The 67,876-nt window shown below is 41.0% G+C and overlaps 1 protein-coding gene and 1 pseudogene across 1 annotated transcript; both read right to left on the bottom strand.

Moving 5' to 3' along the window:
* Nucleotides 1–22,334: 22,334 nt before the first annotated feature.
* LOC110339214 lies at nt 22,335–35,531 on the bottom strand (annotated as a pseudogene).
* Nucleotides 35,532–40,929: 5,398 nt separating this feature from the next.
* Cpa3 (carboxypeptidase A3) lies at nt 40,930–65,851 on the bottom strand. The gene is made up of 11 exons (XM_040754632.1): nt 65,737–65,851; nt 65,536–65,611; nt 62,639–62,763; nt 53,778–53,880; nt 53,574–53,675; nt 52,058–52,159; nt 49,601–49,711; nt 49,136–49,226; nt 47,982–48,184; nt 46,204–46,288; nt 40,930–41,459 (listed from the first exon to the last, which is right to left on the bottom strand). The coding sequence occupies exons 1-11, from the start codon at nt 65,802–65,804 to the stop codon at nt 41,272–41,274; spliced, it is 1,254 nt and encodes a 417-aa protein (XP_040610566.1). The 5' UTR covers nt 65,805–65,851; the 3' UTR covers nt 40,930–41,271.
* Between the last annotated feature and the right edge of the window lie 2,025 nt (nt 65,852–67,876).

The raw sequence follows: 67,876 nt of genomic DNA, 5'->3' as shown, positions 1-67,876 counted from the left end.
TTCCTATGTTAGTGTACTCCCTTAGTATTTAATTTTAAGGATGTAAATGTTTTATATTTCAGATTCCATTTGTCCATCACTGTTGTATAAGAAAGTATCTATGGTTTCTAATCTATAACCTTGTCATAACTGCTTATTAGTCCAGGAATCAGGCCACTTATTTCATATTTTATACAGATGACTGTTCTAGTTTTTATTATCAACTTGACACAGCAGAAAGTGACTTGGGTATAGAGAGCCTTAACTGAAGAATTGCTTTCTGTGGCCACATCTATGAAAGTTTGTCTTGACTGATGATACTCATGAGAGATTCCTGCCCACTGTGGCTGACACTGTCCCTAGGAAGGTGGGTCTGTGCTGTTTAAGAAATTTAGCTGGGTATGAGCCAGGAAGCAAGCCAAGGAGACAGCGAATAAACGGTGCTCTTTCATGGGTCTTGCTCATATCTTCCTGCCTTGAGTTCTTGCCCTGATTTTCCTCAATGATGGACCCTGTAAGATGAAATAAAAGTTTTCCTCTCCTAAGTTGATCTAGATCTGAGTGCTTTCATCACAGCAAAAGAATGAAACTGGAGCAATGTCACATCTTTGTACCCAGACAGTTTTGTGTCTTCTTTCTTATCCCTTTCCTGTTTTATGTATTAACTTGGACTTTGAAGTACAGTATTGAAAAGCAGAGGTGGAAAGGGACATTTTCCTTCATTCTTGATTTCAGCGGAAAGCTTGTATTTTCTTTCTATTGGTGTTAGCTATAATTTTATTGGTCAATACTCTTTATCAAGTCAAAAAAGTTACCTGCTGTTCCCACTTTGCTAAGGACACTTTCCCTCATGCACAAAATAGTTGGGAGAATTTCAATTGCAGTCCTAAGTGCAAACTTTTTTTTCTTGTTTGGTTTTCTTCCTTCTCTTACTCCTTTTTCTGATTCTTCTTCATGACTTCATAGTATTCTATTCCAAGGATATACCATCATTTTTTAAGATGATACCTGTTGATGAATATTTAGATTATTTGAGTATCTTTTGTTAATACAAATGATTCTAAAATGAATAAATATACACTATACATAGATCATTTTCTATATATGCAAATTTCAATATATGCGAATCTATAGATCAAATTCTATTAATGCAAATCATATATGGAAATTCCTAAAAGTCAAAATGGAAAAATGTATAATTACACATATAATGTATAAAAATTTGTCACCTTGATTGTTAAACTGTGCCAAATAAATCTTATATTAATAACATATGAGGCATATTGGGAATGTTGTATTTCAGTGTATACTTTCCTTTTTATTTATTTCTATTTATTTTTGAAGCAATATATCATGCTATAGATAACATTAGCCTCAGCTCACAGGACTCCTGTCTCTGTTCCTTCAGTGAGATTGTAGGCATCCATTACTACTCTCTGTAAGCATAAAATTTTTGTTTGCTTCTCTCTTATTGAGTGACCTTGAGTATGTCTTCTAAATCTATGTTTGAGTCATTAAGCTCGTTTTCCCCCTTTATCCCTTTCTAGTTTCCCTGATGGACTACTGGCCTTCTTGTTTGTGAGATGTAGTGGCTCTTTATCTATTATGGAGATTTTTAATGAGATTAAAATTTATTCTGGAAGTGTTCAAAATATTTGTTTACTCTGTAGGGTCATATAATGGTTAACTAGACTTTCAACTTGATTGGATTGTCAAATGGCTCGGGATTAGTGAAGCACACTTCTGAATGTGTCTGTGAGGGCATTTCCTGAGCTGTTTGGCAAATTGGGAACAAACTGAGGGACTTATCTCTGAGCTGCTTATGGGCAGCACGATCCAGCTAGGCAGGATGAAGCAAAAATGGGAAGTAGAGGCTCACCAGTTGAGGGTTGCTTGCTATTTCTTTCTGCTCTCTGGCTTCCATGAAATGAGCATTTCCATTTCACCACGACCTTCAACTCTATTTGCCTCACTGCTAGATCAGGCCCAATGGAGCAAATTGTCCAGGGAATTCAATCTTATTCCTCCCTCTAGGTTTTTTTTATGTCATACCTTTTGTGATAGTGACAAAATCCAACACAGGGCTTAATGAGAGAGGCTAAGGTCAGATCTCTGGACTGTATGATTTTTAAAGTAACTTCCTGTATTGGATTTTACAGCACATTATTCTGAATAATGCTTTATTTAGAACAAAAAACCTAGGTTTAGCCAACTATGCAACTTTACTACAGTCTGTTCAACATCTTTATGGAAGGCAGAGTTAAGCACTTTGTAGTCAAACATCTGGTGACTATCCAGTGTCTCACATCTTTTCCCTAGAAAGGAAGTTGCTAGACCCTATCACGTTTGAGTATTTTTGTCAATGGCTTGGCATCTTGAGAATTTATCCAGCATGCCTTTCATAGGTATTCAAAGCCATCTAGGAGAAGTCAAGGTCATGAAACTGAGCCAAGAATATTAAATATTTATGCCTCATGTATAATTTGGCTACAAGAAACAAAACCAATTTCTGGCCAGCACTTAGCAAGATGAACTGACAAATGCAAAGATGCACATTTAAAGACAATTGCCAAGTCTGACATTTTGGTCAAATCATTTGCACCACATTCACAGAGGCAGCTTGCAAACATTCTGCATGCCAGAAAGATGAAAGCATTTGATAATTGTTTTTTTTGAAAAACAAAGACCCAGGAGCATTCTGGATTCTTTAAGTGCCAGAAGAGAGTTATATGTATAGTGCAAGTCACTCTGAGCTTCTGGAATCAGCAAGACCTCATTTGGGGCCTAGATACACTGAGAGAAGTGTTAGAAACACAGGGCACTGAGAGGCTGGGAACTCTAAGGACTTCTGTTCATGTATTTTGTTTTTGAAGGGACACTAGCCCACTCGAGCACGGCTCTGACAGGACTTGCTCCCTCCATTCTCTCTACCTTGCTAAAAACCATTAGATTGCATTCCTAAAGCTAGCCACCAAGGACTATTCCCTTATTTGGCCGCTTCATCTTCTTGAGGCTGACTATCATAGTCCCAGTTATCAAAAGCCCCCTCTGGTTCACCTAACATGCTCAATTAAAATTAAACACCTTATCCTAATACAGGATTTCTCATTTTACTTTTATAACTCTCCATTTTCCTACATGCCACATCTGTCTTCCCTCTATCCAGAGACAGTTCTGTGCTCCTCTGGAAGAAATGCTCCTTTCCTTTGTCCCCCTCTCCTTCCCCTTCTCCCTTGTCCCCTGTCTTCTTTCCAACCACACCCTAGCCCATTCTAACACAGACCTCCCCTTCTTCTCCTCTTAAAAATGACACCTGCAAGGTCATTTCCTGCTGTTTTTCTGCCTGAGTCAGAAAGCAGCTACTTTAACTTTTCTCCCCTGCTAAATAAAAGATCTCTGTGGTTTGTACTTAATCCCAGGTCTGGAATGAAGGGGGTGGGGGGTGTCCCTGTGTGCAGGAGTCCACTTCAGTTTTAACTTTTAAAGGGTGATCTTCAGCAATATTTAAAAGCTGGTACTTTCGTACTTTCTTAAGGAAAAATGCTTTTTCAAACTGATATTGTTTTTGTTAATTTTCTTTCTCTGGATATTTTCCTATATAGCTTTCTGCCTTGTTTTACCCTCTCATTTCTTTGTCTTCAAGAGGCACAACCAGAGGAATATTGGCTATCTCTTAGTTCATCTTTTTTTTTAAAATTACATTTGTTTGTGTGGCGTGTGTGTGTGTGTGTGTGTGTGTTTGTGTGTGAAAGAGAGAGAGAAAGAAAGAGAGAGAGAGAGAGAGAGAGAGAGAGAGAGAGAGAGAGAGAGAGAGAGAGAGAGAGAGAGAGAGAGAGTGAGAGAGAGAGAGTGCCATGGTACACTATTGGTCAGAGGACGCATGCAGTAATGATTTCTCTCCTTCTAGCCTGGGATTTGAACTCCAACTCTTGTCTCCTTTTCTTTAGGGAACACACTTTATATGTATGGACCACCAATGTGACCCAGGAAACGAGTTCTGGATCTAAAACTGTTCCCAATGCAGCAAGTCACTCATTTTGGTGACAGCTCTCAATTAGACCTGGAGTGTGTTGTTATTTTGCTTAAGATTATTAGAAATTAGAAGGGGGGGAATGTGAAACACGAGCGTGAGCACACCAGCGCGATAGACAGAACACAAGCCATGGAAAGCACGAACCATAGAGAGCACATTAATCACAGTTTATTATAGCAGTGGGAGAGCGAGAGGGGGAGAAGAGAGAGAGATAAGGGTAGAGAGCAAGAGAGAGAGGTAAGAAGAGTGAGATAAGAGAAAGATAAGAATAAAAGAGGCAGGAGAGCAGTGAGAGATAAGAGCATAAGTGGGCAGGGGTCTGTCCTTTAAAGGGGTCCTTTGCACCTGCATGCTGATTGGTACTCAAGGAACTCTGGGCAGCCCAGAGAACTGCCTGAGTGCATTCTGCCAGGTAACAGGGCAGGCCAGCTTAATACCTGAACCTTTCAGAGTGAGGAAGTCAGGAGCAAACCAAGTTGCTCTATAGATTTTCATGTAGGGGATATGGAGACTATTGAGGTGCTGAGTAGAAACTGGTAATCTGAGATACTGTGAACAAGCCTGGCCAGCCCTGGACACATGTACGTAAGTCAAATTGTTGTTGGGTTCACCATATTTTGTCAACTGTGGAGAATACCCTTAGCCATGCCACCTGTTCCAGCAAGGCAGATGCCTGTTAATATTCTTTGTCAGGTGAAGAACTAACTGGGGAAGATAGCGCTCTGGTGAAAGCTCTACTCCAGCCTCTGGCATCCATATCCCAAAGAGTCTAGAGTGTTCTGGTGGAAGCTCTACCTCAAACCCCCTCCCCCATCTCTCTCCCCGAATCTTGTCCCATTCCAGAAAGCCTGCCATGGGCAGATCCCTTCCCTCCCCCCACAGATCCCCAGGACACTATTTAAGACCAGGCCCATAGAATCTGCCATGTGTGCCCTGTGTTCTGTTCCCTGCCTTCCCGAGGGATGCCAGGGAGTGCTCTGCTTTACAGTGCCCTGTTTATTAAATGTGGATTTATTAATTCAGTCTGAATTGGCTTATTGCATCGGTGGTAGAGGAATCCAGCAACCAGGGATCCAATACTTAACAGACTGAGATAAGAGGGAGAGATGGAGGGAATAAGAGTTAAATTTTTTTCTTAGACACATTTTTTATAAGGTAAAAGAAAGATTACTTTTCTTACTGAAGTCATTTTGGATCCAGTAAGGTCAAGGTAGACAGGGAGGGAAAGGGGGGTGAGAGGTAACCAACCCATGCAGAACAGAGAGAGAGATAAGATATGAGAGAGAGACAGAGAGAGAGAGAGAGAGAGAGAGAGAGAGAGAGAGAGAGAGAGAGGAGAGAGAGAGAGAGAGAGATGAGAGTAAGAGAGTAAGAGAGTAAGAGAACATAAGCGGGCAGGGGTCAGTCCTTTAAAGGGTTCTTTTGCACCTGTGTGGTTCTCACAGAACTCTGGGCTGGCCAGAGTGTTGCCTGAGTGCATCTTGCCAGGTAACAGGGCAGGCCAGCGTAATGCCTGAACCTTTCATTTACAAAATAAAATAAAATAAATTAGACATAATTCATGCATTTCGATAGCTTTGTTTTAGAACTGAGGGAGGTAATTTTCAAAGTGTGGTCACCACACTAAGAAACATGAACAAGAATGTGGTATCTTAAATTAACAAAGAAAGTTTAATAGAGAGCCACATTTAGCTCTTTTTGCTGAAAAACTCAAAATAGGCTTTGAAAAATATACTAATAAGATGTCTCAGACTTTGTGTTTCTGTCAAGGTGGCAGAACAAAGCACAGTGGAATGAAGAATTAACATGGTGTTTTTTAAAATACTTTTTCACAGCATAATTTTGAAACTGATTACTAAAGTTTTGTGAAAATATATTAGCTAATTCTGTATCTTAACATTTTAGAAAGAGTGGCAGTGTTTTCCTGTTAGAAGGATTTGGAAAGGCTAGAAGAGGGTAGTTTGCCAGTTTGGTTACCTTTCTAGAAATAACCACATGAGGACTACATTATAACAGGGATTGTGGGTTTGCTCTGTGCGCTAGAATGGGTTTGTACTCAGCAGACCTCTATAGTTACTTTCCCTTTCAATTTATGTTGTTTTCCTTTTAGGTAATTGAGGAAGAGACACTGTATTTTTATGGCTGAAGTTAAAAAAAGATGTTTCATTAAATGTTCATATATTTAACAATCCAGTTAAAAAGAACCAACATTTGTATTGAGCACTCAATGTTGGACATGACTCATGTTCCAGAACTGCATCTGGGACCATAGGGCTGAAGTCTTCTGTGGACATAGGGGTAAGAATGAGTTGTAGCCAGCAGTGGTAGTACATGTCTTTAATCCCAGCACTCAGGAGGTAGAGGTGACAAATCTCTCTGAGTTTGAGACCAACCTGGTCTACAAAGCAAGTTCCAGGACAGCCAGGACTACACAGAAAAACCCTGTCTCAAAAAAACAAAAACAAAGGATGATTTTTATCCTTTTGCTCTAAGAACTAAAATCAGTCTTTTGAAAATTACTCAGCTTTTAAAATAAAATAGCTACTTTAGATATATGCAATTATCTTATTTTGGCTCAAAGTCGAAAGATTCAGACATCTGAATATTAGGAGTATAACTTGCTTTTCAGAGCTCAACAATGGAACACAAGAGTTGTATAAAGTTCCTGGATATGCCTCTTTCTCTTTCACCTTGTATACATGGTTTAAAAATGTGATTAGAGAGAATTAGTGATTTCATAATATTTCTCAGAACCAGTTTTTTCTTTTTTAAGATAGGCCTTAGTAAACATGTGTCTTGAAAAAATACACTTGTGAGAGATTTAAATTTGTGCTGTTTCCTGATTAGCTGAGAATAGTTTTTTTTTCTGCTTTTGCATAGACACAAGGATTATAAATAGGTTCATCTTAGCCAGCAGTTTTAATGGCCTCCCTCATCTCTGTCTTCAGAAATCGTTAAATCATGTAGTTTGGGGTACTTCTTTATCAGGCCTTTTGAAAGTAAACAACACTCCTTCTTTGAAATTTTGGAATCAAATGTTTCATGCCATGTGTACTGTCAAGCAATAGGACTGTGTATAATCTGAGCGTGTAATTTATGGAAATTTGTCCTTCTTCCAATTTATACAATGATGAGGAATGAAATGAACTCATATTATGAATGTATACTTCATTTGTTTAATCAAGGAACTTTCATTAATTTAATCAATATCACTGAGTTCCAATTATTTTCTTTGCTCACTAGTTGTTTTTGGCATCAGAATCTGCACAGAGCTGGAGAGTAGCACCATCAGTAAAGTACCCGCCTGAATTCTTCAAGGACTTACATAAGAATATCAGTAAAGTATCTGCCTGACTTCTCCAAGGCCATTCCGGTGCTGGGAAGGTGGGGACAGGCTGATCCCTAGGGCTTACTGGCTACCAAACTTAGCCTACACGGCGAGCTTCAGGACAGTGACAGATGAGAATCTGTCTTTAGAAATATGTGGCCAAAACATGCACGTGTTCCTACATACTATGCACACACACCTATGTACTATGCACACATGTGTACCTATATACAATAAACCTTCACATATACACACAATTTACACAAAAATCTATTTGTAACAATTCTTGCATAATAGATGTTGTGAATTTTATAAAACAGGTCAGTAGAAACAATATAAACAAAATAATGGTAGGTGACCAGAGAGGTCAGACAACAGCATGAGACTGGTCCTTGTAATCCTAGAAAAGCACTGAGTTCTCCTAACATGGTCTAACCATCCAATAAGAGTGTCCTAGGAAACTCCTCTTTCCACACTTTAGTGGATCATAACTAAGATCATTGCTGATCCTTATTTTGGTACAACAGGCCAGTGAAGAATGACACTCTTTGCCCTGGCTAGCAGGGCACAACGGGGGTTGAGCCCACGGGAACCTGGAATGAACTAGAGAAGAGATACGAGAGAGACAGACAGCAAGACTACATGGCTGATCATGCTGCATTTAATGAGAGTTTTGTGCAGGGTTAAATAGGGGAAATGAGGTAGGGGGTATGCAGGACAATAAGGGAGGGGTCGTTGCCTAGTAATCGGGCCGAGGAGTGTTCTTGGTCATGTACCCAGGGGTGTGTTTTTGGTCACGTACTGAGGGGTGTTGGCAGACCACCACTGAGGCTGAGCAGCAGGAATGAAGATAAGAGGCTTTAGTGCTAAGTAACCTAATTGTAAGAAGGAGGGTAGAGTAACCTAACTGTAGATTGCTATCAGCTATTCCTCTGAGACCAGGTTTTTATTCATAGGGACTGGGGAGGGGACAGACTATTCTTTAAAAAGGCTGGCAATATTTATAAGAGGTTCCAAATAACAAAGATGGCTCCCAACAACTCTTAGTCTCCCAGTGCTACGAACTTTTCTAAAATTGTTATTTTCAGGTGTTTTGAAGGCATGTTATCTGGTTGAACAATGTTAGAGTTCGATAAAATCATGTAAGCATTTTTTTTTTTTTTTTGGTTTTACGAGACAGGGTTTCTCTGTATTGTTTTGGAGGCTGTCGGTCCAGCCCAGCCTCCAACTCACAGCGATCCGGCTGGCTCTGCCTCCCGAGTGCTGGGATTAAAGGCGTGCACCACCACAGCCCGGCTGCATCTTGTGAATGAACCCAAGGCATGCTGATTGAAGGATCACATCTTGCTAGAACCAGAGTTAGCTTACAAGCTCAATTTAAATTTAACTCTCTTTTCGAGTTTCCTTTATAGACGGTCGAGGAGTTTATAGAAAGAGTGTGAGATAATTGAAATCCAGCCAAGGCAAACAATCCAGCATTGGTGTTAATCTATCTTTTGTATTTTGAGTGGTTGAGTTGAAACATTTGACTTTCCAGGAGTACTTGCATGTTGACTTAGTTTATCAATATACGGGACAATAAAATCAAAGTTGTGGGCACACTAAAGGACAAAGTGATGGTAATAGATAATATTTATTTCTACTATTTCTGGGTAGTGTTATAATTCTCACAGTTCTTACTGGCTTCTCCTTGAATTCCTACTGTTTAGACTGCAGGATGTGCCATTGTGTCTGACTCTAGAATATGCTCAGATATTCTATGGTCTACCGAATAATTGCTAGATGGGACAAAAGGTAATGGTAGTTAAAAATGAAACAGAGCAAGAGACATCTTTTGTCAGCGTCAGCATATATCCTGAGATCACAGTTCCTAGGAGTATCTTGAGTCCTCAGGTCAGAGGTAACAGCACCCAGATCTCATACATCCCAGGAAAAGCATAAGAACTCAGTCCTAGAGACCTTCTGATGAGAAGGAGGAGGCCAGCTGGGCATGCACATTCACAATTTCCTTTTGAGCCAACCTGAAGTCTGCCTTGAGGCCTGGAGGCTGACAACATCGTGATGACTTGGGCCAGTGAGAGAGACCCAGTGAGACAGCATTCCAGCTTGGCATCACCCCTGAGTCCCGGGAGGGGGTATAAAAGGCCTGCCCATACCCTCAATAAACGAGTCTGCATTTTGCTTTTCATCTGGCTCCTGGAGTCTATGCCATTGATTCCATGCTTTCTCGCTCCCTCCCCTAAAAGGCTACCCACTTGACTCCTCCCCTGCAACTTCTGGTGCCCAACATGGTGCTCCCATGCTGGCATGGTTATGACCCTGCTTGGATCAGAGCATATTTTTTAAAAAAATTCCTTTATTTCACCCTAATAATCGGCTCATCTCCTTCGTGGTGCAGTCCCGCACCACCCTTGGGGCCTGGGAGGGGGTATAAAAGGCCTGTTCATATCCTCAGTAAACAAATCTGGTTTTTGCTTTTCACCTTGCTCCCGGAGTCTATGCTATTGATTCCATTGATTCTGTGCATTCTCGGCCCCTCCCCCAAGAGGCTGCCTACTCAGACTTGTCCCCTGCAACACTGAGAGATCAGCATACATTAGGGATTGTCATTTACACTTGGAACTAATGATTATCACAGTCCAGAAGGAAAAAGGAGATAGGTCTCCTTAATCTTTGACTTAAATTTGATAAGAGGATGAGAGGAGGGGTAATCAGCACACTCAGAAGATGCTAACACGTTTGGACTTGATGGAAGGAGGGCTTGATCTTAAGGGACCAGGCCATGGAAGGACAATACAAAGAGGAGATTGCTCAGCCTATCATGAACTCATTTTCAAAACACAATAATACAGTACTAGGCTGCGTTCGCTACAGTAATCCAACTTGTTAATGTCTCCCTCCAAAATAAATCTGATGAGCCTTGAGGACTGTGTTTCAGAAAGTTATTATTCTTTTAATATAATAATGCTTCTCATTGCCAAAAACTCAGCCTGTGTTTAAAAGCTGTTGTGTATGGCGTACATTGAATGCATTAATTCCTTGTACAGTGTTAAGAGAAGCTTTTTCTTTGAGAGAAGCTTTTCCGCCAGCCTGGTTCTTGATCCGCATCAGTCCCAAATAAACACACAGGACGCTGTATTAATTATGAAGCTGTTGGCCTTGCTTGTTTCTTACTGGCTAGCTCTGACGTAAGTAATTACCCCATAATTGTTAATCTAAGTATGTCTCTTACTGGAGAATAGTTCCGGGCTCCTACCCCATGGCGTTACATGTTGACTCTGTGTTTCTCCTTCCCAGAGTCCTTCTGAACTCCTAGTCCCTCCCATCTAGATTCCCTATTGGCCAGACAGTGCTTTATTGACAAATGCACAGGCAAATAACAGGACTTCCCCAACATCTCCTCTTTTCTGTTTAAACAAAAGAAAGGTCTTAACTTTAACATAGTCAAATTATATACAACAGCTATCATGCAAGAACACAGTTACAACATTTTGTCTATCAACATTTAACAAGATTTAAAGAAAATATCATCTATCTCATTCTTGTGAGTCCAAAGTCCTATATGTAGTTTATCTCTTATCATAACTAAGGAAAACTATAATTATAACTATCTGTCTTCAACTCCATCAAAGACCACAGAAGGATAATATATAAACACTAGGATTGACAGAGATATCTCACTGCCTGGACAGTCACCCGACGTTCCTCTGTAACGTTGGGGCATCCATCTTCAGCCCATAGGCCACAATGTGTCTGGAACACTTCTCAGCAAAGCAGGAAATTTCAAACTGTCCATCTGCGCTGGCAGTCTGTCAGTCATTTTTCTTTGTCCTGTAGAAAGTCTCTTAGACTCTTTCATGAAGCAGGAACCCTGTAAGACTGATTTCAGCAGTCACTTTCCTGTGGGTCCTGCATGTCCAGTTTATACAGCAACAGTCAAGCAGTACAGGCAAGAGCAGTTTCTTGCCCAAATGGCTAATCTTGCCATGTTGAAAGCAAACTCCATAACAAGTTTCTTCAATGCCCATCTTCCTCTCATACGTAATTGGTGCTGCCAGGAGCAGACATTTCTCATTGTCAAGAAAAACCCTAAACCATTTTAAATGCCATGTTCTGAAGGTCTTTGAGAGGTTTGAAGACTGTCTATCTCAAATATATTTCTGTATATCTAGAAAACCTAACTTACCTAACTATAAATTCTATTATAAGTAACTATCTATAGTCTGTAATCAGTTATGCATTATGTTTTAAAAGATCAGTATAAGCACAATACTTAATCAAGAGGAGAAATATACACATCACAAAATTGACCTTGAATTTGTATCAATAAATGAAAAACAATACCCATACCATATTTCCCCTTTTTACCATTAAAAAGAGATTGGTTGTGATCATTAACCAATTATAAACAATCCCATTTAAATGAAAACAAAGATTTATAAACAAGATGGGAATTGGGACGTCGCTCATTCCAAACTGCTTCGTGCTGGAAGGGGGCGCTGTTCATACCATGGGGATCATGACAAAACTCAGAAACCTGTGTAAGTCCATATTTTCGGGGTCTGTAAAGCTGTATCATCTTAGCTGTCTCAGTCGTTGGAACACCTGGTCCACTGCTTCCGGGGGGTCTTGGTTCGTCAAACCACAGAAGCCTGGAAGGAATCCTCAGCTTTTCATTTTCTGTAGAAACATAAGCAAAATGTCCTTTTCCAAGTAACACATCCTTATACTTAAATTTTGAAGTCAAGACATTTTTAAAACATATAAGTTGAATTAATTCAGCAGCATTTATAATCAAGTGTACTTTAGTTGTTCCTTCCTTAGCAATCAAAAAACTGAAAAACATAATAGCATACAGTATCCAGACTCTCTGTGTATTTTCCATCTTTACGTGGCTTATTTATTTATCTATTATTATTATTACTCTATTTCTTTTACTTTTATTTATTTTTCTCTGAGACAGGGTTTCTCTTTGGAAATCTGCCTGCCTCTGCCTCTGGAGTAAATCTTACCGGGGTGTGCCACAACGCCGGCTTTTTTATTTATTTACCACTTTGCCATTTCATTTTCTCTCTCAATCTCACGTATATTTTTAAACACACTGTAAACCTTTAGAGGCTTTGCTCATCCAAGTCTGACTTTACTGTAAATCTTTTTGTTTTTCTGGCCACGTGTCTTATCTGTAAAACTGCGACCATTTTAAACTGCCGGTTTTTTTTTTCAAGATGGCGGGCATAAGCGTGATTCCAGCTTACCGCCTCAGTCCATGCTGACATCCAGCAAAAGCTGCCACTTCCAGCTGTACATACACTAGCAGAGTCTCTTAAAACAACCTTGTTGTTTTTTTTTCTTTTTATGCCGAGTCAGGAAGACTCCCGTAAGCGAGCCACGTGAATCTCAGCAAAGCAGAGCCCACCTGAGAAAATGCTGCTACCAAAAATCTGTGCTTCTCTCCGTTCTTCTGTTTCTAAAATTCCTTTAAAGCTTTTGTCATTCTACGTGGAAATTCAATCCCACTCAGCCTGTGTTTAAAAGCTGTTGTGTATGGCGTACATTGAATGCATTAATTCCTTGTACAGTTTGTGCAAGTTGGCATATCTAGAATGTGAATCTAACGTTATCTGATTCAATGGTAAGATTAAGTTCATCTTAAAGAAGAAAAAAAGTAACTTAGAAATATTAGGCAAGGCAATAAATTGTGAGACAGGGGAGAGCTGGTCAGAATCAAGCAAATGCCATCATCCAGTTGGAGTCCATTTTAACTGAATGGAGAGAAGTGCTAATGCTTGTATTTATCTAAAATTCACCGGCTCAGTGGAAATCCTCCAAATTCATTCCCATGAGTTATATGATAATGGGAATTGTGAGGTGGCGCAGGGTAGGTCAACCACCTTTCCTTGGAAATCCTAGACAAGGTGTGAAGCTGCGTGAAAACAGTGTATGAGAATGACTGCAGCCTTCAACTGTTGGGGGAGAAAGAACTGGGAGGCAGCGTAGGAGGGAAGGCGATTGATGATGTCTGAACATAACATAAACGAAGGATAACTTATGTGGTTTCTGGGTCCCATTATCTTCCCCAGTAGGCATTCCTGACAATAAATGTTTCATGCTTGTAGGGGTGTCCAAGCCCAGGGAGGCTGCAGCTGAGGGAGGAAGGGTCCAACACTGTACTCTTCGGGCTTCCTTGTAGACCACTGAATTTGAGATCCAGGCTGGTTAGAGCTCACCCTTGCTTTCCTTTAACCTAGAACATTAAGCAAATGCGTGTCACTTTGGAGGCCAGCTGTGTGGAGAAGTCAGCTCACTAGTGCCCTGGAGGGTTGTGACTACACTGTGTACGTGACAGGTTTGTTTATACATGTAAATGTGCTCTATCTTCCTCGTCCAGTTACACTGGAGAAAACTCAGCATTCATGTTACATAACTGGAAACTGTGGCTGATACCAGCTCTCCAGCCTTGAGCTTATTATCGAGGTAATTTTGAGGTTTCAGGTGCCTCCTGTCTGAAGTGGATGTCATAAATACAGAGAGCATTGCATTTTCTTTGTGTAAGATCACACCTCTGTCTTACAGAGATGAAAATCTTTGTTGAACCACGTGGCTCACGTCTCCATTTTTACCAATCTTTTGTGTTGGGAGAGACCCTATGACACAAGAAAATCATCCATCAGCTTCTCTCAAGTTCCGAAGGTTTGAATGCAAGCAGGCCTGATAACGGTCAGGAAATGAGTAGCAGCTCCACCTTGTGGATGGAAACCGCCATTGTTAGAAGCTATTCACAACCAGGAGTGACTTGAGTGAATTGCTGAGTTTGGGGATAAAGTGTCTAAAGACATAATCAAAGCCGTGGGAGTGGGACCCTAATCTGATAGAACTAGTATCCTTTAAGGCAGTCCCCTCCCCCTCCTCTTCTTTTTCCTTTCTGCCCTTTTCCTACTTTCTTCCCTTTTCCACTGCTCTTCGATTATCATCCCCACCCCCAACTACATAATTCCTCACAGAGCCAAGGTCGGGCAGCAGCAGCTGGTTATGAGCCAAGAGGAGTGGCCTTACCAGATACTGACTGGATCTGTGAGAAAATGTGTTTTTGTTGTCTATAGCATTTTGTTATTTCAGGCCAACCATAAGATACTCTGGCTCACTTTGTATGCGCAACTGCTATGGAGTCTGTTCCGTGAACTTAGAAGCTAACAGCAGTGAAGATCCTGTTAGTCCACTTTGTCTACTGACAGTGACAGAGTTTTTAAATAAAGGACGTGGCATGAGAGATGCATAGTCTGATGTCGAAGGACAGAGCTGATGATAGGTAGGATATGAGGGAGGTTACGGCAGTCTTGTTTGTGGGGTGAGAACTGTCTTTACTTAATGTTTTTGTTTTATGTATGCAGGTAGGAGTGCTTTACCTGTAGACACACGCACCATGTTTGTGCAGTGCCACAGAGGCCAGAAGAGGGTGTCAGGTCCTCTGGAACTGTGGTTACAGACAGCTGTAAGCTGCACGTGGTGCTGAGAACTGAACCAGGGTCCTCTGGAAGAACAGCCAGTGTTTTTAGCCACTGAGTCAGCTCTCCAGCCCAGAGATAATGGGACTTAAAATCTCCCCCCTCTGGCTCTCTAGAAGGCTTGTCACAGTGACTGGTGGCTGTATCATAATCCCCAGCCCCCCACTTCCAGCACAAGACTCCAGTCCCAAGACAATGGCACAATAGGTCAGGGGTAGCTCCCAGAGCTGCATTTACCATGGAAAACAATGAAAACCGCCCTGCCCCAGCCCTCACACTCCCACTTCAGCCGTCAGGTCACCTCTGGTATTTTGTGGTGAGGACTAAAAGGTGAGTCCGACTTTCTGATTGATGCTTCTCTTTAGGGGTTAGTTCCTGGTCCCCTTTCCTCTCCACTGCAGGAGCTGCATAGGGCTCTGGGTGGCCCATACTGCACCTACAGCACAGCTCCCAGTCAATGGAATGGAATCTTCCCCACAAAGTGTAAAACTGCAAACAGGCCTCCGGCCATACATCATCTCTACAATGGAACTCCTTCCCACTGTTTGCCCAAGTACAAGCCTTCACTCTGACTGTATGTTTTCTGACTGTATGTTCTCTTCTGCTGGATAACCACTGCCCATTCTGCAGTTAGTGACTCATATATACTGACAGCATAAAGTGGACGCATTGGGTTTTAAAATAACACATGAACTTGGGAAGGAAGAGAAGCAGTGGAGTTATGGGGGAGTGTCTTAGTTAGGGTTTTTACTGCTATGAGACAAGATGACCATGGTAACTCTACTAAGGAAAGCATTTAACTGAAGAGCCTTTCTTAGGGGTTCAGAGGTTCAGTTCATTATCACCATGGTGGGGAGCATTGTAGTATGAGGGCAGACATGTTGCTGGAGAAATAGCTGAGAGTCCCATATCTTGCAGGTAATGGGAGATTGACTGAGACAATGGGTGATACCCGGAGAATAGGAAACCTCAAAGCCCACCCCCACAGTGACAGACTTCCCCCAACGAGGTCAAACCCACTCCAACAAAGCCACATTTACCAATAGCGCCACTCCCTGTGAGATTGCGGGGGACAGTTACATTCAAACTACCACAGAGGGAGTTGGAAGGGAGGGATTTGGGTTGGACTTCATCAAACACACATTCGCATGTGTGAAATCCTCAAACAATAAAAAATAATTTGTCTCTTTGCACTGTGATACCTTCCTCAAAACCTCCCCATGCCTGTCTTAGATATCAAGAACACATCCTTCAGAATATCTGTTCTGTCATTAACTCTTTATCCTTGATTTCTTTTTCTCAACAAATTCAATTCAGAATTGATTTCAAAATCCTTTTTTTCTTTTTTCTTTTTAAATTTAAATTTAAGTTAGAAACAAGTTTGCTTCACATGTTAATTCCAGGTCCCTCTCCTTTTCCCTCCCCATCTCCCACGCCCTCCCACCAACCCCTCAAAATTCTTCATGTGGTTATTCATTAAATAACTGCTTTGATTCTTGTGCCCATAGGCCCCTGTCTAGTCTACCTGTTGAGACAGTTTATTCAGACTTCTGTTCTAGATGGTACGCATGTTCCATACTCATGTAGACAATATCCTACTAATACATAAATCCGGAGGCTCTCTCCCAGAGTTAAGAAGTCCTTCTTTGTTGTGACCTTGCAGCCCCATGGCTCCCACTGTACCATACAGCAACGGCAGGAAAAATTTATGGCCTTATATACTGCCAGAAGTCATATACACTAAGTCATGTGGTGTGACACTTCCCATCAGCCCCTAAAAACTTATAAGTCAGAAATCCCCTCCACTCCTGAGATTTTTCTAAACACTCTTTTCTCCTTCAGGTCCCCCACCATATGGACCATTGTGACTATTTCTCTTACTTTCCATCTTCAGACTACCTCCCCTAGTGAAGATCCTTCCATTGTCCCTTCTAATACCCTCCCACATCAAGGCCTGATCATGGTTCCCATGGTTGTTAGGCTCTCTGTCTTATAAAGATCATTTTCAAGGGTAATTTTGTAGCAGTTACTTTCTGGAACCTGTTACTACTTATCTCTTTGTTATAAATGAATGGGAATACCTGATAGGAGAACTTTTATGATTCTGGGGTTTTAGAAGCATCATTGTGAGGCAACTGGAATGAGAGCCTCAGGTGGGAACATTTTGATATAGAAACCTGAGGAAGTGATTGAGAATTCAGAGATGGGTTTGTTACCGTTTTCTAAAGAACAGAACCAGAACAATGAACACACACACACACACACACACACACACACACACACACACACACACACACTTTATTATAATGGCTTACAGGCTGTGATCTGGTAGTTCAATAGTGACTGTTTCCTGACAGAATGCATAAGGATCTGGTAGTTATTCAGTAAAAAGGACTGGATGTCTCAGTAGTCCCAGATTGGCAGTGGAGTCCCAGGGAGGGTCTAGACAGCTGTCAGTTTTCAATCCATGTTGGAATGCAGAAGAACCAGTTCTAACACCAGCAAAGAGATACTTCAAAAACAGAATAGACTAACTTGCCAGAAAGACAGAGGGGGAAATGGGCAGAAAGTAAAAGCTTTATTCTTCCATGTCCTTTTATATGGGCTTCCACCAGAAGGTAGACAAGATTCAGGGTAGGACTTCTGATCCAACCAAGAAAAGTCTTTTCAAGGTGTGCCCAGCTGCTTAGGTTTTACTTAATTCCAGATGCAATCAAGTTGACAACCAAGGTTAACTATTGCAATAAGAATATATATATTCACACACCAGGTAGGGGCAATGATTACTAGCCCCGAACAGTCTCAGTGGTGTCACTGATCACATTCTGTTCTGACCTTCAGCAAATGATTGTTCTTAGGGAAAAAGAACAAGCCAGAGCCTAACAATATTCTTCCCCAATATCATCCAATCCAACGTTCAGGAAGAAAGATGAGTTCATCACAAAATTTAAACGGGGCATATACACTTCCATGCCAACCAAACAAGTGAAATTTTTAATTTTGGTGGCAGTCTAATGGCTCAATATATGATCTCATTAGGTGTAAAGTTACACACCTCAATTCTTGCATCAGAAATAGTGTGCTAGGATATAAGATAAGAAGTCCAGAGTGGCATCAAGATGGGTCTGTTGGAGATAAAGTGAGATTTCTAAGTTGTGGTATTTAAGCGTATTTCTACACTCTACTAGGCAATAGGTCAATTTGCTGCAGGGATAGTGACTCAAGAAGTCCATGGTTTTTGGTGCTGTACTAGTTAGTTTTGTCCACTTGACACAAATTTGAATCACCTTGGAAAAGAGTCTTAGCTGATGAATTGCCTCCATCAGGTTGGTCTCTTGAGCATTTTCTTAATTAATTATTGATATGAGTTGTATCATCCCTGGACAGGTAGTTATGGGTTTGTATAAAAAAGAAAATGAGCAAACAAGTAAACAACATTTCTCCATGATATTTGCTTCAGTTCCTGCTTGATTTCCTGCATTAATGTCTCTCAATAGTGGACTGAGACATGGCAGTGTAAGCCAAATAAACCCTTTCCTCTCCAAGTTTGTTTTGGTCAGAGTTTTATCAAAGCAATGAAAACAAACCAAGACAGATATCTTGATGCAATAAGGAATGATTCTGTAGATTAAGGAGATTCCAGGATTTTCCTTATTTTTTATAGTTGTCATATTGCTGTAAAGAGACATCATGACCAAGGCAACTGATATAGAAAGGAAGCATTTAATTGGGGACTTCCTTAAGTTTCATATGCTCAGTCCATTATCATCATGGTCAGAAGCATGATGCTGGAGCTGGAGCTGAGATCTACTTCCTGATATGCAGGCAGAGAGAGATGCTGGGTTTGGTGTGGGCTTCTGAAACCTCAAATCCTACGCCCGCCAGTGATAAGCCTCCTCCAACAAGACCATGCCTCCTGTTCCTTCTGATCCTTCCAAAGAGTTGCACTCCCTGTCAAATATATGACCCATGCAGGCTGGCTTTGTGCATGCTGCTTCAGTCTCTGTGAGTTCAGTGAGCTATGCTTATGTTGATTTAGAAGACCTTATTTTCTTGGTATCTTGTATTCCTTCTGGCTCCTACATTTTATCTGCCTTATCTTTTCACAGGGTTCCCTGATCTCTGGGAGGAGAGAGTTCATGGAGACATTCCATTTAGGACTGAGTGTTCCAAGGCCTCTCATACTTTACATAATGTCTGGCTGTGGGTCTTTACATTTGTTGTCATCTAATGCATGAGGGAACTTCTCTGATAATAGCTAAGCAGGCATTGGCATGAGTATTGCAGGATATTATTAGGAGTTATTCTATCATTAACCCTCCCCCTTGTTTTAGATCAGCATTACTTGACACTGCCCTAGATACCTGGCTATCTAGTCTCAGAATATTGGTCACCCACACACTGTAGGAAATGTGTGTCATCTCATGGAGTGGGCCCTAAATCAGATCAATTATTGGTTGGTTACTCTCACAAGCTTTGTGCAACCATTGTTAGTATAGAATTGCAGACAAAGAATTTGAGGCTGATTAGTGTTTATAGTTCTCTTTTGATAGCATGTAGAGTACCCTCCTGTACTAAAGACACTAGAACATAGGGTGAAAGCTCTATGTAGGCACCAGATCAACATCTCCTTCTTCAATAAGTTGTGTAGGTGCTGCCTTCAGTATTGGAGCCTTTCTGTCAGTTTGTGACAAGTAAGCTATAGTCTTAGCAATAGTCTGGGTGGTTTGGGGATTCCCATGGTGCCCCTTTGGTCAACAACTCAATAAGGTGTAACCCAATCTTAGTACTGGAAGTTTGGTGACAAGAGATGGCCAGTGCAGAATCTGTCCCCCTATTATCTAGAAATTTCATTTAGAATACCTTCATATATGTATGTATTTTAGGAAGCTTCTACTGTATTAGGTTTCAATACTATCCCTCAAATGCCCTTAATTTTAGACATCATTCTCCGTATTCCTTCCCTTAACCCCTCTCCCTCCTTACTTGATGCTTTCATCACAGCCTCCATCCATAACTATAGGTTCTATTTCCCTTTACTAACAGGATACATCTGTTTTCTCTAGTCCTTTATTTATACCTATATTTGTAGTTCTATAGATTGTAGCTTGGTTATCATTAACATCGCAGCTAATATCCACATGTAAGCAAATACATACCATACGTATCTTTCTGAGTCAGGGATACTTCATTCAGGATGTTGTCTTTCTAGTTCCATCCATTTGCCTTCAAATTTCATGATGCTACTTTTTAAAATGGCTGAGTAGCACTCTATTGTATAAATGCACCACATTTTATTTATCCCTTCTTCTGTTAAGGCACATGTAGGTTATCCATTTCTTTTAGATTTTCCAATTTTGTGAGGTACACGTTTTTTAAGCATGTCCATATGATTTCCTGTATTTCTTTTTTTTTTTTTTTTTTGGTTTTTACGAGACAGGGTTTCTCTGTATTGTTTCGGAGGCTATTGGTCCAGCCTGGCCTCGAACGCACAAAGATCCGCCTGCCTCTGCCTCCCGAGTGCTGGGATTAAAGGCGTGTGCCACCACCGCCCGGCTGATTTCCTGTATTTCTTTGGTGTCTGTTGTTATGTCTACCCTTTTTGTTTCTAATTTTGTTACTTTGTATGTTCTCTCCCCATCTTTTAGTTTATTTGGATAAGGGCTTGCCGGTCTTACTGATTTTTCACAAAGAACCAGTACCTTTTATCCTGAGGTGACATATATTCTTGCTGTTAAGGTGTGTTTCTTGGATGCAGATAAATTGATCCAAACCATTGATGTTGAGAGATATAACAATTTCTGTTATTTTGTTGTTGTTTTTGGTACTGGTAGTAGTGGTGTGTGTGTGTGTGTGTGTGTGTGTGTGTGTGTGTGTGTGTGTGTGTGCCTTCTTTTGACTTTTCTGGCCAAGGGTTTATTTTTTTATTTTTTTTGTCTTTGTCATATTTTAATAATAGTAGCTTATTTTTAGGCCTAGTCAGCAACATCAGACAGAGGGTACTAAGTACTCCCCAGGTGCAGAGTACTGCCCAGTGTACTGAGTACTCCCCAGGTACACAGTACTGTCTGGGGTACTGAGTACTCCCTAGGTACAGAGTACTGCCAAGCATCTTAGACCCTTCCCATGGCTCTTGCCCCTTGAGAAGCTTACAGTCTTTGGCTCCACAACCCAAAGCTTAGGAGTCCGATGATGAGTTAATTGAAGGCAAATTCTCCTAGTGCTAGTATAGTTGTACCTATTTCAGCATTTGGAAATAATCCAAATAAAGATTAATTTGGCTGTGGACTTTTTTCAGGTTGAGCCTGAAATACAGCTTTTATAACATCCATCTAGAAAACAGTAACTAGTAGGTGCTGAAAGTGAAGACTACATCTCTTGGAGGGCAAGGTTAACACATCTTCATTGAGATTACTTACTTAAAAAGCAAATATATTGAATGGTGTGATGAGGTTATACTATTTAAAAACAGGCCCAGTACTGACAGTGCAGTCCATCCATGCCCTGTTCATTGGAAAGTGAATATTAAAATACGTGGGTTCTATGTCTAACCCACAGACGGCCCCTCACAAATCTTAATGTTCTGTGTAACAACTATCCATCATGTGCTATATGAAAGTTTTATTTATGACTCGTACATCGCAAGAAAATAGTCAATTTAAAATAATGAATGACCTGCATATTTTCCAAAAGAATGAATGACTGTATATCTAAATAGGAACTAAATGGTGATTCTACTTATATTAAAAAATAAACTATCTTTCCAGATTTTGCATACTAAGGAGAGGTATGAAGTCTTATGGTCTCACAATGGGTTATCAGGAAGCAGCAGTTACCTGCAGTACTTTAACATCTGACTCAACTCTTCCTAAATGATGCAATTCAAAAAAATACTGTAAACATCTTTAAAACCTGGAGTTACTCTGAGATGGTTCCAGTGTCAGCCCCAGAATCTACCAGGAAGAATAGCAGTGTGACAGAGAAGAGCACCTGACTATACATGTGTTCATTTCAGGAAACCAATCTGATCATCCAGGGAACACTCCATGGGGATTCCCAACTGGCCAGGGCACACTTTCTATGCAGGATATCTATGGCATTCAGGTAGGCCACTTCTAAAGAAGTATCTATAAGCTTCCAGACAGACTTTACTAGACAATGTAACTAGTTCAATTCCTCTCAGCAATTATCCCCACCTCAACCCAGAATGTGATATTCAAGCCAGAAGAGCATATTGGAGCAAAGGTGAGCAGAAATGTAAACTCTAGCACAGTCTTATTGCTGCATTGTCTGAAGTTCAGCACATCTACCACAATAGTACTGTCCGGGAAGCAGTGGAGGAGTAGTGGTAAGGACAGAATAGACAATGAATTGCACAGTTAATAGAAAAGTAAAAATGTTTCAAAATCTACAGTAAACCTGTATTCAATATGTTAGTGATGTGCTGAACTTTTGAGTTCTGGGGTCTGGCTTTGCAATGAACTTGCTGGCCAACTGGCATGGTTAGGGCTCATTTCCTGCCTGTTGATGAGTGATATGCTACACAGAGCTATGATGGTTTCTGAGTGGTAAAATTCACATAAGTTCCAGGTTATTTGTATCAGGATCATTCCTTGTGCAAAGTTTGATGTAGATGAAGATAAAGTGGTTTCTTGGTCAACAATTGTAATTTTTTTCTTTTAAAGTCAGTGGGTTTCTTGTATAATTCTTTTTTTTTTTTTTTTTTTTTTACAAAGCAAGCGTTTTTTTTTTCCAGTTTAAATTTAGATACAAGATAAGAAACAAGGTTGCTTCACAAGTCAGTTCCAGGTCCCTCTCCCTTTCCCTCCCCTCCTCCCGTGCCCTCCCCCCAACCCCCCCCATTATCCCCTCATTTCCCCAGGGAGGGTGAGGCCCTCCATGGGGGTGTCCATAGTCTGTCATTTCATATAGACCCTTCCCCAAGAGTTCAGGGTGAGAGTGCACCTCACATTGTTGGATGGGAGTCCAAAGTCCGTGTGTATACTTGGGATGGGTACTGATCTGCTGCCCAAGGCTCAATAGATTACCTAGGCCTCCTCACTGACACCCAGATTCAGGGGGTCTTGATCAGTCCCATGCTGGATTCCCAGGATGATGCCTGGGATTCAAGAGTTAACCTTTGTCTGGTCAGCTGTTTCTGGGGGTTAAACCAGCCCAGTCTTAATCTGTTTGATCATCAGTCCTCCCTCTCTGTTACTGGCTTTCTTGAGTTCAGCTCAGTACTTAACCAAGGGAGTCTGCCTCTTCTTCTATCAGCTACTAAATGAAGTTTCTGTTTCCCAGACCCTCTGGCCATAGGATTGTAGGCTGGCACTCCCCAGATCTATGTCTAAAATCCATATATGAGAGAGTACATGCCATGTTTCTCTTTTTGTGACTGGGTTACCTCACTCAGGATGGTTTCTTCTAGTGTCATCCATTTGCCTGCGAATTTCATGATTCCATTGTTTTTTTCTGCTGAATAGTACTCCATTGTGTAAATGTACCACATTTTCTCTATCAACTCTTCGGTTGAGGGACATCTAGGTTGCTTCCAAGTTCTGGCTATTACAAGTAAAGCTGCTATGAACATAGTGGAACAGACATCTTTGTTGTATGAATGGACATTTCTTGTATAATTCTATGACATGTTTAATTGTAAGCGTTTCGGGATGGGTTGGGACAGGATAGAACAGGAGTGGGTCAAGTATTCTGGCACTCGGGAGTCACAGAATACTGCGTGTTACACAGCTCAGATGGAAAGGTATCCTGGAGCTCGGGAGCCAAGGACCACCACAGGTTGCAGTAAGCTTAGCTGCTTACAGCCTTGCTTCAGAGAAGGGCTTCCCCAGTGTATTGGCTCTGCTTCAGCACAGGGCCTTCCAGCTGGGGATGTTCGCCCAGTGTTGCAGTTTTGCTCAGCAGGAGGTTTCTTGGACTAAGTTGCTATAGTTCAGCTCTGCTCCTGGAGAGCAGAGAGCGGAGAGCCGGGAGCTGGGAGCTGAGTGTAACAACTCGGCTCTGCCAAGGGAAGGTTTCGGGGAAAGTGTTACAGCCCTGCTCGCTCTGCTCTGCCCAGGGTTGCCTCTGCTTGCTCTGCTCTGCCTAGGGTGGCCTCTGCTCCGTCGCTGTAGCAAAAGAAGATCTTCACCCAAAGCTCATCCAAAGGGGTTTATTGGAAGGCAGCTGGACCAGCCAAGTTGAACATACACAGGGTTTATATAGGGATTCTTGGGGGCGGTTAAGTTTTTCCAGGGTAGGGACTGGTCTGATTTCAGTGCTGAGCTCAGATTGGCTAGAGCGCTGCTCGAGGATTGGTTACTTTTCTGCACAGGATTAAGGTCAGATTTGGCTCTGGTTTCAGGGCCAAAGTGTGTTTCTTTCTCTGGTCCTTTTTAGCCTTTTGGCTCCAGTTTTAGGGCCAGGGTGCATTTCTTTCACTGACTCTGATTCCAGGGACAAAGTGTGTTCCTTTGGCACTGGTTTCAGGGTCAGGGTACATACTTTGGTTCTGGTTGCAGGGCCAAAGTGTGTTTCTTTGGCTCTGCTCAGAGTGTGTTTCTTTGACTGGCCCCTTTTCCCTGCATTAATTTCGTCCATCTCCATGAAGGCATAACACTTGGTGCTGGTGAACTTCTTTTTAGGCTTTTAATGTTTGAATTCGAAGAAGATGGCTGACCTTTAGTTAATTTTTCAATATGCTTCTGGAGCTCAATGTCCACATTAAAATGAACATATGTATCTTCTTTTCTTGTGTTGTTCCCAGATCGCGGAACCCCAAAAATCCCAGAGCCAAGGAGACGACACACTTAATGCAAGGACAAAGGTTTCTTTATTGATTGGAAGATATGAGCAGCAGCAAGGACTCCACTCATATGGGAACAAACAGAGTGCCTGCTTCTGACTGAGGGGTGCTTTTTTTCTTTTTTGTTTTTTTGAGACAGGGTTTCTCTGTAATGTTTTAGAGGCTGTTCTGGAACTCACTATGTAGACCTCGAACTCAGAGATCCACCTGCATCTGCCTCTCGAGTGCTGGGATTAAAGGCATGCGCCGCCAATGCTCGGTTGAGGGGTGCATTTATAGGGGAAATTAGTAGGGCTAGAAGCCCCAGGATTACAAAGCTTCTGTGGTTACACAGAATTATAAAGCTTCCGTAGTTACACAGGATGGAATAATGTTTGTATGCTTCGGGCAAGATTAAATTAAGGGGGATGCTGCAGAGGAAATGAATTTGTAAATTACCTCCTGGGTCAGGGTTGTTAATTACCTCCTGGGCTGGGGATTTTTACAACTGTGAATTGATAACTATCTGATCCTCTTTGTTGGGCTGCCTTTTGGGAACTCAGAGAAACTTAAGAGTTTTCCTATCTGGGCTTTGGAGTCCAAGTTTTGGGCTTTTATTAGTTTTCCCCTTTCACTTGAAGCCACAGGACTATTTTGTACAGGAGTTAAATCCATGCCATTCAAATCCTTCATGCTGATTGTAATGTAGGGTTCAATGCACTGCCCCACATCTTTCAGACCGATTTTCTCAATTCTGATAGTAACGTCATCCCTGGTTCTGATGGCAACCGCGGCAATGAAGTACCAGGAACTCCAGCAGAAAAAGAATCAGGAAGTCCTGTTCCAGATCCACCTTCTTCATCTTCTTCAAATTCCAGATTCTCTTCTTCACCAGATGCTAAAATTCGTCTTAATTGGATAGGCTGAACATCAAATGGGAATTCTTTGTTATATGTAAGAATATTCTTCAGGATTGGCTCTAGCTTCTTCAGGGCCTCCAGTTTAAATTCTTCTTTGTGAAAGACCCCAAGCGGGGGACTTCTACGGGAGGGAGACCCGAACCCAAGGAACACCAAGACCACGAGCTTGGATGCAAACAGCAAGAGGCTTTATTGATAATACACGGGTACCCGGGGCATCTCAGTCTCGGGACTGAGAGCCCCGAGCTGGGGACTCAGGGGTTCTTTTATAGCAAAAAGCGCAATACAGAAGCGAGAAGCCTAGTTACGGGACCCTGATTGGGCAATTTAAATGAGGCGGGGGCTCAGAACGAGGGCAATTAAGGTTTCTCTCAGAACTCAAGTCTCGGCCTTGGCCCTATCTGAGGAACAATAGGTCCCTGTGCTTGCCCAATCTTGCTGGGCTGGCTATAGACACCTGTGTCCCTGGGCAGAGTTCCCTTCTGATAAAAAAATGACTATTCAGCTGTGGGGGAAACGGAATTTTCCATGAGCCTCAGCTTGCCTGTGTGGGCCGGGGTCTTTCATTCCCCCATTGCTCTTGTAACTGAATGAAATCTTTCATTCAGAGGTTTCTGCCATCTCGAGATCCCTTTGCTTTAGCTGCTGGTATTGCTGAGTCAAGACCAGTGATTATACAACCAATAGCCTTTCTTTTATGAACTGGGTCAGTCTGTTTAAGATGCATGGCCCAATATGTCCCACTGGGGGCTATCAAGTAGCGGCTACTTTGGGGCAAAGGCTCAGTAGCATTGCATAGTCCTTGATGCGTAGCGGGGACTTTACCTATACATAGCCCCTCTCCAGACACTTCTGAGATGGTCAATTTATGTTGCATGGCTGTCCCACAAAGAGCCTCGGCTGTGGCCTGATTTGTATATTTGCCCACAACCGCTAAGCCTTCATAATAGGGAGGTTGCGGAGTCAGACAAAGCCAGCATTCCTTAGTCTTATCTGGGCGAGTTAAATTCAGAGTGGCATATGTCCCTTGGATCAGGGCTAATATTCTATTTCCCGTGCCTTTAAGGGGGGGACCTGAGGAGGGGGGTTTGGGAGTGCTTTCTGTAGGCGCGGGAGCAGCTGTGGTTTTAGGCAGGGTCAGGGGCCTGGTATCAGCCTTGGGCAGAGTAGGCTAGGCTGCTTTTGATCAGCAAGGACCTGATTAGGGCCTATGGCCTGTGGATTGACAGGAGCCACCTTACATCTGATTTTGAAGATTACCCCCTTGTCTGGCCCGTACAGATACCAACGCAAACCCCAAGTATACCCAGTCTGCCAGTCCGGGGCTTGCTTTCCCTGCGCAGTGAAGGAAATGGCAAGAGGCATACCTATCATTCCAGATTGTCCTTTGTCCCAGCCTCTGCGTACTTGTATTTTATCCTAGGATGAGGACGGCCTCCAATATGCGTCCCCTGTGGTCTCGTACCCCCAAGCTGCACAGAAAAAGTAATCATGTCCCCCACATTTCTGGGCCTGTTGCCAGGCATGCCCATCTCGGGGGTGGACATAGAAGTCCTTTGAACTTAGCTGCTCTCTGGCTCTTTGATCAACACACCCGGGGGTGGTTTTTCTGGAGTCCATGAGTGCACGTCGACGTCTGTAAAAGTGGGAACCACTGGCGCATGCCTTTGGGTGGCAATGGGGAATGTCCCAAGTGTCCAACCCTGCTATCAAATCACAAAATTCAGGCCATAGAGTAGGCCACCATGTCCCAAGTGCATGTGGTTCCGTGACAGCATAAATGACCTCCCCCACTTGGGAGAGAACCTCCCAGGTTAATTTATAAACGGTATGGGGACTGGAGGCCACACCAGTGTCTGATTTTATGAGGAGGGCTATTAGCAGGAGGGAGAGGAGCGGGTAAGTTTTATTTTTAGAGGATTTTGAGTGCGCTGAGCTTTCCATCCTGGGTCCGGATCCTCAGGGAAGGCAGCTTTTACGTGCCAGGCATGTATCCAAGCAGCAATCCCGTCCACCTTGAGAGCAGTAGGGATGGTCAACAGGACCGTGTATGGTCCCTTCCAGCGAGGTTCAAGGTTCTTAGCCTGGTGGCGCCGGACCCAAACGCTGTCTCCCATGTAATAGGAGTGGGGGGGCAATAGGGTGTCTCCTCTGGTCTCGGTAGGCTTGGGCCAGAGGCTTCCAGACTTCCTGCTGAACCAGCTGGAGTGCCTGCAGGTGAGCTTGAAGAGAGGAGGAATTGGCATAGTCAGAAATATCTTGGTCAAAGAACTGAACAAAGGGAACGGTGGTTCCATATAGAATTTCAAATGGGGTGAGGCCATGGGGGCCCGGTGTATTCCGGGCACAATAGAGGGCAAGGGGGAGCAAGAGGACCCAGTCTTTAGTGCCAGCTGCAAGCGGTAATTTAGTTAGAGTCTCCTCAATGGTTCTATTCATTTGTTCTACCTGTCCTGAGCTTTGGGGTCAGTAAGCACAATGCAATCTCCAATTAATCCCCAACAAGGTGGCCACAGACTGACTTACCTGAGAAACAAAGGCAGGCCCGTTGTCTGTCCCCAATACCTGTGGCATTCCGTAACGGGGGAAGATTTCTTCAAGAAGTTTCTTGGTGACCACCTTTGTTGTCTCGTGCTTGGTGGGGTAGGCTTCAGTCCATCCCGAGAAGGTGTTAACAAAAACCAGGAGGTCTGTGAAATCTATTTCCCAGTGCACCCCAGGCCGGTGCCCATGAGCTCGAGTTCCCATGGGTAGCTTTAGCCTGGTCATATTGACGCGGGCGCAGGCATCACATTGCTCAGTCACTTGTTTTAGTATTTCTTCTATTCCCAACAGGTGGCAAGTATTTTCTTCCCGGGCTAACAGTTCTCTCATTTTCCTGGAGCTCAAATGAGTGAGTTTGTGTAGGCTGTTAACCAGATATCTAGTCATTAGGCGGGGAAGGACAGTTTTTCCTTGATAGGTCCAGAGACCATCATGTACTCGGGTTGCCCCCAGTCTTTTCATGGCCTTGATGTCTTTTATCTCATAGTCCCATGACGGGGAGGTCTTTTCGGAAGCCTCATTAGTTACAGGGACTACAGCCGCCTGGAGGAGGTGACTGCTGCTTTCCAAGGTCAGGGCAGCCTCCCGGGCGGCCAGGTCTGCCCTCCGGTTTCCCCGGGCAACGGGGCTGTCGCCTTTCTGATGCCCTGGGCAATGTATGATACTGAGGGCGGTTGGGAGGTGCAGAGCCTCTAAGAGGGCCAGGATTTCCTTTTTGTTTTTAATGTCTCTGCCCTCTGAGGTCAATAGCCCCCTTCGCCTATAAATTTCACCATGGATGTGAGCGGTGGCAAAAGCATAGCGGCTGTCTGTGTAGACAGTGAGTTTCTTACCTTCTGCCAGTCTCAGGGCCTGTGTTAAAGCAATCAGTTCTGCTCGTTGGGCCGATGTTCCTGGCGGCAAGGCCTCGGCCCAAATTGTTTCTGACTCAGTTGTCAATGCAGCACCGGCTTTCCTTTCCCCTTGATTTACAAAGCTGCTTCCGTCCGTGAACCAGACATGGTCGGGGTTGGGAAGGGGTTGATCCGTGAGGTCAGCTCTCGCCCCATGGACCTCAGCCAGGACCTGCAAGCAGTCATGAGTCTCTGCTTCCCCGGGAGGGGGAGTAGCGAGGCGGGGTTCAGGGTCACCGGAGCCCCGGAGTGAATTCGGTCCTTGTCCAGCAACAGAGTCTGGTAATGGGTCATCCTGGCATTGGTGAGCCAGCGGCCCGGTGGCTGCCTGAGCATAGATAGTCAAAGGCTGCCCCAACGTCAATTTGTCAAAGGGTTCAGTCAGATCAGGTAACCCCAGAGCTGGGGAGCTGAGCAGAGCCTTCTTGATGTCCATGAAGGCTTTCTCCTGGCTCTCCCCCCAGTCAAAGTTGTCCCAAGATTCCCAGGTCTGCATCCTGCCATTCAAAGGCAAACAGTGGCTGACTGTCTTTGTGTAACCGCAGGCAGAAGAAGGCATCCTTTAAATCCAGGACTGAGTATCAAACATAGTCAGGTGGCAGTCCACCCAGGAGGTTATAGGGATTGGGGACCATGGGGTGTATGTCCTCAACCCGCTTATTGACTTCCCGGAGGTCCTGGACCGGCCTATAGTCATTGGTTCCTGGCTTCTTGACTGGCAACAGGGGAGTGTTCCAGGGGGACCGGCAGGGGGTTTGGGTCTCTGAAAGGTCCTTCTTTCTAAGTGAGGCCCCCTTTGTCCCTCTCTATCTCCCTCTCTCTCATTTCCTGTCTCTGACATTCTGTTTCCCTCTTTTCTCTCTCTCTGAGCTTATACCCCTGTCATATGGGTTATACATTCTGTAAGCTTCCTTAAGTCTTTCTAAAAAATGTAGCTGGCGATTCCTCTGCCTTCTGAACTATCTGTCTTACCTGGGCCAAATTTGTAGGACACCCCCGGAGACCCGCTACAAGCAACTGGCAATAATAGATGGGTCCTACCTGCCTCAGTGGTGAAGTCCCAGTCTGGGCGGTCAAGGGGGAAAACAGCATCAATTTCATTTGGAAGCTGCATATGTTGTCCATTTGCCGCAGGAACAATTTTTCCGGGCTTCAAGAAGGACCCGCTGTCTCTCCTCCGAAGTGAGGAGGACCTGTAAAAGCTGTTGGCAATCGTCCCAGGTGGGCTGATGGGTAGTAAGAACCGACTCCAATAAATCAGTCATTCTCACAGGATCTGCTGAAAAGGAGGGGTTATTATTTTTCCAGTTATAAAGATCTGAGGCAGAGAACGGCCAGTACTGCAACTGGCCATCATGGCCCGTCCGGAGGCAGGGCAGTGGAATCCGGAGCGGCTGCTCCCTGCGGCCTCGCAGTCCGGAGGCCAGGGGGTGGGGAGAGGAGGAGTAGTGACCTCCTGGGTGTACAAAGGAGCGCACCCAGGGAGGAGGGTCATAGACCAGCACTTCCCAGGTAACTATATAGGGTACTTGGCCCGGGTGGCCCTGGGGTCCAGGATCCATGACTTTCTCTTTCACCTGGAAAATAATTTGAGGGTTAAAGGTGCCATCTCGTGGCCAGCCAACATCAAAAGTTGGCCATTCAGAAGAGCAAAAGGTGATTCATTGCTTCTTGCGCACATCGACAGTCCGGTTACGAGCGTACTCCTGGACCTGTTGCCAATGTGAAAAGGTCAGGCTAAGCAGAGTGGTAACTGTCTGGCCCATTTTCTCGAGAGCGATGACAAACGACATTAAGACGGACGAACAGATAAGAAACAAAAACAAACAGATTTTCGCTGCGCGGCTTTGACGAAAGTCAAAAGCAAATTCAGATCGGGGACGGGGGCCTTGTGCTCCCATCCTTGTCCCCTATCAGGATGGAAACTCCCTCGGCCAGCGGGACTTCCCCAAACAGACGGGGCAGATTCCTAGGCATCTACCCCAAACAACCGAGTCCCTAAGAACTCCAGCTCCAGATACAGACCTGCCCCAAACAGACGAGTTCCCTAAGAACTCCAGACGGGGCAGATGGACATCTGCCCCAAACAGACGGGGCCCCAAACAGACGAGTTCCCTAAGAACTCCAGACGGGGCAGATGGACATCTGCCCCAAACAGACGGGGCCCCAAACAGACGAGTTCCCTAAGAACTCCAGACGGGGCAGATTGACATCTGCCCCAAACAGACGGGGCCCCAAACAGACGAGGCAGATCGTGTCCTAGAGCTGCGGTCGGTGCCACCAGATACAGATGTATACAGCTGTATATTACAGACGCAGGCGCAATAAAACAACAGGCATAGACAGACAGACAGCAGACAACAGAAACAACAGAAATTTAGTCCGGACAACTCTTACCTCCCAGAGGTGGGTCGGTGGTCCCTGGGCGGGGTCTCGTTTCCCGGCCAATGCACCAAATGAAAGACCCCAAGCGGGGGACTTCTACGGGAGGGAGACCCGAACCCAAGGAACACCAAGACCACGAGCTTGGATGCAAACAGCAAGAGGCTTTATTGATAATACACGGGTACCCGGGGCATCTCAGTCTCGGGACTGAGAGCCCCGAGCTGGGGACTCAGGGGTTCTTTTATAGCAAAAAGCGCAATACAGAAGCGAGAAGCCTAGTTACGGGACCCTGATTGGGCAATTTAAATGAGGCGGGGGCTCAGAACGAGGGCAATTAAGGTTTCTCTCAGAACTCAAGTCTCGGCCTTGGCCCTATCTGAGGAACAATAGGTCCCTGTGCTTGCCCAATCTTGCTGGGCTGGCTATAGACACCTGTGTCCCTGGGCAGAGTTCCCTTCTGATAAAAAAAATGACTATTCAGCTGTGGGGGAAACGGAATTTTCCATGAGCCTCAGCTTGCCTGTGTGGGCCGGGGTCTTTCATTTGGACTGTGTGGACTGTAATGCTGCTCTTCTCAATTCTAATCATGTGGCAATTTTGCCTATGGTTTTCTTTTGCTCTTCTGTGTCAGAATTATTGTGTTGAGTTTCGGCCTCCTTCCATAGGTGTTTTGCTAATCTGTGTGGCGGAGGCGGAGCTGCGGCAGCCCACGGCCGGAGGCCGGAGGAGGCCAGAAGCAGCGCCAGGTGGTCGCATGGTCGCACAGCTACACCCTGGAGCCCCTCAGCATGCGAGCTTATGGGCACACCGGGAGAGCGCAGCCTGGTCCTGCACGACTCGGCCCTGTGGCAGTGGCTGTGCGGCTTGGGCTCCCATCCTGCTGCTGCAGCTGCTCCCAGGGGAGAGGGTGGTCAAGGGTTTATTTATTCCCTGTATTTTCTTGGTTGCAGTTAACCTCTTTTGGTTGGAATTTTCCTTTTAGCATTCTGTAGGGCTGAGTTTGTAGATAGATATTGATTAAATTTGGTTTATCATGGAATGCCTTATTTTCTCCATCTATGGTGGTTATGAGTTTTGCTGGATATAATAGTCTGGTCTCTTAGCATCTTCAGGACATCTGTCTAGGTCATTCTGACTTTTTATTTATTTATTTATTTTTCAGTTTAAATTTAGATAAGAAACAAGGTTGCTTCACAAGTCAGTTCCAGGTCACTCTCCCATTCCCTCCCCTCCTCCCGTGCCCTCCCCCCAACACCCCCCCCATTATCCCCTCATTTCCCCAGGGAGGGTGAGGCCCTCCATGGGGGTGTCCATAATCTGTCATTTCATATAGGGCAGGGCCTAGACCCTTCCCCAAGAGTTCAGGGTGAGAGTGCACCTCACATTGTTAGATGGGAGTCCAAAGTCCGTGTGTATACTCGGGATGGGTACTGATCTGCTGCCCAAGGCTCAATAGATTACCTAGGCCTCCTCACTGACACTCACATTCAGGGGGTCTTGATCAGTCCCATGCTGGATTCCCAGGATGATGCCTGGGATTCAAGATCATTCTGACTTTTAAAGTCTCCGTTGAAAGTCTATTTTAATTCTGGTCTGGTCTATTTGTTGTTTTATATGCTTCTTGTCCTGCTTCCATACCTGCTTTAGGTTATAGAAATTTTCTTCTATGATGATATACATACATGCATGCATACATACATTACACATGCATACATACATACATACATACATACATATTGCCTTAGATCTGTTTTTTCCCCCTCCTTCCTCTGTTCCTATTGTTTTTAGATTTGGTTTTATCATCATATTTTAGACTTCTTGGATGTCTTATGCTAGGAATTTTTAGATATAATATTTTCTTTGACTGATGTATCCATTTCTAGCATGTCTTCAAAGTCTGAGATTCTCTCTTCCATTTCTTGTATTCTGTTAGTGAAACTTGCTTATATGGTTACTGTTTGAATTCCTGTATTTTTCTTTTCCACATTTCCCTCAGTTTGGATTTTCTTTTTAATTTATTTATTCGTTTTTATTTTAGGTGCATTTGTATTTTGCCAGCATGTATATTGGTGTGAGTGTGGATCCATTGCAGGTGGAGTTACAGGCGATTTTAAACTGCCATGTAGGTGCTGGGAATTGAACCCAGGTCTCCTGGAAGAACAGCCATTGCTCTTAACCTCTGATCCATCTCTCCAGCCCCTTGGGCTTTCTTTATTGATTCTATTTCTACCTTCAGCTCTTGAATGTTTTTATTCATTTCCTTACACTGTTTGCATATTCATAGGTTTCTTTAAGGGATTTGCTCTTTTCTTGTGTAAGGACCTCTACCATATGTATAAAGGTCATATGTTTTAAAGTCTTTTACTTGCATTTACAAAGAATTGGAATATTCAGACACTGGACTGTAGTGGAGAGATAATGTCCCGACTGTTATTGATCGTGATTTTACGATTGTGATTCTAGGTAGTAATATCTGATCTTGTCTTTGCTGAATAGGTTTTTGCTTGGTTTCTGTTCGCTCTTTGGTTCTTGGAGCGTGTGGTGGCTGTGTGTTTCCCATAGGGAAATTTGGGATACTGATAGGTATGGGCATTATGGGTTCCAGGTAAAATATGTTTTGGTGTGTTGGTACCTGAGACTTAGGAATGGGGATGGGCTGGAGTGGAAGACTGGCTTCACAAGGGAGAGAAAAACGGGGCATACTATATACACTTAGTCACCTTGGGATGGAGGTGGAGAGAGAGGAGAGGCCACAGCAGAGGGTTTACAAAAAGAGCTGAGGACGAGACTGAGTTACTGGACTTAGAGGAATGTAGGGAGAGGTGAAAAACTCTGCCATTAGCCTATCTTCCTCCCCAGGTTGGCTTGTGGTTTCCCAGGGAGGGTCTGTTGGAGTTGGCAGGTATGACAAAGCCATGAATGAGGGAAGTGAGGTTAGAAGGGGAGGATCTGTGAAATCTACCTGAGCTGAGGCATGGAGAGGCTGCTGCAGGTGATCTGCTACAGAGCTGGGCATGAGACTAAGGGATTGGAGGATTGGCGGAAGAAGTGAAGGTCTGCAGTTAGCCTACCTGATTCACTGCTAGAGTGGCCTGTGTGTTAGCAGGCAGTGTTTAGGAGCTAGCAAGTGGGATAAAGCAAATAGGGGGTGAGAAGTTAGGATGGGTAGATCTGTGGGATCCACTGGAGATGTGGCCAGGGGGGAGGGGTCCTCAGCAGGTAGTCTGCTGTAGAGTTAGGGATGAATCGAGGGAATTGGGTTTGGAGGTATTCAGGAAGAGATGAAGATCTGGTGTTAGCCTACTTGTTCCCCTGACAGAGTGGTCTATGGGTTTGCAGAGAGGACCTACCGGGGTCTGGGGCTGGGATAAATGGGGACGGAGGTTAGGAGGAGGAGATCCATGGGATCCAATAAAGATGAAGTGGGTGAGGGTTTTAGTTTGGGTTTTACTTGCTGTGATGAAACACCAGGACCAAAAAGAAACTTGGTGAGCAAAGGTTTTATATGGCTTATACTTCCATATCTCTGATCACCATTGAAGGAAGTTAGGACAGGAACTCAAACAGGGCAGAAACTTGGAGCCAGAAGCTGATGCAGAGGTCATGGAGGTGTGCCTCTGACTGGCTTGCTCCCCATAGCTTGCTCATACTGCTTTCTTATAAAAAAAAAACCAGGACCACCAGCCCAGGAAGGGTACCACACACAGTGGCCTGACGTCCCCTCCCCCCCATTAATCACTAATTAAGAAAATGTCCTACAGCCAGATTTTCTGGAAATATTTTCTCTGTTAAGGTTCCCTCCTTTCAGGTAACTCTAGCTTGTGTCAAGTTGACATAAGGCTGTCCAGCATGGTGAGTCTGTTGTGAGTGTTCTGCTGCAGAGCTGGACATGAGCCTAGGGAATGGATGGAGGGACGGAAGGAGAGGAGAAGATCTATAGTTAACCTGTTTCCCTGACTGGAGTCAGCTTCTTTTCTTTAGATTCTCAAGATCAACCTTGTTTTGCTTCCTGAGGCTGCAGTCATAGTATGAAATAAAGGGACACCCTCAGGGGAGCAGCAAGCTTTGCAAGAATAGATATGTATTTCACTAGTCCATTCTCAGAGTTCTCAAGATCTGGTGGGTCTCTTTCCCATCACCCCAACCCAAGCATCCTTACGCATTCTTAGAGTCTCCATGGGGGAATCAGAGACTCTGGTTTCAATCTCCATCTGTCACATTCACCTTACCCTGGCTAGAGTCTTGACTAATTGCTTACACTTACACTGCCTCTGTTCCAGAGCTAAGTCAGAAGTCCATGTTCTGAGCGTATTTGTGGTCTGTCTTTTACTTTAGCAGAATAACATCATTCTTCACTCTTCTGAAGAAGCTCTTGAAAAATCCTGACTTGTTTGTATAAACAGTTTTGCCCCCTCCCACCACCGGTTGTCATTCAGATTAGCAGTGCAAATGGGTGGGGATTTTTCTTTGGATCTATAACTCAAGACAATGGCTTTTTTACTTGGGATACTATTTCCATAACCTTGAGAACAGAACTGTCTGTAGTAAATGAATAGGGAAGAGTTGAGAGCAGTTAGAACAGTGGCTCTCAAACTTCCTAATGCTGGAACCATTTAATACAGTTCTTCATGTTGTGGTGATTCCCAACCATAAAATTATCTTGTTTCTGCTTCATAACTATAATTTTGCTGTTATTATTTTTTATTTAAATAACATTTTTCATCTATTTTACATACCAACCAGTTTCCCCTTGGTCCTCTTCCATCATCCTCTCCTCTTTTTTATCCACCCCTCCCTATCTGCTCCTCTTTCATCCTCATTCAGAAAGGGACAGACCTCCCAGGGACTTACACAAGGTGTAGCATGTCAAGTTGAGGCAGCACAAAGCTCCTCCCCTTATGTCATGGCAGGGCCAGGTAATCTAGCATGGGGAACAGATTACCAAAAGTCAGCTAAGCACCAGGGACGGGTCCTGTTCCCACTGTTAGAAGCCTTACTAAGAGACCAAGCTACATGAATGTCACATGCAGGCAGGGGGCCTATGCCAGTCCCATCTGTTTTGAATCTTAATGTAAATATCTGGCATGTGACCACTGTGGGGATCTCAACCCACAGGTTTAGAATTGAAGTCAAAGTAAACAAGACCCAGCATACACCTGTGGGGCAAAGTTGACTAGAAAAAGGTGGATAACAGCATCTGCAACAACGGTAGCACTAGAACCACATCTGAGACGTTCTGTTCCCATCATCCCAGCAGACATCTTGGAGAATGGAAGGAAAATTGAGGTTGTGCAAATGAATAGAATGGTATGGGAAAGTCCAGGGGTGTTGTGTTTTTTCTAGGACCACATGAGCTTCATGATTTAGACTTAGTTGGTAGCCTTTGGAAGCATAGAAACTTTCACATCAGAGCATAGTACTCAGAGGTATCTGTGCCTTTCTCAGATACTGTACTGGGTCCCTGTGGATCAATGTAATACTGCCAAAGCAGGTTCTCCTTTGCTCTGGAAGAAATTCAGCGAATGCCCTGAAATGTATGGGAGATTGCAGGTAGGGAGACAACCTTTGCTATGTAAACGTTGGAAAGGAAAGACAAGCCAGAAAGATGGAAGGGAAGAGGTATCCTTATTAAAAATGAAAGTATACTACAGCTGTTTCCTCAGAATTGAAACAGGAGGGTGGGGAAGATTGATGGACTCAGGAAGTCAATAAAAGGTCATGTGTCTAGGAAATTTGAAACTGGGAATATTCTGGAAGGTTCCACCTAGATTCATAAAAAGAATCTGCTGGTGGAGGAGACTGACCAGTCAAGGAGAGAGTTCTTGGACATGTTGAGCTATCTGCAGGTTGTGCAAAGAGCTCCCAAGATGTAGCTTTTTGTGAGCTGTTGCCTGTGTTGGGTCATATTCATCTGAGTCATTCTTGCTCCAGTAAGTAGCCCCTCACTCCAGCTAATAATGCCAATAAAAACTCATTGGCTCACTAACTTGGACTTCAGTGCATTTGTTACTTTAGTCTGTCACAGTTTCCTTATCTGGGATGAGTAGGTGTGTGTGTGTGTGTGTGTGTGTGTGTGTGTGTGTGTGTGTGTGTGTGTGTGTGTGTGACCTTTTTAGGAAAAGACTGTCATACAATAGGGACAAGTACAAAAGAGTTTGTGTCTAATTCCTGGCACAGCTGAGAAACTGAGTCTTCATCAGATTGGATGGTAGATAAGTCTGTAGGGCCTTTTCTTCATTAGTGACTGATGTGGGAGGGCCCAGCCCACTGTGGATGGTGCTACCCTGGGCAGGTGGTCCTAACCTGTAAAGGAAAGCAGGTTGAACAAGCCATGGGGCCAAGTCAGTAAGAGCATTCTTCTACGGCCTTTACTTCAGTTCCTGCCTTGAGTCCCTGCCCTGAGTTTCCTTTATGATGGACTTCAACTGTAAGCTGAATAAAGCCTTTCCTCCCCAAGTTGCTTTTTATCATGTTGTTTTATCACAGCAATAGCAAGCAAACTATGATGGAAGGCATTTTCTCCAATAGCACTGCACTATGAGGGTTATGGCTTCTTTCGAATTTGTGTAACATGGCCTTTTCTCACCCATATTCTGGTGGGGGTGGTCCAGATATTTCTCTTCCTGTCACTGTTTCTGTCTCTGTCTCCCTCCTTTTCCCCTTCCCCCCTTACTACCCTTTCCTTGTCATTATCCTGCCACAAAAAGAGGTCCCTTTTTTAGACACAATACAGACAGGGCATCAGCAATAGCAGTGGTACACTGCAAGCAGAATAGCTGTGAGCAGGTTTCAGAATGGGGTTATCTAGATTGCTTAAAAGTATTGGCTAACTTGGTTCTCTCTTATAGCACTTTTCAGACTAAAAATGGAAATACAATCTGAGTTTAGAGATAGCAACAGATATGACCAATCTGATTAAGAAAGATCAAGGCTGTGATTAAACATTAAATTTATTCAAATTTTAATTTTATTTTTTCTCCAAATATAAAACATTTGTTTTCTGCTTAAAGAATTGGCCACTGGTGAATATTTGAATAAATTTCCTGTTTTGGAGGCAGCCTCAAATACATTTCTTCCTCTCTTCTTCAGTGTAATCCTGAGGAATGTGTTCCCTGGCCTTCCCGCCCGACCTTCCCAAGACCATTAAGTTTGGATTTTAATTCAGATCTTAGGACTTCAGAAGCTGCCACAGTCATCAAACTCAAGCTTCCTAATCAGGCTGTGTAGCAGAGTATCCCGGTAGCTTTTTTGCACTGTGCAGTCTTGGGGTGCCTGCACAGGCAGGATGCCTGGAGAAATACTGGGATTGTTAATAAAGAAGCCCATAGTAGCTATAAAATAACATGTTAGGTCATGATTCATATTCTGAAGAGATGTAGCACATTGAACAGAATCAACGGAAAGAAGGAGGCATGAGTTGAAGAGTCATTTGAGGAACCCAGCCTGGGAGAGGAAGGGACATTTAAATTTCAGATATTCAAGAAAAGGTACAGCAAGCCTTGAAGAGGAAGATGGGAATGGTGTCTCATCTGAGAACGTCAGGTACAGAGACTCCGAGGAAGGTGTGTGGAGGAGATGCAAGGAGACAGATTAGTGTGGCTGGAGTGGAGTTGTTACGGTCAGCTTGGGCCTTCCTCGGGTGTCACATGACCACACAGCAGGTATGGAAACACACTCTCATTTACCTACTCCTTTTCTCTGCCTACGCCCCACCAAGCAATGAAAGGAGGTAACAGGTGAACTGGCTTCATTCCAGTCACCATAAAGCCATATTCAGGACTGCAAGGAGTTGGACTGAAAGGGTTAGTAGTGAAGGAGTAGCTGCTGATTTGATTGGTGAATACAAATAAAACAGTTTTCTTTCCTCACTGTTTTTTGTGATTTAGCTGAAATTTTATTTAAAAACAATATAAAGGAACCCTGTGTTCCTATTATGCTTACTTAAGTACTAACCTGAAGTTGCAGATTTTTCTTCACATTAAACACTATGCTATCTTTCCTTCCTACCATGAAGACTGTGCCTCAGGTGGAAGCTAGTATTTCTCATGAAAGCAATATGTACTAAATACAAAATAGAATGGTATATCCTCAAAGCTTAACCCATCATGGCAAAGACTCTGCAACAATGAAAGAGTTCATTATTCTGAGTATGGTTGCATTAGATAGTATTAGTTTTCATTTGTTTTCCATATTCACAACTTGATTATTTTAACTATAATATGGAAATTAAAATAATGTGCCATAATTGGCCCTTGCACATGCTGGATGAGAAATCCTACCTCAGCTCAGTGGGATGTAACTAAGTTTTCTTGTCACCGCAGGCAGGTTCAAAGTGTCCTAGGGTCCTCTCTGAGTGGTTGAAGCACACAGGTAAGGTGTGATGACTCTTCTTGGTTGTCAACTTGACTACTAAATTAACTAAAACCAAAAAAAAAGTGGAGGACATATCTGTGGGGATTTTTGCTGAATCTGAAGAATCTGAAGTAGGAAGATCCATTTCTAATCTACATCTAAGACTGTGGGGTGCTGGTGTGTTGGTGGTCTGGAGTCCAATTTTCCTATGCTATCTTTAATCATTAAACAGCTGCTTATTGTCCATCTCTGTGTTTAACCTGATGTCTTAGTCATCACTAGATAAAAATATTCCACCAACCTGGAGACTAAGACCATCCTAAGGTATTATATGATGCCTACAACAGAGATTTTTATGCTTTACTCTGGCATGCTGGCCTGAGTCCTACAGACACTTTTTAAAAACATCAAAATTTGTGACTTTCTTTGTTGTAGTTCTAGAAAATCTTATGAAATTGTTACCATATTGGAACATAGGATTTGGAAAAAACAGAATGTGTGTTCTTTGTCCATGATCACTAACGTTTGGCTCCAGAATCAACTTGTCTTATTCTTTCTGAACTGAGGGTTATGGTTTTGTATTAACATAACCTAAGGGTGCCCTCTGTATCTGTCTCTGTCTCTGTTTCTGTCTCTCTCTTTGTGTGTGTATGTGTGCGAATGTGCCTGTCTGTCTGTCTGTCTGAATGTCTGTTTCTCCCTCTAGTCCTTCCCTTGGTCAATATGACTTTTGGTCACCAACTTTTATTGTATTTACTGGTCTTCTTTGGATGCATTGGGCAGGAAAACTATCTCACTGTGTTTATAAACTGCCAAATGGTGTTGTGGAAGAAAGTTTCCTATGAATACTGCAGATTAGATTAGGATATTTTTAATTTAATGAACATTATGCTTATGGGAACTGGATTGCTTGTTTAATATTCCTTTCTCCATGAATTATTTTAATTCTTTCATTGTCCTTTGCTATTTTGAACATATAAACAGTATTCACTTCTATCAGAAAAATATATGTTTGAAAGGCAAAATTACATATTTCAAAATTGAGGATACAGTTTCCTGTCATCAGATTGAAGAACAATTGATAACAATATTTGTTATACTATTAAGACTAACAAATAAGGCTATTGTAAGACTATTAAGATTTTTAGACTATAAGGCTAATTGAGAAATGCTGAGAACACAGTTTATTAAATACAGAGGATGCCTTTGTAGAGCATCAGAGTACAATCTGTTTATTTTTCATTTTGTTCTGACATGAAATGAAGGAAGTCAGATTATAAAGAAACAAAGTTTTCATTTCTTTCCCATGCTCATTATGTATCACTTCAGAGGACACAAACTGTGTTTTCTATAAGGCTAAAATTTTACTTACAAAGAAGAGATGTAATTACGTGGATTTACTTAGTTACATTGTTGTGGTCCTATAGAAGAAAACAATGCAGGACTTCATGAGCAAGAGAAGGATGAATTCAGGTGATGCAGAAGGTTGGTTTTCCAGGGGAAGTCTCCCCCAAAGGATTAATTGGTACATTCCAAACCAAGAGCAATTCATTAGAAAGTATGCTTGAGGATATACTTAGCAATAAATTTGACAGAAAGCATGGTTTCTTTGCATGTTGGCTTTATCCGGGATTCTGGAAGAAGGAAACCATATTTGCCTTTATCACGGAGTTCAAAGGCAAATGTGTGCTTGATGCCCAGGTCATAAGCCCAGTCTAAAGAAGAGCCTGATGTCGGATCTGCAAAACAGAATCAGAAAATAGTTCATTAGAGGCAAGTACTGAGGCTTTTTTTTTTAATTTAAAGGCATTAGAATTGCTGGTACAGAAGATACGATTCAGTGGGTAAAGTACTTGCAATACAAAGATGAATTCCTAAGCTTAAATTCTCAGCACCCATAAAATAAGCCAGACATAGTGACTCACGCCTGTATTGCAAGTTTACACAACTAGTGAGTTTAAGTTTCCATGAGTGACCTTGTCTCAAAAAATTATGGTATAAAACAATAAAGAAAACAAATGTTGGCTACTAACCTCCAAACTACTACTACTACCACGACACACACACACACACACACACACACACACACACACACACTTAAAATTACATGCACAAAATTAACAATAAAAGTAACTTTTTGTTAATTGCAGTAATGACAAAATAGTATAAATGGTACAGAATGCATTTGTAATTTACCATATATTTTAAGTATGTACTATAGTCAAAATTTTAGTTTTGTCTTTTTATTACTTTTTAAATTTAGCACATAAAGTGTTTTCCTTATGACATTTTAATATTTACCTGTCATACCTTTTTCACTCTTTTAATCTTTTGTCATTTATGCCATCAGAGAAAATTGTTTATAGTTATAAGACCAAGAATGTTCGAGTTAGCTATTTTAAGGATATATTTAATACCCTAATTCAAACTTTCTATTAATTTTGTGAAACTTTGCTAAAGATATCATTATTTGGTAAAACAAAAAAAGTGCTTAAAGACATAAACATCTGTAGAGATGTTTCTCTCTGTGTGTATGTGTGTATATATTTACAGTGTGTGTGAATATACATGCTAAATATATAGGTTCACACACATACAACACACTATAAATGCATGTATATATTTTCCTTTATGTAATGGAATAGTATTTTGTGTGTAAAATCATTGATAATTTAGGATACCAATATCATGATGCCAGTATCTTAAGTTTGAAAATTAATAATTTAAATCTTTTTCATAATTTATTTATTCTTTTAAATTTCATTTTACATTCCAACCACAGTTCTTCCTCCCACCCCTCCTCCAGCCCCCCATTGCCTCCCGCCAGCCCACCCTCAGTCCACTCCTCCTCTCAGGTAAAGGTTCCCATGAGGAGTCAACAAAGTCTGACACAATGGGTTGTGGAGGGGTCAAGCCCCTCTCCCATGCATTAAGGCTGAGCATGGTATCCCACCACAGGGAGTGGGCTCCAACTAGTTTAAAGCTTTTATGAAGAAGGAAGGGATGTTTGGGTTGGAAGAGATACAGTTCAATTATTCAAGAGCTACTTATGAAATCTCTGATATGCCTAATAGACTTTACATGGACTGAACATAGTACTGGATCCATCTAATCCCAGTAACACAGAGGTTTAGACAGGGGCATGGTGTGAGGCCACCATGGGTTAGATTGTGAGACCTTATCTCAAACAGAAAAATAAAGAAAACCAAGAACAAGCATAAAACAAAAACACACAACCAGAGAGGGCAGGCAATACAAGATTACAAAGATGACTTGTGGTTTCAGGTACTTGCAGTTTAAAGGAGAAACAAAGATTAAAAACAAAAAACAAAACACCCTTAGTGCAGATCACAGCTGTAAATACCACAATGAAACAGCACCAAACATTTGATAAAGGTTTAAAAGAGAAACAATATTGTGCTTGGTGAGCAGGGCTCATACTCATACTTGTCAAATTCCACTTTGATGATGAATATCATATTAGAGAACTAAAGAAAGAGGAAAATCTCTCTATCTCTTTCATCTATCTGCCTATCTATCTATCTATCTATCTATCTATCTATCTATCTATCTATCTTTCCAGGTGGGGGTAAAGAAAGGCATTCTGGCAGATGAATTCAATGGTGAAATGTCAGGGGCATTTTAGTGACCTGGGAGTTCTATTTGGGCTGAAGTTAAATAAACAGTGGAAACCTTGTAAATCTGTGTGTTTAGACTTCTTTTTTGAGAAGCAATAGTTACTTTCATACTCTTTATAGAGCACAAAAAACCCTTACGTTAAAAAGCCCAGGTTAGAAAGTCTAGACAGCATCTGGCAGGTACCATAAAGTGAAAGGTAGACCTATGATCGAAACAACACACCAGGAATAACAATGCAGTGGAGATGACATAACTTGATAAAAATGACTAAAATTTCAATCTGGGTGGTTGGAGAAATATGTGTTCTTAACAAAAATTGGGTGACGTATGGAAATGAGAAGACGGAAGAAGAGAAAGGGGTGTGGATGCATTGGGCCTTGTTAAGACATTGAGGAAGGAGGCTGGGGAAGTTCAACTGTTGCTGACGAGGCACGGTGGGTGGAGGTGATGTACAAATGCTTAGTATTATCTCCTTGTTGGTGAATGGATCCACTTCTCATTACTAATGTTTCTTTGGTTTTGCTCTGAAATTTACTTTTCTGATATTTACAATAGCTTTCTCCTTCATTTCTAAGTTTGTACCCTTCTAATTTCAACCTGTCTGTGTGGTTAGATTAGAAATAAGTTTCTTATAGATGATACATTGATAAATAGCAATGAGCTATCTTGAGTCGTTATATACATTGAATGTCAGATGAACTAATAGTTTGTGATTCAGTCATGAGACAGGTTGTTGTCATTTTTATATTATGTATGAAGGTATGCATATATCTCTATCTATCTTCTCTATTCCTCGTCCACTATTCTTCCTTCGTGCACTCTCAACCTCCTTCTTCTATTATTTCCTTTGTGTTTGGAAAGACCCCATTAGCATCCATTTAAAGGAAGGTCTGCAGGTAGTATTTTCTCCATTTCCTGTGTCTATTTCTCTCTTTGCTTGTGTTGAGAACCTAAGTTTGCTAGGTGTTTCTTTTCAGCATCTGAAATAGCATTGTTATTTTTGATCTCTATGGTTTCAAATGTAAAACAGTCAAACAAATGTTTTTGGATAAGTTAGGACACACTTTTCATTGAAAAAGTTTATAGGAATCTATTCTTGTCCCATGTCCTGCATTGTGGTAAGTATTAGGGGCTGACTAACTTATACTTATATTGGCTTATAACTATAAATCTTTTCAATTTTCTCCTTTTATTGAAAACAGATTCTTTTCTCACATAATATATATCCTGATTATGTTTGCCCCTCTCTCTACTCTTCCCAGTTCCACCCCAACTCTCCTTCCATTTGAATCTACTCCCTTTCTGTCTCTCACTGGAAAACAAACAGGCTTCTAAGGGATAATAATAAATACAATAAACAAAATAAAATAAGAGAATACAAAAATTAATGCATTGAAATTGGATAAGACAAACAGAGGGAAAAAAGCCCTAGAGAAGGTACAAGACTCAAGAGTTTACACACTCAGTAATTTCATAAAATCGTTAAACTGGAAGCCATAATATATATATGTCCTGTGCATGATGCCTCAGTCTCTGTGAGTTCATATGAGCTATGCTTGTGTTGATTTAGAGGGCTGTGTTTTCTTGGTGTCTTCCATCTCCTCTGGCTCTTACACCCTTTCTGCTCTCTCTTCCACAGGGTTCACTGAGCCCTTGGAGGAACAGTTTAATGGAGACCTCCTGATAACTATAACTCTTGCTATAAGAGAAGAAGTTATCTTAATTCACAGAGTCCAGCCTTTGGAAAAATCAAATCATGTTTTTGTTATTATTGATTTTATTTCTTGAAAATAGAAAGCTCAGCTAGTCACAAAAACCAAATAAAAAAAAGTCATGCAAAGCAGTGGCTTTGTTAACATTGTAATGTCTTTGCCAGTCCTTGTAACTGGGAGATAGTATTTGCTCATGTTTGGGGTGTTTTTTTAAGAATTAATTTAGATCATGAGAATCAAGTGATGAGCCCAGTGACCAGCTTAAGAGTGGATGAACAACTATAGATGATACTTAGAATGCAGTCTGAGACGTGGCAAATTATGCCCTCCTGTTTTTGAGAATGGGGTTTACATGAACATAGTCATGCTCATTTTAAACTTATGGTCTGTGACTGCCTTTGAATTATAATGCCCCAGTTGAGTAGATACAACCGAGGCAATTCTGGCATTAAAGTCAAAACAGACAGCTGATCTTGCAGAAAGTTCCCTGATTCCATGTAAAAAGAATAAGAGATAAGAAAGTTCCTTAAGGCTAAGCAAAACAAGTTAAAAAGCCACCAAAAATGATGGTCTATAATATTGAAGAATTAAAAGTTTTGGTGAGAATGTAAACAAAAGAAGAGAACTCAAATCTCCTTTTCAATACTACCACTCAGATTCATTTGCCTGTAACAGGAAGAACAGAGCAGAGGGACAAGAAACGACTATAACATACCCACCCACCACAGGTTAATGAGAAGACACTACTGGAATGCAGACGAGGTCAAAGAAGAGACGATTCGATTTAAGTTACACAGATGAAACCAGATCTGGCCTCTGTCCCAACTAATTCTTGTTACGCTGAAGATAAAAAACATTTGGCGTTGGGGAACATAAAAGTAGATGAAATAAATTATAAATTTATATTGATTTAATAGTTTATCCTAATTTTATAGCCTTGTAAAAGTTCATTGTAATTTGTTTCAAAAAGCTCTCTATGTCCAGAGACAGGCACATCCTGTATTTCAGGTTCACATATAAATGCAGTTTCTCTTGTAACAGCTGGAGTTTATAATCTAAAAATTTGATAATTTTGTATACTATTCACATAGATATAGGGAAACATTCACAGTAAACATCAAGAAAAACTTACAAATTGTTGATGCTATTGGGCCGTAGATGTAATGGGTTTCATATCTAGTTGAGAGAAAATCAGTGGCAATCCTGGCAACCTTGAACTAGAGATGAAAGTGAGAGGGGATTACATAACGCTTTATGAATACATTTCCTAAGAATTAATAACCAGTTTTACAGATTGTTTAGCATTTGGAGATCAAAGTAAGATAAATGTAAGAAACATTCTCAAAGTGAAATCAGTCACCTATATGGAATTATATTGTATTTTCTCTCTTTCTGTATCCTTTCAATGAATATAGTCTCTAATATATTTGAACTCCAAATTGAATGTTTTTCCATTGCTATGTATAAGTATCTATAATTAAGAAATAAATTTTATTTGATATAGAAATAAATTAGCTGCTGTGTAAAAACTTTCAATTTACTTAGAAAGGCTTGCTGTGTTTATTTGTGTACATTTTCATCCCTATCATCCTTTCCCCTCATAGTATGCAACTGCCTTGCTCTATCTGACCGAGTTAATCAAATCATCAGTTCAGATTCTTAGCTAGGTTGGATCATAAGCCAGTGTGGTCACAGAATACTAGTTTATTTTCTTCATGTGTAGATGGAATTAATGGCTGCTTGAAATCTCAGATTTAGCTAATATTAAATATCACTGTGGTGAATACAACTGAGTGAGGTTTTTTCTTAAGTTGATTTGAAGTGTCTGAGCCACAGCATTGACTGGATACATTGTGTCTGTTAGCTACTTTGTGATTTGGGGCACCACACCCTGTATGCTGCCCATCTTTTTTTCATTCAGGAGAGTTACCTATGTGTGTATGTTAACTATGTGTCCATGGTGTTCTCTCTAAAGCTTATGTACTCAAATCAGTTTGCATAGAAAGAAAACTAATGTTCAGTGGATCATAGATTTGAAATGATATCATATTCTTAACACACTATGACCTTCATAGTGTTCTTTAGGCAGTGGAAGAATTAATATTTTCAGGTTACTGAGAGAGAAAATATCATGAATCTCCTTCAGTCTGGTATCCAGAGGTTAGGACTAGCTACTGTCTCTGCTGCTCAATAAGGTTTTTTTTTCTCTGCATGGTTTTGTAGTATGACCCAAAGAAAGTATTAAATACAACCATGTTAGAATTCTATTCTAAGCTGGGTGGTGGTGGCGCATGCCTTTAATCCCAGCACTTGGGAGGCAGAGGCAGGTGAATCTCTGTGAGTTTGAGACCAGCCTGGTCTATAAGAGCTAGTTCCAGGACAGCCACAGAGAAACCCTGTCTTGAAACCCCCCCCCCCAAAAAAAAGAAAAAAGAAAAAAGAATTCGATTCTATTGTATATATTAGATTCTATATCTAGGCTATTCAACATTAGAGTTCTATTCTGGATGTTCTAAATATTTCTTCCTTATAAAATTTTCTCAAAATCACATTTAAATATTTTATTGTGTTTACAATTATTAAATAAAAATCTAAAGATCATTATTTTAACTACAGAGTGAACTTCATTGATCCCTTTTCTGGTGTTTAAAATGTGAGGCTTTGGTGTGGTGGCAGAACTGAGTTTCTAGGATTTGGGAAGCTGAGGTAGGGTGGATAGTGAGTGTAAGATGTGGCTGGGGCACACAGTGGGTTCAAAGCCAGCCTGAATTACACAGTTAGACTGTGTGCCAAAACAACCAACCAAACAAAGTGAAACCATTTCAGCATACCTCAAAGTTGATGAGAAACAGAATCAGTCAATGATTGTTTGACTATAGACACCACAGATATATGTATATATTTACATACCAGGTCATCGTGGTTGGGTGGCAGTTTGGATGTGTAGCCATAAGGAAATAATAGCAGTTGGGAGTAGGAATGGAAAGTGATATAAGCCTTGATTGAGTTCAGATGACTTCGAATGAAGTTAGTGACAGCTTTTGTCTCTTTCTCAGACTCTGGTGCAGGGCCCCTGTAGACATTCTGGCATGGGTTTTTGGTGTCTGGAGAAGCTGCAGAAGAAACATGGACAAGATCACAATGTGTTGTCTGTTAGTACCACTCCTACTCCTTCTGATACGGCTTCACCCAATGCTTAAAACTTCAGAATCCCTTGTTACATGTCCACTAGAGGGTTTGTGTATACATGTCACATAGACTGGGGAAGCATTCTTACCCACATTTTCTCTGCTTTTACAGGTCATAATAAAAACATAAGCATCCCAAGGCCAGATCCACACTAGTTCCCATTCAGCCCAGGCTCTGACTCTTGGAGAACTGGTATAAATCACTTGCCGTGAGCCCAAGTTTCTTCAGTTTCCTTTAGGAGAATTCTCTTGATTAGGGATAGCTGCTGCTATTTCAATATTCATTATGGTAGACTACAGTTACAGGGTATGGTGACCTTTTAAAAATGAAACTAGACAAAGAAGAAATGCACAAACTGGGGCAGAGCTATGGTTTCCCTGAAAGTCTGTTATGATTAAGTTGTGCTTGTGTAAAAATGAATGCATCATCTGCAGTAGTGGGCCTAACTGGTCTCTGTATCCCTATTACACTTTTAACTGCCCTCCCAGATGGTTCTTCATTAACCACCTGAAGAATCATTACTTGGATGTTGGTTTTAATGACTGGTATTCCTCAACTTTAATCAGATTAGGAAGTGGCAGGACCCAAGATCACCTGACTTTTTGTACATCTGGTGTGTGTCTCAGTGTGTATTTTTTGTTTGCTTTTATATTCAGTAAGAGGTTGCTTGATAGATACATAACACCCTTTCCCCCTTCCTCCCACAGAAAACCTTCACAGTCTCCCCATGGTATTGAGGGTTATCTTCCATTTAACAGATAAGGAAGTCAGTACTCACTTAAGGGATTTCTGTTACTGCTGAATACATATGTGGTTTATTTAAACTCATGGTCTAAATGTAAAACCATTTTCTTAACAACAAATTTGCAACTCACAGTCCCATGAGACATCAAAGTTCCTGTTGAGGTCAGTGCCAATGCAGGTGGAATTCTGGTTCTTGGAACGGTTTTTTCTCCACATTCGGTTCTGCCAGAAGGGACATCAGAGTGTGCACACATGGTCACTGCACTTTGTGTTACCGTCTCTTTATGTGTCTACAAGTTTATCTGAAATCTCCATAGTTAACTTGAGCTCTTTTATTATTAGGAAAGTTTGTTTTCTTACAATGTCTAATATTTTCAGATACATAATTTTTAATGTTAAAATGTTTGAAGCATTGATAAAAATTTCCATAAGTTAAAAAATGGTTGATTACTTTTCTGTATTAGAAAATGACTGTTCCCTGACTTAGAAAGAAGCAAAATGTTTGTATTATTTTAATAATACCTGTGCAACCAGACCAGTGACTAATACATGACTTAAATGCAGCAAGCATGCAGGAAACATACGGAGAGCAGTACCTGTGTCCATGTCCAAATATATCCATCTACATTGACTACAGGCAGAACGTAAAAAGTCATCCGGTCCAGGAGTTTGGTCATGATTCTATTTTTCCCATAACTCTTAGTTGCCTGGAGGGGAGAGAAAGTTAGGCTGCTAATGAGAAATCTAGATATATTAGTCATAGCTACCAATCTTTGAGTTGCTTTACAAGGTTAGATGACTTTGAACATTTTTTAAAGTAGGTAAACATAAATGACTCACACAGATTATAGGAAAAACATGTTAAATGCAGAGACATGAACTGAAATGAATGTTTTTTTAAAAGATTTACTTAATTATCCATACTGGGAGATGCCAGTTGTAGACTGTATAACCACAGAGGAAACACAGCCAAGTGGAAGTTATTAACACCAGGGACTTGATAAGATCATTCTCTCATGTCCCTTAAATAAATATAGAACAAGTCTGTGAACACAGGGAGATAGGAACAAAGGATAAGGTTCATTCACATCTATAAATATGACTAAAGAAAAACCCCTTTTAGTGCTGTGGATTTAACCCGAATTCTTATGCACAGCAAGCATGTGCTCTCCTGCTGATCCATTCCTCCAATGAAGAAATTCACATGTGCATGTGTGTGCAGGTGTCCCTGTGTGTACCTGTGAGGAAAGGTCCGAGGTTGACAGCAGGTTCAGGTGACTACCTTAATTTCTCTCAATTCTCACAACTCAGAGCTTGACGATTGAGCTGGAGTGCCTGCCAGAAGGCCCCGGGGATCTGTTGTCTCTGTCCATCCCAGTCTCCTCCCCTAGTACCAGAATTGTAGGCATGTGCTTTGCCCATCACTTTTCTGTAGATGCTGGGGGTAGGATTCTGGTCCTCAAACTTGCACAGCTAGCACTTCACTGACTCAGTCATCTCCCTGGCCTCAGAAAATTAATAAAGTTAATAAAATTAATACAAATCTCTGGCAGTGCTATAAGCTTCCTAGAAATCACAAAACACTCCATTCAATTTCTAGCAATAATGACAAAACAAAAATTTAAATGTCAAGAATGTAGAGATTGACCTGTCCGCGTTTCTTTTTTTATTTATTTTATTTTATTTTCCAGTTTAAATTTAGATAAGAAACAAGGTTGCTTCACAAGTCAGTTCCAGGTCCCTCTCCCTTTCCCTCCCCTCCTCCCGTGCCCTCCCCCTAACCCCCCCCCGTTATCCCATCATTCCCCCAGGGAGGGTGAAGCCCTCCATGGGGGTGTCCATAGTCTGTCATTTCATATAGGGCAGGGCCTAGACCCTTCCCCAAGAGTTCAGGGTGAGAGTGCACCTCACATTGTTCTATGGGAGTCCAAAGTCCGTGTGTATACTTGGGATGGGTACTGATCTGCTGCCCAAGGCTCAATAGATTACCTAGGCCTCCTCACTGACACCCAGATTCAGGGGGGACCTGTCAGCGTTTCTAATTTTCTTTTTGTTGGTATAAGTTCCTCCAATTATCTGAGCTTTTTGTGGCTATCAAAATTCTCAAAAACAAAACCCTTCCCCAGTCTTGAAAAAATTCCTCTCAGGACACATGTGGGCGCCTTTGTGTACGTGTGTGTGTGTGTGTGTGTGTGTGTGTAGAGAGAGAGAGAGAGAGAGAGAGAGAGAGAGAGAGAGAGAGAGAGAGAGAGAGAGAGAGAGAGAGAGAAAGGATGAAGGTCTCACTATGTAGCCCAGAATGACCTCAGTCTACTCCTCCTTTCCCAGATGTCCCAGTGCTGAGACTCCCAGCAGATAGGAGATTCCTTGCAAGCATAATGTTTTGTGCTCTTTTGTAGGTTAAGAGGAGCTTTTGGCCTTTAGTTGGGGGAGGGTCGAAATAACCAAAGTTCTCAGTCAATACTATGCAGCATCTTTCCAAGTGAACATACCTGCGGCCCAACAATTATCACTGTGGGTATTCCAAGCTGCTTTGTGAAGCAGTTGGTGGAGAGAGTTAAAGACAGGATGTGTCAGAACACATTCCAGTAGATATTCAGAAGCATACGAACTACATCTATTCTTACAAAACAAGTTATTTCTCAGTTGAAAGGAAATTAAATGGGAAAACCCCAAGTTCTTCCATGACCAATGAAATATGTAAAGCAAAACTAAACATTTATGCTCTGAGTTTATCAAGGAAAATTAAAATTTCAGTTTATAACATAAAAGTGATCTCAGATTTTTACATAAATGTAAGATAAATGTCATTATTATAGCTAAAAGAAGTTGCTTTCAGTATCATAAACTTTCAGTTGCAGTTTAAGGAGTTTGAAGGGAGACGGAATTCTATAAAAACTGCAGCGATGACTAAAAGTCAGGCCTTGTATGTGCTGGCAGAGGTAAATGTAGTTTTCTCTAATTAGGTGGAGCACCACACTTTTGGAAAGGGAGGTTGTTAGTAAAGCACCAGAGACCAGTCTGAAAGATGTTGCTTGTGACTGGTTCCTTACCTGATACACAAACCACTGACAGAAAGCTGGAGAGATCCACTCCCGTGCATGAATGCCACAGTCCATGAAGATAGCCTTTCCTTCTCTACCTTTTTTCCCAATCTGTAGAAATAAGGGATTGTTTTTCATTAGTTCACATATTAGTCCCTTGTCATTCAGTAGTTCACTTTTGCAAGCAATTATTTTCCTTGTCTATTGCTGAACGTGAACCATGCTTACGCATTCTGTCCTCAGGGAAAATGATGGCAGCTATACTATAACTCAGCTGTTAAAGCACTTGGTGTTCTCGAAGAGGGTCTGAGTTCTGTTCCCAACATCCATATCTAGTGACTCTCACCTGGGTAGAACTCCAACTGGGTACCCCACTCACATGTATATATTCTTATGTCATGTGTAGGCATCCAAACAAATACATCCTTAATAAACAAAACACATCTTTAGAAAATGAAATTTAGCATCAGTAAGGAGGCTCAGTGGATAAAGGCCCTTGCTGCTATGAATAATGACCTGAGTTCCGTCTTTAGGACACATATGAAAGGAAAGAATTGACTCTGCAAGTTGTCATCTGACATCCACATGTGCCATGACATGCATGCAAGCGCGCATGCGCGCACACACACACACACACACACACACACACACACACACACACACACACAAATTAAGTGCTCACAATCTCTTCTTGGACAGGATGCCACATGGATACCTGTAATCCCAGCGCTCTTGAGTTTCAGGTCAGACGGGTGTGCAGAAAACTAAACCTTGTCTCAGAAAATATCCATGTTCCCTCAAAAATAAAATAGCATCCACACTATATATTGTTTTTCTTACTCCATTGTTAATTTTATGTACTGAGATAAGGATTGCAAAGCTAGTTCATAAACTGGAAGCATTTAGCCTGGAGTGAGTCCTAGTACTCTATGCAGATTGGGGTACTGGGCCAGTACCTGATATTTGAAGGGCTTGCATTTTAAATGGAGTTCAGATTTGGTTTGGGTGCTTGGAGATGCTGAGTGAATGGGGATATAGATTGTCAATGCCTTCCCAGTTATTAATGAGCTGCCCAGGGAGCAGAATCTTTGGGTATACAAAGTCTGGCAGTAGTTGAGTGATAGTTCCTGCATTGAACCTGAGATCTTTTGCCTTAACTACTGTTTTGGTGTTACACACGCGTGATATTTAGCTTTTTCTTCATGACATTTGCTTATCAGTTTCATTCCATTTTAATGGACCAGGAAGGAGTGTGTAGACAAGGACACTGAAGACTATTGTAACAGAGTTATCCTGTGGAATATTTCATGGTTTGCTCATTTATGTAATCTCTAGCAGGTGCACGCTCCTATTTCTTTTTGATTGCATGAATGCATTGTATTATATGTTCTTGATGGACATCCAGAGTTTAAAAATATTTTTTAAAAAACATGTTTTCCAATTTCAAATTAAGCTCAACTGATACAAAGTGACTTCTGTATCCATGTTTTACATTAACAAACTAATTTATGGTTTTGAATTTTACCTTGAGAACATATAATGGATTATCTTCAACAGTTGATCCAATTTTAATTCTTGACACCATTTCAGGATGTTTCTCTACCATTTTTTCAGTCCAAGAAACAATCTTAAGAACAAAATCAAAATTAAAGAATTAAAATACAGGAAAATTGCATAACAAGAGTAGACAGTCATTTCAAAAGACTAAAACAGGTGTTGTACATCATACCTTGTCCCAGTCATTGTATTTTCCATAACTGTGCCTGCCTGAGGCTTCGTCTTTCACATCAAACTGTTTCTCTATCTCTTCTTGTAGATCATGTATCAGAATTCTGTTTGACAGCAGAATGATAAAACACATTTATCACATGAACATTTTGTCATAGGAAAGAGAACATTTTATCTTTCGTTTGCAGGAAAATGCCTCTTCCTCTCCTCTATCTGAAATAAAGCCCAGTTCCTCATCTCTCTGCACACAGACACGTCTATATCACACAGGCAGCAGTGGTTATTCTCATGCACAAATCTTCAGAACAGATTTCATTGTGTTCACTTTTGAAATTTGGAGAGAAGCTTGAATAGCAACAATGATGCTAATAAAACTGGGAACTTAGCAAAGCCAATTGTTTCTCTAAACCTTTATGTTCATTAAGTCACTTCATCTTCACAAGGGATTTTTAGCCTCATTCTACTGATGGAAAAACCTAAGGCACAATGTGTTCAAATTTGTTGTCTAATGATAGAGCCAGAATATGGGTGGCGAGAGTGCTTTTGAGGGGGCAAAAACAAGAGTCAGAAAAAGTCATTGGGAGGGTGACACAGTTAGGATCAAAAGGCTTGTGCCTTCACTTTCAATTTTCATATCTTCTTGGGTCAACTCATCTCACTATTCCAAGATCTTATAGACTGGAAAATTACTGACCACCCAAGGTCTGCCTTGTATTTAATTTTCAGCTCTGACCTCTCTCCTGAACTACTCCCAAACACATCAAACTAACTACCCTTAACTTTTCCTTTGTACCGTGTCCTAAGTTTGTTTAACATGGGCTAGATTCTGCTTAATATACATTATTTAATCCTGTCAGTGCTATCACAATTTAACTAATAAGGAAATTATTGCTCAGAAATATTATATGCTTATAATTTATAACTTTTTATACATTCATTTGTTTATTTATTGTGTGCGTGCGTGCATGCATGTGTGTATGTGTGTGAGAGAGAGAGAGTAGATCAAGGGCAACCTGTAGGAATCAGTTCTCTCCTCCCACATGGATGACTGGGACAGTCAAAATCATTAGCAAACCACTCACCCAACCATGTTGCCAGCCCTCTAGTTAAAATGTCTTTGTATTTGGAGTTGGGAATTAGAATCCAAACTACTTCAGCTTTCTTTCAAAAGTGCTATTATGCACACAAACATTTTAATGCATTTTTTTTGTTTGTGGATTTACTACCCAGGTTCATGAACTTATTTTTGTATAATTTGAGTACCATTAGTGTATTTTAAAACTAGTCTTTTTAAACTGGCATTTTCTCCAGTAAACTTTTAATTTGGTTAATATTCACACTAAAATATATTTGTTTTGGTTACACTTATGTATTGCCCATTTTATTGGCTTTAAACTTTCATTGGCCTTTTACTTTTAAATTTTGGTTATGTTTTAAGAGTTTCTTATGTAATTACTTTCTCTGTGAGTGGCTGTGTTTTCTTTTTTACTTTTCCTATTACTACTTCTAATGGTCCAACGCATCTTGGTAGTTCCTATAACCTCTGAGGATGTCCTCTTATAGCACATCATGAAAATCATGAATAATAACAATATTTTACCTAACACCCAACTGTAGTTGACATATTCTACTCTGGGGCAAAGAAAGCTGTGGATTATGATAGAAATATTCTAAAAACATTTAAAAGGAAACCTTGAAATTTTATGGCAATGCTTTCTGTGTCTGAATTATGTAGCTACTTGCTGAATCCCAAAGGCAGTGTCCTGCTTTTGCTCATAACATTTTCTGTTTTTTAGTAGCAAATCTTGGATTTAAGGAGGTGCTGTCTATTTTAATGTGCTCTGTAGTCGTTTAGACGTATACTCAAGTCATTCAGTATGATAACAGCAACCTAGCTTCAAATGCTTTTGATTTTGAAACCTAGATCTACTATTGATGCTAGATTTGATCCTGAGTTGATTAAATATTTCTCTGACCTTCATTTTTCTCCCTTTTCTAATGAGACCAGATATGACACCCAGGAATATGAACAAGAGTGGTAAGGTGTGCTCAGCATTCCTTAGTCATCCAGTGAACCTAAGAACAGTGAAGTTGAGTTTCATAGTTAACAACGGCTGTATAGAGTTAATATCCTTTAACTATATTTGACTATTTGTAGTCATGTAACTTATTGACATTTTCCCCCACCTCAAATTCTTATGTCCAGTTGAAACACTGCAGAGATCCTCTACTTGATTTCTTTTTTGTCAGTTGGCTTCCAGATCTGGCTGTGATGCAGAACACGAGAGTGCTGTACTCCTAATTAGAATTTATTTAGTACATAGGGCCAAACATGCCTATGAATGTGGATTCTTGTTAGCAGTACTGACAGAATTATTATGCACATCATATTTAACTCACAGTATGCTTAGCACTTTCCTTATAAACTTTGAATTTCTGAGGATGTAAAGGTATAAGAACAGTCTTGGAATTCCATGGGACATGTTGCACTAAAACTCCCAGTAAGCCTGAGGAGATTTAAAAATGTATTTTGCAGAGTTGCTACAGATATAATTAATTGCTTCAACCTTTAAAGAAAATAGATTTTACCTACCTACATTAATAGAAGTAGGCTATCCAATAAAAGGAACACAATTCAAGGCAATATTAATAAGTCACAGTAACTTCATACCAAAAAACATTTTTAGACTTAACACTGGGTGATTTAGCTCTCATGACAAGAACAACAAAAAGGAAAATCCACATAAGTGGAAATGTAATCTTTCCACAAATGCAGCTGCACAAGGACACCAGACTGTTGGTGAAATGTACTGCAAGCTAAGCCTAAGACTGGAAATTATGGCCTTGGGCTAGATGTTAATTTAATGAACTCTTCCACTGACCAGAAGCCAGGTTTAGCAGAAGGAATCAAATTGCTGTCTTTTAAATATTATTTCCAAGATCCATTTACTTTGTTTGAAAAATGTCCCAGTTCTAAATGTAGGAGAAATGATAAAGAGTTATCGTTGGGGATTTAATAATACAAACAGGTGGTGTTTATCAAGAAGTCTTCATTTTGTGTCAGGCACTGCGCTCAGATCTTTACCCGTATTTTATCATGTCAACATTATCAGCAATAGTGGTTGTGTGTTATCACTCCATTTTATGAAAGACATTAAATTTATTTTCAAAACTATTATAACCTAAATCAGTTGAGTTGGAAATTTGAATGTACAATGTCTAACTCTGTTGACATTGTTGGAGCTATTCCACAGCAGTGTCTTCTTTTCTAGGGTGAGAACTCTGGGCACGGCTACCTAGTCATAGTCTTCTTGGTCTTCAGAAATTTTTGTAAGATTTTCCAGTCCCCTTGTTCTCACAGAGGCTTATCTTTCAAAGTCATTGAGACCTCACTTGGTTCAGAGATTGGTTCAGTGGCCAGATGACTTCTACTACCTCAGTTTCAAGGCAACTTTTAGAGAGTGTCAAAGAAAGATAAGATAACTATGGGCTAGTGTCTAACTGCCGTGTGTGTGTGTGTGTGTGTGTGTGTGTGTGTGTGTGTGTGACATAGAGAGAGAGAGAGAGAAAGAGAGAGAGAGAGAACTCAACTGATCTCCCTTGATGCCCATGTTGTAGCAGAGCTATTTTAAAAATATATTTTTAGATTTAATAGAATTGAATTCAGTGACTTCTTAATTGGGTTACTATGTACATTAAGTTCTGGATTTGCTGACATGAAATCCCAGATGTCTGAGGCATATCATATGTTGAAAAGTAAACTTTATGGTATAGACTTATTCTCTAGAGGATGGGAAAATATCTGATAGCCTTCAGTTCTCTGTTGCATTGAATGTGTTTGTGTGTATGAGCTCATGAACACATGTACATAAATGGTCTTCTCTCCTCCTGAACTATAAGAAGGAACCAATCGTATAGAATCAGTCCCTCCTGGTGACACCCTGGGAAGTTGCTCCTTTTATTACTCCCACTTTAAATGGTGACAAATATCTGACTTGGATGAGCCTGGACACAGGCAGCTTTGCTTCAGAATATTTTCCCCCTCACCTACTTCTCTCCTGTTTTGTTTTAACCATGATCTTCAGCTCTTGAAGCTAAGCTCACTAGCCTGAACAAATAAAATATACAAGTTCAGAGCAGGAAGAAAAAATGGATGGAATATCTCACCAGTAAGCCCTTAGCTTTATCTGATTGAGACAATTATTTAACAGGGTGGATTTACATTTGAAGCATGAATTTATGTCTGGATGAATATTATCAGGTAATCAATCATTGACCTAAAGTATTGAATGTTATTGTGTGAGTTTGTATACTTCTACCTTACATTTCCATGTAATCTTCTGTAGTTCTTATTATAATTTTATTCTATTGTACAATTTAAGTTTTATTGAATTGAAAGCTGGTTTCTGAATTAACTTTTATAAACAACTTTATTTTCTAATTTTAACTTTTGATCAAAGAAAAGACAATGCTAGAGACTATCTCAATGTAAAAAAATCATAAAAAATCACAGTTTTAACTGAGGATAAAAATATGGTATCTTCCCCTGACACCCCATCCAGTATATACATTTTCCATTCGCTAGTCTGTTTGGGTTTCTTAGTATATTTATTATTTGTACTTTGTATTTGGCCTTTTATGACCTTATAACAGTGTAAATAAAAAGGAACTAAGCACGCTACTTTAAAATAAAATCTGTTTTAGTAACTAAATTTTCTGAAAATTTAGAAAATATCATACAAAGGTGCTTTAAACTGAATAATGGTCTGTGTGCGCTATTTAATAAAGAGTGTTTAAATGAATCATTGTGTCAAACCAGTTTCTGTGTTTTTAGTCAGCCAGGCATTTTTGTTCTTAGAACACTTTCCTGCTATTGACTGGCACCAAATAATGCACATAATATCTATATGCAAATAAATTACCTAATTGAATACAGAATTTTAAATGTTTTTGTTTTTACACATCACTTTCCATATTTACATTTATGAGGCAGATATTTAATTATGTGGCTTTCCCATGTCAGAAGCCAAATTGAGACATTTTCTAGAAACCTTGTTGTAGATAAAGTCTAATTTTAATAAATAGTTTGGCATTTTGCTTCTTCATGCAGGAAGCAAGATACTATGTGGGTCTGAGATGAAGTGACACTTGTGAGGATCTCATTTACACTCTTCAGGGTCAGGACCAGAGGAGAGGCCTGGAGGACCCAAGAGGAGAAGGACACATATCTGATTAGATGCGTGGTGATTCACTTCATCATCTACAGTCATGTCCAACATTGCATTTTTTGTTTGCAGTAGAGGAGTAATAAGGAAAACAGAATTCCTCATGTTTTGATCCTGCTGTGCAAGCCTGATTATATAGAATTTGACTGAGTACTACTGTGTTTTAGCTTGGGTTGGATGCTTTGTGAAAATTAATACTAGAAATTGATATCAGGTCTCTGTTAATTATCTAATGTGAAAGGTGCAGCCACTGAAGCACAAATTGCAAGTGAGAAACCTGGTTATAGAGTGAATCTGCATAGAGGCTCTGAGGTCCTTGTGCTCATGAATAGCACTAGAGAAAGCCTGCAGGCTTTTCTTTTTAACAAAGGGATTTACACCAGTTTCCTGCCCAGAAAGTTGGGATTGGATGCAATTAGCAATCTGCGCGATTTTTTTTTTCTATGTGTAGGGTCAGGCCTCATCCAAATCCCCGGAGACTGCCAAGCATTGTTTCCCAGTCAGTAGAACCCATTCTTATGAAGAGCCCCATGCAAAAGAGTCTACTATTATGCGTGTTCCAGACCCTCCCTCCCTAAATCCTTATTCTGAACATTGTTTATCAGTGAATAGAACCTATTCTTATGGAAGAGGTCTCAGGAACTTTGCAAAAAGAGTTTTGATGTAATCATGCCTTAAGCTTTATTATGACTAATATTGTGAGGAAACATTTTTTTCAAAAGTTGTACTATACTTAAATATGTTAAAACTAAACTTCCCAGGTCAGACTCTAGATGTTTGAACCCAAGCCAGCTAACTAAGACATGCTGAACAAGTCTTGCTTCTTGCAGGTCATTTCCATGCTGGCTTTAGTGTTTACCAGTACCCACCACAAATCTAGAGACTTAGTGACCAGTATTACTTAGGGTGGAGGGGCCAGTCCTTTCAAATGCAAAGATCCAGATGCCGGGAATATTTAGTGTAATATGACAGATTGCATAAAGGGGTTTCTGCAATCTAAGGACTGAATCTGAAAACTCTGCCAAGTACCTGTTTCTAATTTTAATGGTTCTATTTTTACAAATTTAGAAAAGCATATACAAACATATTAATTGAAAATTTTGAATCCTTAAGTTTCTGCATTTGCATCACTCTCCTTGAAATAACAATAAAAACAAAACAGTGATCAATATTAATATGATAATATCTGCTTTTTAAAAAACTAGGAACAAGACTGTTTTCATACTTGCCTCATGAATGTCTTTCATTATCATTTTAGGCAATAACATGCTCATTTATGGTACTGTAAAGAATCATAAAACCAAATAAGTTGTGGGGAGCTACAACCTATATCACTATGCAATACACTGTCATAAGCATCAACATCTTTGCTTCTGCAGGAACAAAAAGGTCTTTTAAATTAAAGCATTAACTTCCACAGTGAAATATAATGTAGCGAGTTCAAAAGGAAAGAGGTAGTGTTCATGGGTGTTTGCCATGATGACAGCTCACAGTGAGGTTAAAAATGCATCCCTCCGTTTCATCAGAGTGTTTAAAGGTATAAAAACACAGTTTGTTTTCTAAATTGTGAATTGGTTTATGATATTCACCACAAGAATATTTTCTTGTATGTATCAATGGCCCTAGGGCAGGTATGTGATCTATGGTTGTTATTCAATCAATTAAAATTTCCTTTTACTGTTCCATGAGGCAGAATGGCTTACTGCTGTAACTTTGGCTATTTAAAATTCTCCCTTTTGCAGGTTAAGTTTGGCTCTATTGCTTTGTTTTTTGTTGAGGTCATTTTTTTCTCCTAAAGAATGTAATGTATTTATTGGTTATATTCTCTCTCTCTCTCTCTCTCTCTCTCTCTCTCTCTCTCTCTCTCTCTCTGTATATGTGTTTGTGTATGCCCATGCATGTATGTGTGAATGAACCTCCTTTTATATGTGAGGACAATACCCATAGCTCATGGACCCTGGGCTGACTACTAATCAGTTGTGATGATGGCCTCTCCTTATTCTGCTTGTTCACCTCTAAGATCTCTGCTTATTTACAGTTATTTATGCAGATCAGAGCAAATGTAAGCTAGAGAGTGAACTGTCAATAACCCTATTGCCTCTAAAAACACACTCCAATAGTCTGAAAGAAACCGTGAATTTTATCATCTGTACATAATACTTTAGTGTTTGGCCCACCCAATTTAAAAATAGTTCCATTGTATGGATATAACTGTAAAATATTTTACTGAATGAGGTAACCCAGACCCAGGAAGACTAATGTCATATGTTCTCTCCTATTTGTGGAATCACTCTTTAGATGTGAGTAGATAACCTGGAATAAATGCAGAAATCAGGAAAGTAGAAGGGAAAATGAGGATAAACAGGGAGTAGAGCTTAACCTGAGTAGGGTAGAAGTAGAAAGGAAAGAAAAATAACACTAAGAATATTTGAAAAAGTCACAGAAAACATATAGTTTTATAAACTTACTTAAATACACCCATTCATTTAATATAGCGTTAATATACAGTAAATAGAGTCCTGTCACTTGAGGTGGTAATGGTCCCCCATGGAGCCATAGACTACCAAAACCCCCGGATCCAGACAAGGGGGACCTTCCTTTATGTTGTTGGTCAGGGGCCTCAAAGTGTTCTCCACAAAACAATTTAGGCTATTGTCCTTGGTTGCCTCCCAGAACTTGAAGGTAAGACCTGTTGCTGAAAAAACTACATACTTTGGACATATGACTTGCTGGAAGTGACCTGGAAGCCTTCTCCCTGAAGATTAGTTTTTACAGTATCAGAGGGTATATGCAGGCTGCCACTGTAGCTTCTAACTACATTCTAAACCCATAGACTTACCCATATACCCATATATCCATAGACTTAGCTCTCACCTATCACCAAAGAAGTTTTATTTTGCAAGGGATAGAATCTTGCAAAGGCCCACAGCTGGTTAACATTACTGAGAACACATGACTGTGGGGTGCCCAGCCCTAGTTTGTGCCTGTCGGATATCATCTTTCCACCTAAGTCTTGAGGAAAACCTGGAAGGACTGTGAGAACCAGAGGACTGGGATGCCTGATGAAAGATAGTGCCTTCTACACCCGACAGATTTGCTGCACCCAGGAAATCCCAACAATATAGTTGCCTACACAAGATCTGCATCATGACCACAGCAGTCAAAATGCCAACAAGGATGGAATGAATTTTACAAGACTCACTGCTAGGTGAAGAGCTACAAGAAAGTCCATAACTGCTGAAGGAGGGATAATCAGTTCTTTTTTCAGGGATGAGGCCCATGATAGCTTATATAGTCCCATGTAGCCAGCACTAAACACATGTACCTATGAGCAACATTAAGTGATCTCAGTGAGAGAGAGAGAGAGAGAGAGAGAGAGAGAGAGAGAGAGAGAGAGAGAATGTGCATCAATAACAATTATAGAGGACGAAATTGTAAATTCCAGAGGATGTGGATGGAAGGACACAGGAAGAGTTGGAGGATGGAGAGAGGGGATTGAAATGATGGAAATATATTGTATTTATTCATGTTTAAAATTCATCCCCCAAAACTCAAAGATTTAAAAAACATCCTAAGATTTCAAAGTGACCCCAAACTCTGACTATGAAACATAAATGAATATTTGTCCAGGACTTACTCATAGTTCATTTTATGCAGTTCCAAGGTAGACTGGATAGTTTGAGAATCCTTCTCACTAACTCGGAAATCCACTGTCATATTAGCAGCGACATCATGGGTAGCATCTGGATACCAGAAATCAAGCTGCAGAGACAAGCCCACTGTTAGTTGTGCTTGTTTGTTTGCCAAACACGTATATATTTAAAAAGCTGAGTGAGGCCATGCACATCTGTAACTTCAGAACTGTGGAGGATAAAAACACGACGATTTCTGGGGCTTGCTGCTTGCTGAACTCAGAGAGAAACCCTTTTTCAAAGGGAAAAGAATGATAAAGACATTTGAAGATTTCTTCTGGCTCCTGTTTACAAATAGGTATTATCATATATGCTCCCCCACACAGGAGGGCAAGCACTATAGCACACACAAACACCACACACACAGTGACCATGTATGATGCACCACAAAGTAGTGTAAGTTTCTATGTAACTAATAAGCTAATGATTTTTTGACAAATATATTTAAGGAGTGTTGAATATCAAGGAGCAGGAAAGAAAATTACTTATGCTAATATTCTAGGACAATACATTTCTCAGAGCAAATAGAAGCAACAACTCCTTTGGTCAATCTCCCTTTGCCTCTATCATTTTGGATGTGAACAAGATTATTTCATGATTGACTTAGACACAGATGGCTCTAATCTGGCTTTTTACAACTTTCTGGCTCTTCCTATGGATTTCTCTGTGAATTCTTGAACTTCTGGAAGGGTTGTATTTGCAATGAAGGTGTATTTTATTAACCTTTCTTTAGTTTTACTATTTTGGGAATATATCCTTGATCAAGTAATTAGAACTGATTATTTTTCATGTTCCTAATGAAAAAATATGGCTAATAGGATTCCTTGGTGAGTACTGTGGATGTAGTGAAGTGAATATTTGTCCTTAGACATTCTGAGATTTTCATACGTGCTGGTTTTCTCTTTGCTATGTTCCCATAGCTGAAAATTTCAACAATTGAGAAGATTCCAGTCATTGAATTTTTTAAAATCACAGTCACTGTTGAAGCCAAGTGAAGTACAAATTACCAGTATAGGGAATGGGAGAGAGATGCCCAGTGTCTGCCTAAGAGATGTAAAGTAGACACTCAAGTCTCCACCATCATACCACACCTGGGAGATTGAAGGAGATGCCCAGTCTCCACCATCACAGTAAGACTGAAGGATGTCCAAGTCACCTTTGATATCTCGTAGTTACATCACCCTTCAGCTCTTGGACAGTTCATTATATAACAACACAAAGCGTTTATGAACCAGCCAGCATGTTTGTTTGCTTTGAAACATCATAGCATAAGTTGGACACATCAGGGGTTAGTTTATAGGTTATATATCTCCATTACACAACAACATCTGTGCTATAACAAGAAAATGTGGAGGAAGAATTTCAAGCTCAAAGAACTGTTGTGAGCATTTAATAGGTAGCAAGCATAGAGATGGATGCCACAGAAGTGTCTTACAGGGAAGTTGTAAGAGGTTTTATGTGACAAACAAAGCGGAATACACGTGTTTTCATCATGTTAGCCAACAGCAGAGGAAAGAGCAAGGCAACTTCCTGAAACATGTATTAGCTGATCTGAGTCTTGTAGAAACTCAGGAAGACCTAGTCAGATTTAAAAAATTAGAAAAGAACATTTCTTGTGAGAAAACAGATACAAGGTTGGTGAAATTGTGATGTCTGTGGATCTCTAGGGGCAGGAAACAGAGATGAGGAGCTTGGGACTGAAAAGGGTAGCCATGTGGCAAATCATGGGAGACACTGGCCACACCAAAACCCACAGAAAATACCTTAATAGTTTTTTTTTCTTTTTAAACAAACCAGAGGCCTATGGTATCCACTGCTTCTGTTGCTGCACCACTGGAGAATGGGAGATTATCAGGCTCACGTTACAGAAGAGGCTGATGCCCTGTGAGCATCTTTAACTTGCCTAAGGCCACAAAGCCAGTCTAGAGCTAGTATTTGAACCCTTACATCTGGCTCTGAAGAGCATGCTGCCCCCACAGACACTTTCAAGTTTGGAAGCACAGTTGTCAAGTTTTAAGATCTCCATGAACACTTGGCTCTGTGGGAGGCAGGGCTATGCTGGTGTACTAGAGAAGGAACACTGGAATTGCTCCAGCAAGAGGCAGAATGAACTTGCCATTGGCAGCACAGGGGAGGTGATCATGTGTGTGTGTGTGAGGGATTAGAACTGACAGAAGTTTGGAATGATTTGACTGAAGAGATGAGTGTGACTAGAATGAAAGCCAGACTCGGTTTTGGGTTTAAATCTAATGTGTAATCTTGTCAGTTTCACTTACTATGCTTTTACTCCAGGCCCTGTGTTTTAAAGGCGTTACATTGTAAATCTGCTGATAAATATGAAACAGAAGGAAGGTGACTGGGACAAAGTGCCTTGTGTGAAAGGAATGGCTGAACCAATGATAGAGAATGTTCTTTTTATCTGTTGGAGTTTAAGGAACTGCATGACAGTTAAGAATTTCCTTTGAAAGTGTACCCACTCTCTGCAAAGTTAGCATCAGCCAGTACTTTACTCTCTTCAGTTTGTACTTGAACAGAAGTCACCAGGAGAAATTGGAGTGGGTGGACTGATGCAGAATTCAGACAGAAGGGAAAGGGGGCAATGAGAAAGGTGCCAAGAATGTCCCTTGTTTTACCGATTTATGAAAAAGCTGTTGCTTGTCAAGCTGGAAGGAAAAGCAGTTAGCTGTGGAAACAAAACTAAGTGATGTGTTGTCCCAATGGTTCCTGTCATCTCCACTTGTTTGTCAGCCTTTGGTAGCCCGGTGGGCATTGAAGATAAAATAAAAAGAATATCTCTTAGAGAATAGAAAAGAAAGATATAACACCCCTCGGAATGCGTTACCTCAATGATATGGGTCAAGTCCTTCAAGACGCTTGCTTCCTTTTCATCCTGGGGCCTCACACGAAATATCTTCTCCCTTCAAGTAGGCAAAGGACAAAAATCAAAAGAGCAAAATAAACCAAACCAAACCAAACCAAACCAAACATTCAGAGAATTAATTCTCTTCTTACCCAGAGACTCAACCAAAGGAGGGTAATTTACCTGTCAAAGCGAACAGGAGCAGTCGCAAGTGTGGTGGAGATGACAACCGTAAGCCAAAAGAACTTCATGGTTCTTCTGGGCTTCCTCCAACCTCTCTGCTGGTTTTATACCTCAGTCTTTATCTCAATGAACAGCTGATTTCCTCTGGGGTTTTGAGGGATGAACTGTCCCCAAAACCCCATGTTTTTCCGTTGTGGGATGGGCAGGCATGTGAATATGTAGATTTCTCTCTCCTTTCTTAATAATAGGAAATATATACTTCTCAGAAAAAGAATGGGAAGAAAATTACATTAACAGATAGATAGCTTGCCCGAAGTGATAGAATGGAGCTAGTCATAGAGCTGGGACAGAGACTTAGTTCTGTTTGTTCTAAAATACTAGCCTGTCGGTAAGCTTGAATTGAACAGCAGATGAAATCCATTCATATGTTTTAAACACTAAACATATTAATATAGTTAATTTTTTGTGTATATGTGTGGAGTGGAGTTTGTGCATGCCATGACATGTGTGTGGGGACCAGAGGACAGCTTACATAGAGAACAGATTCTATCCTTCCATCATGTGGGTCCCTGGGGATTGGATTTAGGCCATGGGGCTTGGTAGAAAGTGCCTGTACTCAATGAGTCATTGAGCTGGTCTCTATCCTAGTCTAAAGCTTAAAATTATAACCTGGAACTGCTAGAGAACTGATATGCACAGTCTTAAGTAATGAAACTTTATAGAGTTATGGCTGTTTCTTTTCATTCCTTTTCCTTCCCTCCCTCCCTCCCTTCCTTCCTTTCTTCCTTCCGTCCTTCCTTCCTTCTTTCCTTCCTTCCTTCCTTTTTTAGGAGTGGGGTGGACAAAGTATTGCTTGTTGACCTTGAACTCAGAAACTTCCTGCCTCAGTTTTATAAGTGCTAGGATTACAAGTGTGTGTTACTATGTCAATCTTGGTTATGTATTATAATTACCAAAATAATGTAATTGGAGGATGTCCTTATTATCCAAGGAAGAGTGAATACTCCATTCAAGAGTTTCATGTGTTCTCCCAAGAGTCTTGCCTAAACTCTGAATATAAGAAAGAGGAAATTTTTATAAATGCCTTATGTCTTCATTGGTCAATGTTTCCAAGTTTAGAAATCCTCAGGCTTGCTCTGTTACTTTTCCCTGAAGATGTGTTTGACAAGGGCAAACTGAAAAGGAAAGTTTGGTTTTACATTTATACTGATACAAGGTCAGAATGGCTCCTAAACCTCTGCTGTACCAAAGCGAGCATTGTCTTGCCTTGGTTCCTTGTCCTTAAGGAAGGATGCTAAGAAGATGCAGATGAATGGTTAAGTGTGAGAGTGTATGTAAGGGAATTGGCATCCGGTAAAGGACTATGAAGTGTCAGCTCACCTTCAGGTGCCACGAACAGACTTCCAGATGGCCACTGGCAGGACAGAGCTGGTTGCCATCAGCATTTACCATGTGGTAGATTCAAGTAGAGATAGCTATAAGCTTTAGGGATGAACTCCACGTTTATGTTAATGTCTCCTATTTCAAGAACACAGCTTTTGTTTCTAGGCACTTTATCTTCAGATTTAAAAACCTCTAATTGATCACTGAAAATAATTTTGCAAATTATAACAAAGTAAAAAAATTCCCTAATTCTGGCAGCATAAGGTGTTTTAGAGTATTTAAAAAATTGGTCTTAAAACTCTGGCACTAAGTCTGATAAGCTGAGTTGAGTCTCTGGTAGAAGACCAGTTATAGCAAGCTGTAACTGAAAAATATGGAGGAGATCTGCATGTACACACTCAGGGAACAAATATATGCAAATAAATATATATTCATGGAATTTACTTTTTGCACTTAAGGATCTCTCTCAATTTTAATGATGGAGTCCTCCTAACTGCTTGGGCGATTGATGAGTTTGAGCAGTTATACTGCTGCCATCTTGTGGGAATTCAGGGCATTAGCCAGTCTTTGACTTGACAGCTTCTCCCCAACCCCAATGACTGTGACTTTAAGCAATTTTTGTATTAGAACATTGCTAAATTTTAACATATTATGTTTATATTACACTGAACATAAAATAATATTTTCATTGTCACTCCAAATTATTAATTAGGTGTATATTACTCTACTTTAAAAATTAAACTTCTACAATTCGCTC

This window comes from Mesocricetus auratus, unplaced genomic scaffold (assembly GCF_017639785.1).
Source record: "Mesocricetus auratus isolate SY011 unplaced genomic scaffold, BCM_Maur_2.0 Super-Scaffold_100011, whole genome shotgun sequence".
Lineage (NCBI taxonomy): Eukaryota > Metazoa > Chordata > Mammalia > Rodentia > Cricetidae > Mesocricetus > Mesocricetus auratus.
The sequence above is the reverse complement of the archived record's forward strand: the minus strand, read 5'-3'. Positions and strand labels throughout refer to the sequence as shown.

Bases quoted from the DNA above. Each gene is read 5' to 3' on its own strand.
- Cpa3 (XM_040754632.1), bottom strand. From the start codon at position 65,804: ATGAAGTTCTTTTGGCTTACGGTTGTCATCTCCACCACACTTGCGACT. The intron at 52,160-53,573 runs GTAAAATTCAAA...TTATTTCTACAG, and splicing joins ATCCATTATATGTTCTCAAG to ATTGGGAAAAAAGGTAGAGA. The intron at 48,185-49,135 runs GTGAGTTGCAAA...TTTCTTCTGCAG, and splicing joins CTTTGATGTCTCATGGGACT to CTTCTCCAGACACCAAAAAC.